The sequence below is a fragment of the Pistacia vera genome, unplaced genomic scaffold (genome assembly GCF_008641045.1).
Source record: "Pistacia vera cultivar Batoury unplaced genomic scaffold, PisVer_v2 Contig272, whole genome shotgun sequence".
Classification (NCBI taxonomy): domain Eukaryota; kingdom Viridiplantae; phylum Streptophyta; class Magnoliopsida; order Sapindales; family Anacardiaceae; genus Pistacia; species Pistacia vera.
This window is the reverse complement of record NW_022196082.1, coordinates 60,907-113,924: the sequence shown is the minus strand read 5'-3', so window position 1 is coordinate 113,924 and position 53,018 is coordinate 60,907. Positions and strand designations below refer to the sequence as shown.

Below are 53,018 nucleotides of genomic sequence, written 5' to 3'. Positions count from 1 at the left end.
AAAAAAGGTGTAAATCTGTGGATCGAGCAGGGTCGATCCGAAGGTGTAAATCCGTGGATCGGGTAGGGCCGATCCGAAGGTGTAGATCCGTGGATTGAGCAGGGTCAATCCAAAGGTGTAAATCCGTGGATCGAGCAGGATCGATCTAAAGGTGTAAATCTGTGGATCGATCAGGGTCGATCCGAAGGTGTAAATCTGTGGATCGGGCAGGGCCGATCCGAAGGTGTAGATCTGTGGATTGAGCAGGGTCAATCCGAAGGTGTAAATCCGTAGATTGAGCAGGGTCGATCCGAAGGTGTAAATCCGTAGATTGAGCAAGGTTAATCCGAAGGTGTAAATCTATGGATCGAGCAAGGTCGATCCGAAGGTGTAAATCCTTGGATCAAGCAGGGCCGATCCGAAGGTGTTATCGTGAATCGAGCATGGTCGATTCGAAGGTGTCCGTACGTTTACTAGGCAGGGCTGATTTGAAGGTGTTAGTACGTTTATCGGGCAAGGCCGATCTGAAGATGTCATCATGAATCGAGCATGGTTGATTCGAAGGTGCAAGTACGTTTATCGGGCAGGGCCGATCTGAAGGTGTCATTGTGAATCGAGTGGGGTCGATTCGAAGGTGTACGTACATTTATCGGGCAGGGCCGATTAGAAGGTGTCAGTACGTTTATTGGGCAGGGCTGATATGAAGGTGTCATCGTGAATCGAGCAGGGTCGATTCGAAGGTGTACGTACGTTTATCGGGTAGGGCCGATTTGAAGGTGTCAGTACGTTATCGGGCATGGCCAATCTGAAGGTGTCATCATGAATCGAGCAGGGTCGATTCGAAAGTGTAAGTACGTTTATCGGGCAGGGCCGATCTGAAGGTGTCATCGTGAATCGAATAGGGTCGATTCGAAAGTGTAAGTACGTTTATCGGGCGGGGCCGATCTGAAGGTGTCATCGTGAATCGAACAGGGTCGACTCGAAGGTGTATGTACGTTTATCGGGCAGGGCCGATCTGAAGGTGTCATCGTGAATCGAACAGGGTCGACTCGAAGGTGTATGTACGTTTATCGGGCAGGGCCGATCTGAAGGTGTCATCGTGAATCGAGCAGGGTCAATTCGAAGGTGTAAGTAATTCATCGACTGGGGTCGGTTTGGAGATGAAAAACTTCTGAATAGTACTTCAGTAAATATTTGGCCATGAGGCCGACTATCTAAGAGGAGGTGGATAGGCCCACTCATCCTTTTAAAATGAAAAAAAAAAAAACGAAAAAAAAAAACAAAGTTCACCTAGTAGTAATAGCGTTTGAGGTGAACGACATTCCAACTGTTGTTAATGTCTTTGCCCTCGGGGGTCTGGAGTTTGTAGGCACCCTTCCTTGCTGCTTTGATTATCTTGTAGGGGCCTTCCCAGGCGGGATCGAGTTTGCCAGAATTTATCTCCTTGGTGTTTTGGAGGACCCTACGGAGGACCCAGTCGCTTATCTTGAAAGTACGGATCCTCACGTTGCGGTTATAATGTCGGGCAGCCTGTTGTTGGATCGTCTTGGTCATGAGGCTGGGATGGGTCGGTTGGATGGTTTCTGTTGGCATATCTTTGTTTCCATTAGTCAAAACGGAGTCGTCGAGTGCTAGTGCGCTTAACAGACGCGGCCCTTTATCGGAGACCGAGGGTCGATGCTCTGGTGTGGAGAGAGGTTGCATGGATGGGATAGGGGCGCAGAACCGATTGGGGGGTACTTGGTTGGGCAAGAACTTGAGATCATAGAATTGATTCACCTTCTCTTTTAGAGACTGGTTTTCAGCCCTAATGGACGCGTTTTCTGTCCGGATTGCATTATTCTTGGCTTCCAGTGCGGCCACCTTGTCTGAGTTTTGTTGCATGAGAGAGGTCAAAGCCTCCAGTCTAGCCTCGAGGCCAAGGTTAACGTTGTCGGGATTGTCAGCCATGGAATGTTCCTCCACGTAGCCAGGTTCATCGAGCCGAATGATTGCTAGAGGCCCCACGGTGGGCGCCAAACTGTAGACTTAAAAATCTACCTGTACAGAAGGGGGGTTTGATCCCGCGAGATTGAGGCCACTAGCGATCTACTGCACCTGCACACGTAGAGAAACACACACGTGAAGTGAACGGGAAACACCGGGGTGGTGTTTGCCATAGGCACTCCGACGCTGAAGTCAACAAGGCTGAGAGAGGCTAATATAGTGAGGGCTAGGGAGTAGAGACATTACCGGAAGTCTAGCGTGATCTAAATCTACTTTGAGATGGTAGAGCATGGCCTTTGGATTGTTCCTCATGTCAGCGTGGGACCAGGCGAAACAGTCTTCGTTCTGTCTGAGGAATTTTATCAGCTTTTCTCTTGTTTCGGGCCCTAGGCGGAAACTACTGTGTCTTTCTCTCAAGATCATTCGGGTGTATTTGTACTTCCAACTCTTCATTGATGGTTGATCTGGCTTGGTTGGAAGGGTTGGATGAGACTGTAGTGTTATAAAGGTTATCCTTGCCCTTGAAGGCGTTCTTGTAATAATCTCTGGAAGCTTGGGTCGCCCTTGATTTCTTGTACTCCTCATTTGGTAGGAAACCTGATTGTTTGGTGGAAAGTGGATGGGATGCTCACATGTCGGGGATCCAAGGTCGGCCTAAGATAACATTGTAGGGTGAAGGGGCGTCTATCACAAGAAGACTGTCTGTCTGTCTGTTATCCCATGGCATAGATAGAAGACGATCTCTCCAATAGTGTACTTCTACTTAGAACTAAAACAACTAGTAGGGTCGGCCTTGTTGATGTTTTCTTCTTCCAAACCCATAGCTTTACTGCTGCAAGGAACATAATATTCGCTGAGACCCTCCGTCTACGAACACCCTCTTCACTAGAATATTGGAGATCTGGAGAGAAACGACTAGAGCATCATGATAAGGGGCAGCTGGGTGATCGGCTCGTCGTCTTTGAACTGAATTACCTGATGGGAGTGTGACCGAGAAACTGGGCGGATTGATTGTATCTCATGGTGGCTGCTACCTTGGCGTATCGTTTGGCTGATGAATAACTTACCCCGCTGATTTTAACCCCCAGAGATGAGTGAGCAGAAGCCTTTTGGTGTGGGCTCTCGTGGAGAAGTTTCTTTACTGCTTTTTGGCTAATGGTGTGTTTTCCTTATCGTCAGCAAATCTCAGAGATGTCCCTCTTCAATAGCGCGGCAACCTCCAAACGCAGGGCAATGCAATCCGGTGTGTTATGTCCATGGTTACCGTGAAACTACACCACTTGGTTGTGTCTCTTCTTGCTTCGACGTTGAGCTTGCCTGGCCACCTAACACTGGATCCATTCCTCTCATGATTGCACCACTTGGGCTGGTTCGACGTTCAGGTTGTAGTCTGGTATCTTGTACGGCTTGATCCAATATGTCTGTTATCTATTCTGGATGGCTGATGGTCGTATGTGGCTGGCGGTCATATGGTTTCCTAACTCTGTTAAAATGACGGTTGGGGGTTGGTAGCGGTTTCAGTCGGTTGGCATCTGGCCTCCTATATTCTGCCTCGGGTCATCCCTGGCGTGGATTACTCGATTCATCTCATCTTCTTCCACCTTATTTGTATCACCGCTTTGGCCAGGGCGGTCCTCCAGTTGTGCAGCCAAGCTTCGTCAATTCTTTGTACAATCCCTATCCGGGATGAGCCCTTCCTGAATGCATCTTCTACAGCTGTCTCTAATTCTTGTACAATTCTTTGCAAGCAGGAATGGAAATTTTCTCTTGTTGAATTGCTGACGTACTCTCTCAGTGGTTCTCCCCTTTTTTGATATTCTTGTATAGATCGGCCGACAATTTCTCGAGTTCTTACTGCTGGCGAACTGCTCCACGAAGGTGTCAGTGAGTTGTGCAAATGAGTCAATGAATTGTTTGGGAGATTTGTGTACCACTGAAGTGTTGGGCCGGCTAAGCTTGAACCAAAACTCTTACACATGCAGGCTTCTCTCAGCGCGCGGGGTATGGAGATAGTGACCTTCTGTTCTTTATATGAGGCTATGTGATCGTTTGGGTCGGTTGTGCCGTCATAGGGCCTCCTGCTGGGAATAGTAAATTGTGGGGGCGTTCGGCTAGGGTGATGCATCCGAAAGGGCGAGTCAGCATAGCAGTGAGGCCTGCTTTTCTTGGTAGGATCGGCATTCCTGGTATTCGCCTCATTACTGCCTCCAAATCAGCCAATCTCTAGCCAGTATCTGTTCCATAGGAGAGGGGAAACCACAGGTCATCCCGTTTGATCGGTTCTATCATTGCATTCGCGCTCGGTATATTTTACTGAGTCATTCCCTTGGTGTAGCTTGGTGGATCACCTTCATGTAAATCCTGATAGCCCAGATCGCCATTCATTCCCTCCGGTGGGGTGACTCCCATTGTAACTGATGGGTGTTTCGTCCTACATGGATGGTTGGGGGGTTGATTGGTATTCATTCGGCCTGCTAGGATGGATGGATTTAGTGGTATACTTGGGTTTGGACGGCCGTTCAACCGCGAGGGTGAGCCAAGCCGAATGGTGTTTGTGTAGGGATGGACTGAAGGTTAGGTGGATGGCAAGGATGGGCGAGTCTTGCTGGAACGGGTTTCTGCCGCTTAGGCGTCTTGGTCACGGGTTGTGATGGATCGGTTGGCGGGGTTCTGTCGACAAATCTTCTCCCTAATCAGGACCGAGTCCTCTCCACTGATGAATTCAGTTGCGTGAGCTTTTGTCTGAACTCCGGGCCCGCTACACTTGGATCGGTAGCAAAACGTTCGACGACAAATTTTGGAGGAGCCTTCAACGTGCGTTTGTTTCTCTTAAATCATGTTGTATATTTATGCAGATTTTAATTTAATATAAATTGTTAAAATCATACCCTTGATCTTGGCTCATGTAAACGATCCTGTTATATTATTTTTTTGTTTCCGCTGCGTATACGGGACCGTTTACTAACAACAGCCAACATGAAGACTCGTTGTCTGGGTGCGGTCGGTAGTTTCCTGACTATATCCATTCCCCACTTCATGAAAGGCCAAGGTGTGACGATAGAGTGGAGTCGCTCGGGTAGGAGGTGCGATACATGAGCAAATCTCTGACAACTGTCGCATTTCCTAACATAAGCAGCTGAATCAGTACGTATGGTTGGCCAGTAGTACCCAGCGGTGATCACCCGGTGTGTAACGCTGCGTCCCCCAGCATGGTTTCCACATTCGCCTTCATGAAGTTCGGAGAGAACACGTTTGGCTTCCTCTAGGCTTGTGCACTTGAGATAGGGATCGGAGAATGATTTCCGGAGGAGTTGGCCCTCATAGATGGTGAATCTTGCAGCTCTTGCCCTCAGTCGGCGTGCCTCGCTCTTGTCAGCTGAGAGTTCGTTGTGCTCTAAGTACTTCACTATCGGGGTCATCCAGCAGTCAGCTAGCTCAATATCCATTGTTTCTTCCATCGACTTGTTTGGTGGTTGCTCATTCCAGTTGGCTGGCCATTGTAGGAACAAGAGGGGGATGGATGACTGGGAAGAACATTAGAGTGCTGAGCCGAGGTTGGCGAGGGCATCAGCGTGAGAGTTCTCTGCTCTTGGGATCTGGGCGATAGAGAACTCTTCGAATTGGGACTGCAACTCTTTGACCAGGTTCAAGTATGCCGTCATCTTCGAGTCGCACGCCTGGTAAGTACCTTGCAGCTGGTTGACCACGAGCTGGGAGTCGGACTTCACTTCCAGTCTCTTCGCCCTGATCTCTTTGGCTAGGGAGAGTCCAGCGATGAGGGCCTCATACTCGGTTTCGTTGTTCATGCACTTAAACCCGTACCTTATTGCCCGCTGGATGACGTCTCCCTCTGGTGTAGTCAGTACTAAACCGAGTCCACTTCCATTCACGTTACCTGATCCATCCACTGAAAAAGTCCACTTGGAGGGTGACCCGTCGCCCATGCATAATATCTCTTCCTCTGCTCGCATGGTGGTGCTCCGGGTGAAATCAGCAATGAAATCTGCCAATGATTGGGACTTGATGGCGGTGCGAGACTGGTATGATATGTCGAACTCACTAAGCTCCACTGTCCACTGTGTGAGTCGGCCTGATAGCTCTGGTTTGTGTAGTATCTTCTTAAGTGGGAAGGAGGTGATGACAACTATGGGGTGGCACTGGAAGTACGACCTAAGTTTTCTGGAGGCATGAATGAGCGCGAGGGCCAATTTCTCCAGTTGACTGTACCATGTTTTTGCATCGACGAGTGACTTGCTGACATAGTAGACCGATAGCTATTTCGCGTCTTCCTCCCGAACTAGCACGGCTGAGATTGCTGTCTCTGAGACTGCCAAATAGGTGTAAAGTTTCTCCCCGTCCACTGGTTTGGAAAGGATCGGAGGGGAGGTCAGGTACCTTTTCAGCTGTTGCAAGGCTTCCTCGTAGGAGGGGGTCCACTCGAACTTGTCGGACTTTTTGAGTGCATGGAAGAAAAGGTGGCACTTGTCGGCGGATCTGGAGATGAATCGGCTCAAGGCGGCTACCCGTCCTGCCAGGCGCTGGACGTCTTTTATGCAAGCTGGAGATGGTACACTGAGGACCGCTCTGATCTGGTCGGGGTTGGCTTCGATCCCACGCTGAGTTACCATGTAGCCCAAGAATTTACCCGATGAGACGCCAAATGAACACTTAGTTGGATTCAACTTCATGTTATACTTCCATAGGACAACGAATGCCTGGCTGAGGTGGTCGAGATGCTGGTCGGCTACAAGGGACTTAACCAGCATGTCGTCGATGTAAACTTCCATAGTATCCTCGAGGTGTTCGGTAAACATCCTGTTAACTAACCGTTGATAGGTAGCCCCGGCGTTCTTCAAACCAAATGACATCACTTTGTAGCAGTAGGTTCCCCTCTCTGTGATGAAGGCTGTCTTTTCTTGATCGTCCGGGTGCATCAAGATTTGGTTGTAACCTGAGAAGGCGTCCATGAAACTAAGAAGCTCGTGGCCTGCAGTTGCATCAACCATCATATCAATATGTGGGAGCGGGAAGGAATCTTTAGGGCATGCTTTGTTTAAGTCCATGAAATCGATACAGACTCTCCACTTTCCATTCTTTTTCTTTACCACGACGACATTCGCCAGCCATTCGGGGTAGTGGACTTCTCTGATCATACCTTTACTCAACAGCTTTTCAACCTCCTCATTAACGATCCGGTTGCGCTCTGGTGCGAATTTCCTTCTCCTCTGCTTCACTGGCTGGTGATCTAAATCTACTTTGAGATGGTAGAGCATGGCCTTTGGACTTGTTCCCGTCATGTCAGCGTGGGACCAGGCGAAACAGTCTTCGTTCTGTCTGAGGAATTTTATCAGCTTTTCTCTTGTTTCGGGCCCTAGGCGGGAACCTATCTGTGTCTTTCTCTCAAGATCATTCGGGTGTATTTGTACTTCATCCAACTCTTCCATTGATGGTTGATCTGGCTTGGTTGGAAGGGTTGGATGAGACTGTAGTTGTTATAAAGGTTATCCTTGCCCTTGAAGGCGTTCTTGTAATAATCTCTGGAAGCTTTCGGGTCGCCCTTGATTTCTTGTACTCCTCATTTGGTAGGAAACCTGATTGTTTGGTGGAAAGTGGATGGGACTGCTCACATGTCGTGGATCCAAGGTCGGCCTAAGATAACATTGTAGGGTGAAGGGGCGTCTATCACCAAGAAGACTGTCTGTCTGTCTGTTTACTCCACTGGCATAGATAGGAATGACGATCTCTCCAATAGTGTACTTCTACTTAGAACTAAAACAACTAGTAGGGTCGGCCTTCTGTTGATGTTTTCTTCTTCCAAACCCATAGCTTTTACTGCTGCAAGGAACATAATATTCGCTGATGACCCTCCGTCTACGAACACCCTCTTCACTAGAATATTGGAGATCTGGAGAGAAACGACTAGAGCATCATGATAAGGGGCAGCCTGGGTGATCGGCTCGTCGTCTTTGAACTGAATTACCTGATGGGAGTGTGACCGAGAAACTGGGCGGATTGATTGTATCTCATGGTGGCTGCTAGCCTTGGCGTATCGTTTGGCTGATGAATAACTTACCCCGCTGATTTCTAACCCCCCAGAGATGAGTGAGCAGAAGCCTTTTGGTGTGGGCTCTCGGTGGAGAAGTTTCTTTACTGCTTTTCTGGCTAATGGTGTGTTTTCCTTTATCGATCAGCAAATCTCAGAGATGTCCCCTCTTCAATAGCGCGGCAACCTCCAAACGCAGGGCAATGCAATCCGGTGTGTTATGTCCATGGTTACCGTGAAACTCACACCACTTGGTTGTGTCTCTTCTTGCTTCGACGTTGAGCTTGCCTGGCCACCTAACACTGGATCCCATTCCTCTCATGATTGCCACCACTTGGGCTGGTTCGACGTTCAGGTTGTAGTCTGGTATCTTGTACCGGCTTGATCCAATATGTCTGTTATCTATTCTGGATGGCTGATGGTCGTATTGTGGCTGGCGGTCATATGGTTTCCTAACTCTGTTAAAATGACGCGTTGGGGGTTGGTAGCGGTTTCAGTCGGTCTGGCATCTGGCCTCCTATCATTCTGCCTCGGGTCATCCCTGGCGTGGATTACTCGATTCATCTCATCTTCTTCCCACCTTATTTGTATCACCGCTTTGGCCAGGGCGTCTTCCATCGTTGTGCAGCCAAGCTTCGTCAATTCTTTGTACAATTCCCTATCCGGGATGAGGCCTTTCCTGAATGCATCTTCTACAGCTGTCTCCTAATTCTTTGTACAATTCTTTGCAAGCAGGAATGGAAATTTTCTCCTTGTTGAATCTGCTGACGTACTCTCTCAGTGGTTCTCCCCTTTTTTGATATACTCTGTATAGATCGGCCGACAATTTCTCGAGCTTCTTACTGCTGGCGAACTGCTCCACGAAGGTGTCAGTGAGTTGTGCAAATGAGTCAATGGAATTGTTTGGGAGATTTGTGTACCACTGAAGTGTTGGGCCGGCTAAGCTTGAACCAAAACTCTTACACATGCAGGCTTCTCTCAGCGCGCGGGGTATGGAGATAGTGACCTTCTGTTCTTTATATGAGGCTATGTGATCGTTTGGGTCGGTTGTGCCGTCATAGGGCCTCATGCTGGGAATAGTAAATTTGTGGGGCATGTCGGCTAGGGTGATTGCATCCGTAAAGGGCGAGTCAGCATAGCAGTGAGGCCTGCTTTTCTTGGTAGGGATCGGCATTCCTGGTATTCGCCTCATTACTGCCTCCACATCAGCCAATCTCTTAGCCAGTATCTGTTCCATAGGAGAGGGGGAAACCACTAGGTCATCCCGTTTGATCGGTTCTATCATTGCATTCGCGCTCGGTATATTTTACTGAGTCATTCCCTTTGGTGTAGCTTGGTGGATCACCTCTTCATGTAAATCCTGATAGCCCAGATCGCCATTCATTCCCTCCGGTGGGGTGACTCCCATTGTAACTGATCGGGTGTTTCGTCCTACATGGATGGTTAGGGGGGTTGATTGGTATTCATTCGGCCTGCTAGGATGGATGGATTCTAGTGGTATACTTGGGTTTGGACGGCCGTTCAACCCGCGAGGGTGAGCCAAGCCGAATGGTGTTTGTGTAGGGATGGACTGAAGGTTAGGTGGAGTGGCAAGGATGGGCGAGTCTTGCTGGAACGGGTTTTCTGCCGCTTAGGCGTCTTGGTCACGAGGTTGTGATGGATCGGTTGAGCGGGGTTCTGTCGACAAATCTTTTCCTCCCTAAGTCAGGACCGAGTCCTCTCCCACTGATGAATTCAGTTGACGTGAGCTTTTGTCTGAAACTCCGGGCCCGTGCTCTGGGGTTTAGAGAGGTTGCATAGATGGAACCGAGACGCGGAACCGATTTGGTGGTACCTGAGAAGGCAGAAGGTCGAGGTCATAAAACTGGCTTATCTTTTCCTTCAAAGACTGATTCTCAGCCCTGATGGAGGCGTTTTCGGTTCGGATGGCAGTGTTCTCAGCTTCTAGTGTGGCTACCTTGTCCGAGTTTTGTTGCATGAGGGCGGTCAAAGCCTCCAGTTTGGCCTCGAGGCTGGGGTTTGCATTGTCAGAATTGTCAACCATGGAAAGTTCCCCTACGTAACAAGGTTCGGCAAGCCAGATGATTGCTAGAGGCCCCACGGTGGGCGCCAAACTGTAGACGTAAAAATCTACTGGTACGGAATGAAGGATTGATCCTGTGAGGTTGAGGCCACTAGCAATCTGTTGTACCTGCACACGTAAAGAAACACACGTGAAGTGACGGAAAACACCGGGGTGGTGTTTGCCGTAGGCACTCTGACGCTCAAGTCAGCAAGGCTGAAAGAGGTTTATATAGTGAGGGCTAGGGAGTAGAGGGGTTACCGGAAGTCTAGTCAGAGACTGTGACTACGGTAGTGACAGGAAGCTCTGCAATAAGAACTGCGGGTGTCAAGGTGTAATAATGCTCCTCTGGTGAGAGGGCTAGCCTCTGTTTACATAGTGACTGCCTGGTCTCCCAACCCTGGTAAGAGTAGGAGTAGGAGTCCGAGTGTAACTTTGATGCAAACCCTAGAAAAGTTAGGGCGGTGGTGAGCTGTCTTACCTGCGTCCGAATTGCCCGGTGATCTGAACAAGAAAGTCACTTTAAGTAGGAAACTGGCCAGGAACAGGAAAGTGACTTCGAATAGGAGATTGAACAGGAACATGAAAATGATTAGTGGGGGCCGTGGGCTCTAAGCTCGCACATAAGCCCATGAAGTGAGCTAGAACTGGGAGGCCCATGCCCAGATGCTTTAGGGCTGGCCGTATCTCGTATCAAATGAGATTAAATTGGCTTAGGCCTCTAGGACTGGGCCTGGCCCTTTCTTCGTTGGTGGTCCTGTTTTCCTATTTGGGCCAAGGGCGATTTTTGGCCCTAACACGTAGTATCTCTCTTTCTTCCAACATTAATTATTTCAGTCCATCTCTGGTTATAGAGAGTTGCAACAGTCTTACATACATTTTAGTAAGGTGCTTAAGTGAGGCATACTGGTACAACATGGATACTCAAGAGTGGAGGCACATCGATGATAAAATTGTATTCAAATGATCAACGGTCGCTTAGATCATGCATTAACCCAAGTAAAACTAGGGTAGAATAACTCCTTCCAATTTCACACACACACACACACAAACCCTATATATATATACTAATCTGTTGGGACCCTGAAACCAATATATATATATACTAATCTGTTGGGACCCTGAAACCAATGGCTGGGTAAGTGTAAAAAACAGAGCTTGTAACAATTACAGGAGATAATTGAGAGAACGTTTTTGTGTGTTATTCAAAGAAAAGACTTGGCTTATAAAGCCATACAAAAAATAGCTTAACAAAAAATATCTGCATGAAAGCTATCCCACGTCTAATACTCCTAGACTCATGGGATTCACTTTAGAAGTAGTCAAATGAGAAACAAAATTCCTGAACAATAAGAATTATTAAAAACAATTAACGACTATAACTTTAACAGCCTCTCTTAAACTGAATGCTATTTAAGCAATCAGTTTATACTGGGACTTGAGCAAACTCCAAGTAAACGACACAACTTCACAAAAGCTTCCAACTTCAATGGCTTGGTTAATATATCTGCAATTTGATTTTGACTTTGACAATGAATTAGCTCAACAACTCCTTCCTTTGTAAGATCACCAAAAAAATGGAATCTGACATTTATATGCTTACTTCTTCCATGTAGCACCAGATTTTTGGAGAAGTTAATCGCTGAACTATTATCACAGTATATCAATGTAGACCCTTCCTGATGATAATGCAATTCTTCAAGTATACTTCTTAACCAAATAGCTTGACAACCACATGATGCAGCAACTATGAACTTAGCTTCAGTGGAGGATAAAGTGACAACTTGTTGTTTCTTTGAGGACCATGAGATTGCTCCTAAACTTAACATAAATACATGTCCTGATGTGCTCTTTTTGTCTTCCAAATCTCCAGCATAATCACTATCACTAAAACCAATTAATTGCTTTGACTATTTTCCTTCACCCTTCTTGTAAAATAAGATCAACAATACCTTTCAAGTACTGAAGCACCCTCTTTGCAATCTATTCATGTAGTTCAGTTGGGGACTCCATGAATCTGTTGATGAGACTGATCACATACATCATATCTAGTCGAGTGGCTGATAAGTACATTAGGCTGCCAAGTAATTCCTTGTAACGAGTATTATCAACTCTTATTCCTTCAACGTCTCTTGTAAGTTTAGCATTGAAACAATGAGATTTTGAACTGGATTGCAGTTAGACATTTAAAATCTCTCCAGAACTTCTTGAGCATATTTCTTTTGTCTAATAAAAGTACCATCAACAGATTGTACAATCTCAATACCCAGAAAATAATGCATCTTCCCTAGATCAATCATGTCCAACTCATCCATCATAGATGACTTAAACTCAAAAAACGCAGTCTCATTGTTTCCTGTGAATATCAAATCATCTACATACAGGTAAACAATTAAAATTTTACCTCCTCTAGTTTTAATGAACAAGGTATGCTCATAAGGACACTTGTGAAAGTAAGTCTCTATATGATTGAACCAAGCTCAGGGTGCTTGTTTCAATCCATATAGAGGTTTTTTACTCTATAAACTTGCTGTTCTTTCCCCTTTTTTCACAAAACCTAGAGGTTGATCAATAAAAACTTGTTCATGTAGTTCACTATTTAAAAAGGTTGATTTCACATCAAGTTGATAAATAGACCATTGTTGACCTCTCATATGTTTTGATGTGCCACAACTATCTAAAACGTTGATTGAACACTAACCATAACATGTTGTATGACTTAAGTCATAACCAAGCCCAAACTGGTCTAACAGGTGGTTCAATCGTGCATTAGCAAATTTCTGCTTAGGTATGATTGTGCGTGATCAAGGCATAACCGTTTCTTAAGAGAAAGTTATCGTGCAATATCGCACGACATCGTTCCTTTTGGTCGTTAGTTATTTAGCCAATTTGAGTGGCACTCACATGACCAGACTATACTCACACGACCAGCCTGCACGACCATGCGCCCAAGTTAAAAAGTCAAGATAATTCAAATTTAGAATTCTTCGCGCTCTTAACTTAATCTCAAAGGTCAAAGTCAAAACTCAAAGTTAAAAACAGGAACAATCGTTCCTTGTGGTAGAATGCCCATTCGTATTTGAAGGAGTTTTACACAACATTGTTTTGAAGAAGTGGTTCAGGCTTTTGGAAAATCAATAAGATTTGGAAAAGCATTTGGATGTGATCGTTCTGCGTGGTGGAATGACCGTGCAGTAGTCTTGCATGATCATACAACGTGGTGGACTATGACCGTTCCAGTTAACCTAGATCTGAAAAATATAACTGTTGTGTCAGGATTGACCGCTTGTAATTATGGAACGACTGTTCTTCTGGGTTTTGTAGTGCATTAAATAAAGCAACGACTATAAATGACTATATCTTTAAATCAGAGTATAAAAGCACACTTTAAAGAAGAAAGACGTAAGGGAGAAGAGCACGAAAAATCTATTACAACACTCATAGTTCAACATTGATCTTCCTACACTCTATTTGAACTAACTCTTCTATCTTTAGAGAGAGAAACCTTGTAAAACATTAAGTGTATCAGCCTAGCTTAGAGGCAATCATTCATAAACACTTTGATTCAAACCTTGTTGGCGAAATCCTATAAAACTAGGTGCAATCCTATAAATCTAGTATGTGGTGGCAAAATCCTTGTAAACTAGAGGCGAAATCCCTGTGAAAACTATTGTATTGGCTAAATCTGATCGATTCTAGTGGAACTTCAAGGAGGTTGCCTCGAAGAAGTGGATGTAGGAGGCTTATGGATATAGCTCTGAACCACTATAAATTGCTAAGCATTTCTCTCTTTCTCAACTCTTTTGCATTGTTGTTAGTTGAACATCATTTATTGCACTTGTTCTTGCATTCATTATTCATACTTATTGTTTACAAGTTAAATGCATTTATTGCTCTGTTCAAAGCATATTGTTCATAGTAATATCTTTATCATTCTTGAGTTGTTGAGTTTAGTTATTAAACATTTTTTTTTTTTTTTATAAACTCATCATTTGCCTTTATTCGTGTTGATAAGTTTTATTCCGTGATTATTTTTATTGATTCCTACTCACCCCATCGCCCTTTAGGAATATTAGCCATCCTTAGGGTTTATCAATTAGTATCAAAGCAAGGGCTCTTGTGTTGAAATCCTAATGGTTTCAAGAGTCAATCGATCTACATGGCTAGTTCGTCTACACTGTTGTTTGGTGAGGGTCATTGCACCACTAGACACCCATTGAGCAAGCCAAATTTTGTTTCATGGCCAAAGAAGATGATGTGGAAGGAGACTCCAAATCTGAGGTAAAAGACTCTCAGCTCTATTCTTTTGATGAATTGCAATGTGCATTTGAATCATTAATGGAAGGATTTGAAAAATTGTCTTTAAAGAATAGAAAGTTGAAAATCAAGCATGCATAATGAAAGTTGAATATGCTCTTGAGTAATACTAAAGAGCTTAAAGATGAAATTGATTGTATATCTTGTGATAAGATTGTTTTGGAAAGAGAATTTGATGATTATAAGATTATTTGTGATGTTTTGCGAAAGAAAAATCTTGAATTGAAAAATGAGCTTGATAACACAAAAGAGATTTTGAGCAAATTCACTTTAGGAAGCAAAAGACTTGATGAAATGTTTGCTTCACAAATATGTGCTTTTAACAAAGAAGGTTTGGGTTATAACATGTTTATAAATGAAAAACCTTTTGACAAAACACATGAACCATCCATTAATGCATTACTAGAAAATGCAGTTTTTGCAAGTATGTTGGTCATAGCACACACAAATTTCCTATTAGGAAAGGAAAACCTTTTGTGATAAAAAGGGTTTAGATTCCTAAGGGAATGGTTGGAACTAATGCCCATGGACCCAAGACCATTTGGGTACTAAAAAGTACATGAATGTTTTCTTTGCGTAGGTATGTCTTGAAGCAATGACATTTGGAGCAAACAAGTGGTTCCTTGATAGTGGATACTCAAGACATATGACGAGAGATAAGAGTTTGTTCACCTCATTAAAGCCAAAGAGTGGAGTAAATGTCACTTTCGGTGACAACTCAAAAGGAAATATCATTTGCATTAGTTTTATCGGTAACAAGTCTCTAACTATTCATGATGTGTTGCTTATTGATGGATTAAAGCATAACTTGTTAAGCATTAGTCAATTGAGTGACAAAGGCTTTAAAGTTGTTTTTCAATCCTTGTTTTGTGAAGTTGTTAATTCTTGCACAAATAGCATTGCATTCATGGGTTATAGACATTCAAATGTTTATATTGTTGATTTGTGTAGCATTGCATCCAAAGATCTTTGTCTTGTGTCTACAAAAGATGAAGATAGTTGACTTTGGCATAGAAGACTAGGTCATGCAAGCAAGGATGTCATTGCAAAGCTATCTAAAAAGGATTTTGTGCATGGTTTCCCTAAATTTGTTTTCAAAAGAGATCATATTTGTGATGCATGTGCTAAAGGCAAAAAAACTCATGTTTGTTTCAAATCCAAGAATGTTGGTTCAACCTCTAGACCTTTACAATTGTTGCATATGGATTTGTGCAGTCCTACAAGGACGACTAGTCTAGGAGGTAAGCATTATTGTTTTGTGATTATTGATGATTACTCTTGTTTTACATGGGTATTGTTTCTTGCACACAAAAATGATGCATTCAAATCATTCTTGCCATTGATTAGGAAATTGCAAAACCAATTAGGCTATGTAGTTACATGCATTAGAAGTGATCATGGAAAAGAATTTGAAAACACATTTTTTGAATCATATTTCAATGAGCATGTCATTGAGCATAATTTCTCAACACCTAGGACTCCTCAACAAAATGGAGTTGTTGAGAGGAGAAATAGAGTTTTGATAGAAATGGCTAGGACCATGTTGTGTGAGCATGACATACCTAGATACTTTTCGGCCGAAGCGGTTAATACTTCTTGCTATATCATTAATAGAGCTATGATTAGGCTAATCCTCAAGAAAACTCCTTATGAGTTATTCAAAGGGAAAAAGCCAAATATTGCTTACTTTCATCCCTTTGGTTGTAAATCTTTTGTGCTTAATAATGGTAAGGACAACCTTGGAAAATTCAATGCCAAATCAGATGAAGCAATTTTCCTTGGTTATTCTTCACATTCAAAAGCATATAGCGTCTTCAACAAAAGAACTCTCTTAGTTGAACAATCTATACATGTGTTATTTGATGAATCTTCTTCTAAGAATGTAGGAAATAATAATGAAGAAGAGATTGATGAGATGATAAAAGAACTAGAGATCAATGATGAAGCATCTCCATCAAATCCGAACAGAAAAAGAACATCAAGAAGAGGTTCAAAATGAAGATAACACCTTGATAGAACCTTAAGGAACAACAAGGGAGATATATTTTCCGAGAGTCAGAGATGAAGTAAAAGATGCACAAATCATTGTTGATCCTATTCAAGGAGTAAGAACAAGGGCGTCAATGAGAAATACATGTCAATTCATAGCATTCTTGTCTCAACTTGAACCTAAGAAAGTTGATGAAGCACTTAATGATGAAAGTTGGGTTCATGCAATGCAAGAGGAGTTAAATCAATTTGAGAGAAACAAAGTATAGGAACTTGTTCCTAAACCGAAAGACCATCCAATCATTGGCACCAAATGAATATTCCAGAACAACATGGATGAGCAAGGTATTGTGGTAAGAAACAAAGCAAGGTTAATTGCTCAAGGCTACTCTCAAGAGGAAGGTATTGATTTCAATGAAACCTATGCTCCAATTGCTAGAGGCTATTAGAATGTTACTTGCTTATGCATGCCATTTAAATTTTAAACTTTTTCAAATGGATGTTAAAAGTGAATTTCTAAAAGGTTTCATTCAAGAAGAGGTTTATGTGAAGCAACTACCCAGATTTGAAAACCCTGATTTTCCCGAACATGTTTTCAAACTCTCAAAAGCACTTTATGGTTTAAAGCAAGCTCTTCGAGCTTGGTATGATAGATTGAGTAGTTTTCTTGTTCAAAATGGCTTTTAAAAAAGGCATAAGTATAATATTTTGGTAGTTCAAATATATGTTGATAATATCATCTTTGGTGCTACTAATAAAATCCTTTGTAAGGAATTTTCTAAGATGATGCAAGGAGAATTCAAGATAAGCATGATGGGAGAACTTAACTACTTTCTCGGATTACAAATCAAGCAACAAAAGGAAGGGATTTTGTTGAATCAATCCAAGTATATTCATGATCTCCTTAAGCGTTTCAAGATGAATGAGGCAAAAGATCAACCAATTCCCATGAGCACATCACTCAAATTGGAAGCCAATAAGGGAGGTAAAAGTGTTGATACTAAGCTTTATAAAGGCATGATAGATGCACTTTTATATTTAACTGCATATAAGTCAAACATATTGTTTAGTGTATACATGTGTGCACATTTCCAATCTTGTCCCAAGGAATCTCATTTGAATGTTGTCAAAAGAATTCTTAGGTACTTGAAAGGAACTCCAAATATTGGTTTATGGTATCCTAAAGGATCATCTTTTAGTCTTATAGGATATTCGGATGCCAATTTTGGAGGATGTAGGATAGCTAGGAAGAGCACTAGTGGAACATGTCAATTCTTAGAAAGCATGCTAGTTTCACGGTTTTCAAAGAAACAAAATTCAGTTGCCACTTCAACCACGGAAGCTAAGTATGTGTCAACGGCTAGTTGTTATGCACAACTTCTTTGGATGAAGCAACAACGTGAAGATTTTGGTTGTAAAATGCATAACATTCCTATTCATTGTGATAATACAAGGGCTATAAATTTGTCTTAAAATCATATGCATCATTCTAGAACAAAGCATATAGACGTTACATGTCATTTCCTACATGATCGTGTTAGCAAAGGTGATATTGTACTTGAATTTGTTGATACTAATCACCAACTAGCCGACATTTTCACTAAGCCTTTTGATAAAGAAAGATTCTACACTATTCAAAGAGAGCTTGGAATGATAAATGCGAACTAGGTATGATTCATCATCCTGTGCAATTATCTTATATGTGAAATTGGTTGAGATGATATGTTGTATGTGCATGTTGAGATCTTGTTTAAATTAATTGTGATAACATTTGTTGTGTGATTGTCTTAGCATATATAAAAAATGCAAATACTCTTACATAACCCCATTAGTGATTTGATCCATCGGATTGCAAAGATAAAAGGGTTGGGATTATGAGTTGGGTACTCAAAAATCTGCTTTTGCAACAACCTGTATAAAGAAATCTATAGATGTTTCTCCAAAGGGGACCAAAAAGGTACATTATATGATGAAATAAGAATCACTAAGTGGAAGTCTTCTCATGAAGATGAAGAACATATTTAGTTCATATGTAAGATTAAAATTGTATTTTTAACATATGAATGATAAATTGTTGACAAATGTGTGTTTGAATGTTTGAATGAGCGTTTTGAATGAAGAAAAGTCAAAATGATACAATCTTGTGGTTGATATCAAACTTGACACTTTTTCTCATATATGGAAACTCCCTAAGTGATTACAATGTCAAAAACATTGTTTGTTGATAATGTTTTGATCAATGTACAAATTAAAGTCAAATTTTTTAAATTGTCTGTTTGGAACGCTCGTGCCTATCTGTGGAATGATCGTGCTTATTTGTGGAACGATTGTGCGCGTTGAGTGTTTTCAAATCAGATTTAAAAAACCAACGCACGTCTGTGCTGGCTATCGCAAACTGTATCGTGTTACGTTGCCCTAACCCTAGTATAAAAAAATAGTGGAATGATTATGCTCAACTACCGCATGATTGTGCCTAGTGTTTTCTATATAAAGGTCGGTTCATTTCTACGGTTTACGCCAAAACTTTTTCAAAAATTCTCTAAACTCAAAAATCTTCACTCCAAATCACTTCCATTTCATTCCAAATAACCTCAAATCGCCCTTTAATCATGAGAAGAACAAGAGGAATACCAAGTAAGGGATCCATGGCTCTAGCATAAGATTTGAACTGGCCGAATAGAGTTATTTTTAGAGACTCTGTGTAAAAGAATCAATTGAAATCTCTTGAAAAAAGAGGTATGTTTCTTGGGAAAGATTTTGATTGGGATATTCTTAGAGAATTAGACTTAATATAATCTATAATGGGGTGGATAGGAAATCTACAGTTAGGTGAGTTAACAACGATTAAACTAGACGCATATGAGCATTTAGTTTATGAATTTTTTAGTAGCCTAAAAGTCATAGAAGCATTTGATGGAGATAATCCTCCTTGTACAATGATGTTTAGGCTAAAAATTCAAGAGCACAACGTTACCTCGACTTAATTAGGAAAATGGTTGGGATGTGAGTCTAAAGGTTTAGTTGATCCAGCAAAGAATTGGGACATTAATAAGGCTTAGAAAACAGCCTTTGGGGTAGGAAAGTTCAACCCCATCTATCCAAATCAACTACGATATTGAACCCTTCAATGCGAATATTTCATAGGTTCATATCATACTCAGTTTGTGCTAGAAAGAGGATGAATGTCCAAGTCACTAAAAGGGATGTCCTAATTTTGGAAGCGGTAGTGGCCAAAAAGAAGATCAACATTCTAGTTTTTTTGATAAAGAGGTAAAAGAAATCCGAAAGGATATTGGGGAAATTCAATTTGGTATGTTTCTAGCCTTTATCTGTATCAAATTGAATTTGGATCTTACAGAAGAAGATGACGCTAAGAAGGTTGATTTTGATTCCTCTCATCTCATTGATGGCTCCATGTTGCAACATATGCACATGGTGAAGGCTGCTAGAAAAGATAAATAGGTTTTGGATGTTGATAAAGGGAAAAGAAAGGCAAAAAAGAGTGAAGAAGAAGAAGAAAATAACTTAGAAGATTTTGAACCTCAAGTTGAAATCACGCCAAAGAGGAAAGTTCTAAGGCTTGAGCTTGGCCCAAATGAAGTTGGACCAAGTTCTACTCAATCGAATGAGTTTACCAAGTTGAAAGAGTATCTTGATCCTAAGCTTTGGGACATTAAGGATCAACTCAAGGGAATCAAGAAGGCTTCCTATTCTCTGGCCTAGTTAATGGACAAACTTCCACCATTTCCTCTTCCACCATCCTCAACTCCAAACCATTAACCTGTTTATTTTTTTTTTTTTTAGTTGTTTTTTAAAAATATTTCTAATGTCTTTTATTTACTTTTGCTGCACAATGGGAAACATTGGTGTCCTTTGCGACACTTACTTTTGCTTTGTCTTTAATCTTTTATCTTTATGCAAATGAATGTTTCTTTACTTAATTCTTTTTATCATTACTTTAATTTTTAATGCCTTCTTTGATCGATGACAAAAAGGGGGAGAGAAATGATGAAAAATTGTGTTGAGTTATATTGAAGTGTATATGAAGTGTGCATATTGTAGTTGTGTTGTGTTGTATATAAAGTGTGTATCTTGATGTTGTTGTTTGTGTTGTGTTTATTGGAGTGTTTTATACTTGAGAATATGCTTGGTGAAAGAGGAAGCATTTGTCCTTAATCTTGTGTTTAAGTGGGAGCTCTTCAAAAGTTTTGGTTTATGAAATATGCATGTTGAATATATGTTGAGTATATGCTTGTTCGGAACTTAGTTTTTGTTTATTTTTATGATCAATAAAAAGGGGGAGATTATTAACCTCTTGTATGTTTTTATGTGACAAAATTATCTAAAAAAATGATTGAACACTAACCATAACATGCTAAGGTATGACTCAAGTCATAGCCAAACCAAAACAGGTATAACAGGTGGTTCAATCGTGCATAAGCAAATTTTTGCTTAGGTACGACCGTGCACGATCAAGGCATAACTGTTCCTTAAGAGAAAGTTGTCGTACAATATCGCACGACATCATTCCTTTTGCTCATTAGTCATTCTGCCAATTTGAGTGGCACTCACACGACTAGCCTACACGACCATGCGCTCAAGTCAAAAAGTCAAGTTAATTCAAATTCAGAATTCTTTGTGCTCTTGACTTAATCTCAACGGTCAAAGTCAAAACTCAAAGTTCAAAACAAGAACGATCATTTTTATGGTGGAACGCCCGTTTGTATTTGAATGAGTTTTGCACGACATCATTTCAAGAAGTGGTTCAGGCTTTTGGAAAATCAAGAACATTTAGGAGAGCATCTGGATGTGATCGTTCCACCTAGTGGAATGACCATGCAGTGGTCTTGCACGATCATATGGCGTGGTGGAATGACTGTTCTAATTAACCTAGATCTGAAAAATATGGCTGTTCGTAATTAAGGAATGATCGTTCCTCTGGGTTCTGCAGTGCATTAAATGAAGCAACGGCTATATCTTCAATCATTGTATAAAAGCACACTTTAAAGAATAAAGAAGTAGGGGAGAAGAGCACGAAAAATCTATTGCAACACTCATAGTTCAACATTGATCTTCCCTCACTCACTTTGAACTAAATCTTATATCTTTAGAGAGAGAAACCTTGTAAAACATTGAGTGTATCAGCCTAGCTTAGAGGCAATCATTCACAAACACTTTAATTCAAACCTTCTTGGCAAAATCCTGTAAAACTATCTAGTGTGTGGTGGTGAAATCCTTGTAAACTAGAGGCGAATTCCTTGTCAAAAACTAGAGGCGAAATCCTTGTAAACTAGTGGCAAACTCCTGATCAACTAGAGGTGAAATCCTTGTGAAAACTATTGTATTGGTGAAATTCGATTCTAGTAGAACTTCAAGGAGGTTGCCTTGAAGAAGTGGATGTAGGAGGCTTGTGGATATACCTTTGAACCACTATAAATTACTGAGCATTTCTCTCTTTCTCGCAACTCTTTATTATACATTGCATTGTTTTTGGTTGAACATCATTTATTGCACTTGTTCTTGCATTCATTATTCATACTTATTGTTTACACGTTGAATGCATTTATTTCTCTCTTCAAGCATATTGTTCATAGTAATATCTTTATCATTCTTGAGTTTAGTTATTAAACATTGTTTTGATAAATTCATCATTTGCCTTCATTTGTGTTGATAAGTTTTTTTCAGTGATTAATTTTATTGATTAATATTCCTCAACCCACCCCAACAACCCCCCCCCCCCCCCCCCGCCCCCCGCCCCTATCTTTCTGGGAATATTAGCCATTGTAATGACTCTCTCTCTAGCTAGTATACTCGTAAAATAAACAGTAAAACTCATTAAATATAAATATTACGAAAATATACATGTAAATGAGTATAAAATAATGGGCCCAATTTTTCTTTATATATACAAAACTATACATAGTGTAAATAAATTTCTCAAGAAGCTCGATAGTGTTGCCCAACCCTTCCGCATCTTGACATTCCAAGCGACCGCATCTCATCTACTACCTACAAAAACATTGAAAACAATGGGGTGAGCACTAATTTCTCAGTAAGTAAACCCACTATACTACCCTTCTATCTCCGTTGCTCATATTTTGAATTCTTTCCTTACATCACACTTCTCTCTTCTTTTCTATTCTTTCTCTCTGTTCTTTCTCTATTCTTTTTCTGTTCTATCTCTCAGTTCTTTCTCTATTCTTGCTTCTCACTTACTAAGATGTAAGCACAATTGGAGAAACTAATTATGAATAATATGAATGCCATGATGCATGTGCATAAAAACAGACTCGGTTGAGGCATGGATTTGGAACCCTAGCCATGTGAGTGGGTACAGTCCTCATCTACATGCACTTCTATCAGACTGTACAACTCTTCTTTCTGATTCTGAGGCTGCTCACTAAAAGCGGCGTGCATGTAGGTAAATTCTATTGGTATAGTTCTCATCCACATACACTTCTAACGAACTGTACACTTACTTCTTTCTGATTCTTAGGCCGCTCATTGAAGCCAGCGTGTATGTGGGACTATTCTTCTCTGTCACTCACGGGTTCCCCATCGCAACAACCTTCTCTTCTATTATTTTTTTACAATTAATTCTTTTCTTTCTTTCTCTTTATTCTTTACTATTCTCATCCATGTGTATGTGCATGGAACTATGCTCATTCTTTACTATTCTTTCTAAAATGTGAGAATGCATTATGGTATATAAAAATATCATTAGAGAACTAGTATTTTCTACCAACAACATTCCCATACTTGAAATTAATCATAGATTATTAGACTACAAAATATTTTGAGGTAGTCATTCTGTACAGGTCATATTCAAGAAGGCATATCTCGAGTTATACATACGATCTTAGTCTCGTTTTAAAGCTTAGAGACAGGGCTACAACTTTTATGTTAGGTCTTAACCCAGTTCAATCAGTAAGATGCCCAAAAATCACTCAGAATGTCACGGCTGTGACAGGGCAACCATGGTAACATGTTTTCTCTTAGGATTTTCATCTAAGAAATTGCATGCATACTCAAACTCTATTTGGCTACACTTCTACTTCTTTCTCAAGCCACCAATATTTGGATCAAAACTCCATTAAATCAACACTAAACCTAGCCAGGAAACTACACTCCATAAAGTCTACTTAAACTCTTTCTAATTTCAACCAAACTTCCATCAATCACCATATAGGCAAAGTCTACATTCTCATGGCTGAATTTTAATTATCATCAAGTATCAATCTCATCAAAACTTCTCAAAAACATAAGCACATACATACATGTACAAATCTCTACAAACTTACTCAAATCAAACTTAAGGTTGGATTTACTTACCTTGTGCTTGAGTAATTTCACTAGAATCTCTCTTTCTTTGGTAGACTTGTTCTTTCTCTAAAACCCTAAGCATAAACACTATAAGAATTCAACACTTTAAAAAATTAATCTCACATCTATTGCAAGAATTCTTACCTTTGGGTGCTTAGGATCAAATCTCTACCAAAATCCAACCAAAAGCCCTCTAAAGTCCCTTGGAAATTTGATAAAGAGATGAGAGAAATTGAGAGTGAAGTGGCGTGAGAGGGAGTAGAGAATGATAGGGTCCTTTTGCTTGAACTCTTAATATCTCATATTAATATGCATACTTTCCCATTTTGCCCTTGCACTTTCTTTAAAATTCCATCTATGTCCCTTAGTCAATTACTATAATGCCCTCATTTTTCATACATTCTCCATGAAATTCTACCTTTTTTCACTCCCCACTTTTCGAACTAATTTTGAGTGAAAAGACCATTTTACCCTTAATGCAAGTTTAAGGCATTTTCTTCACACTTGTTCAAGATAACTTTAACAAAATTCAACTAAAGGTATTAGGGAATACGTAAAGCTACGTACCTCGATGTGGGCATTATAGCCATACTTTGGGTTTATCAACCATGAATGTTGTGCTGGCAATGAAATCACCAATCGAATAGTGTCGTGCCTTGCTCATGTGAAAAACTTCTAAATAATTGACTCCAAATGCTTGTGTATAGCCCAGCTTTGTATTCATCAACTTTTCTCTTCTCATTCAATTTTGTCTTATAAATCCATTTGACTCTAATGGTCTTATCTCCTTCTAGAATGTCAGTCAATTCCCAAGTATCATTCTTTTCAATTGTTCTATCTCTATTGCCATTGCTTTCTTCCATGTTTTATGTTTGGCAGCATCATTGAAAAGTATAGGATCACTATCTACAAATAAAGCAAGGTGAGCAATGGTATCACCATCAGATAGTTCATCCCCACTTACATAATCTGCCATCCAAAAAGGTCGTTTCCTTGAACGTTGATCCGTTGATCCATTGAGCCTTTTGGTTGATCCTCAATGGATTCATTTGCTGTTGGAACATTTGTTGAGATTTCTCCAGTAGTTTGTACTTCTTGCGTGCTCTTGCTTTCATCATTTGTGTCCAAATCAAAAGAGATTGATTTATCTCTTGCAAAGCTCCAGTCCCAACTGCAATCTTCATCAACCACAACATCTCTACTGATTATGATCTTCTGAGTAACTAGATTGTACAGTTTCCTTGGATTCTTCACTCACACCAAGGAACACACATTTCACTCCCTTGTCATCAAGCTTGCTTCTCTTTTGATCAAGTACATGAGCATAGGCTAAGCTTCCAAATATCTTGAAATGATCAACTACTGGTTTGTGTTTACTCCATTCTTCTTCTAGTGTCATGTTTTTAACATCAAATATGGGGCTTCTATTTAGGTTATGGGCACTCTAATTTACAACTTTAGGCCAAAAGATTTTTGGAACATTCTTACTTGCCAACATGCTTCGCACCATTTTCATGATTGTACAATTTTTCCTTTCAGCCACGTTGTTTTGTTGTGGTGAATAGGCTGTAATAAGTTGTCTATGAATATCATTTAGCTCATAGAGGTTAGTAAATTCATGTGAGGTAAATTCACCACCTAGATCAGTGCGCAAAACCTTTATGGACTTTCTAGGTTCCTTTTCAATCGTAGCTTGAGATTTTTGAAATGCTCCTATGGCTTCCAACTTTTCTTCCAAAAAATATACCCATGTTTTCCACCTATAATCATATGTAAAAATAAGGAAATACCTTTTGTGACTGGTTGATATTGGATTGATTGGCCCACAAATGTCAAAATGGATTACTTGAAGTGTTTGTGCAGCTCTCCAAGTGTTTTCTTTAGGGAAAGAGTCACAATACTGCTTTTCAATAATACAATCTTCACACACCTGTGAAGGAGATTAAATATGAGGAAGTCCCTGTACCATTCCTTTCTGTTGCAAGGTTTTTAACCCATTGAAATTCAAGTGTCCACAATGATAATGCCACAACCATGTTGTATCTTGTATTGTTGATGTAAGACAAGTCTGATCACTTTATTGAGTTTGAGTGTACATAAGAAACATTCGATTTGTTGCCATATGGACTTGTGCAAATAACCCTTTCTTTGGAAGATAATTTATTTTTTGTTATTGGGGGGTGTCCGGGCCAGTTTATGCGCATCTTGACTAGTCCCCCGACCTTGAACAAGGCTTCCGAAATAGGATAAGCTCTGTTGTCCGTGGCCAACAATATTGACAATCGTTCTTGTGATTCGAACTTGAGACCACAAGGGGAGAAAACCCCTTGGCTCCAAGCCTTTACCACTCGGCCAACCTATTGTTAGTTAGGATGATAAATTTGATAGCAACCTTCCTGAATAATAATGTCAAATCCCTTTTCTTGTAGCTGACCAAGGCTGATCAAGTTGCTCTTTAACTCTAGGACATATAACACACTAGTAATAGTCATCATGCTATTATTCATCATTATTTTAATTTTGCCTTTACCCATAACACTGATGCTAAAGTTGTTTCCAAGCTTCATATTTTCTCTAAAGGTTTTATCTAAATCAAAGAATAAAACCTTGTTACCACTCATGTGATTGTTGCAACCATAGTCTAAGTACCAAATTGCACTTGATTGCTCAAGTTTGTCAATGCAAGCCGTAAGAAGTAACTCCTCTTTGGTCTCAGCAAAATTCATCTTTGTTTCTTTTTCTTTGTCGGGACTTGAAAGTGACCTAGCTTGTGACAGTGATAACATTCAAATTTTGATTTGTCAAAATAAGCTCTTTGATTGTATGAGGATTGCCCTTGATAGTATGAAGACTAACGTCCTCTTCCTCTGCTGCGCCCTCAAAATCCTCCATGTCCTTTGCCTCTCTCTGAGAAAGCTTCTCCAAGAGTAGTGACTATCAAGGCTTGCTCGTTTACAACATAAGTCATCTTTTGTACATGTACCAGCAAGGAACTCTATAACTCACCGAGTAATACTGTCAACATCATGAGATTCTTCAATGGAGCACACCACATAGTTGAATTTTGGAGTCATTAAGCAAAGAATTTTCTCAATTATATCAACATATGCTACTATCTCGCCATGAAATCGCTTCTTGTTGGCAATTGAGAGTACTCTTGCACAATAATCATTTACTGACTCCCCTTTTTTCATGTGGATATTTTCAAATTCTTCTCGAAGAACTTGGAGTTGAGCACGTTTCACCCTTCCTGTGCCTTGGTACTTCTTCTTTAGAGAGTCCTAGATTTGTTTCACAATATTCTTTCAAAGAATAGCTTCCAAGATGGCATAATCTATTGCCTGAAACAAGTAGTTCTTTGCCTTCAATTAATCTTTCAATTTTTGTTCTTCCAGAACCTTTAACTGTGCATCAGTTAAGGTTATCCCTTTTGTTGGTTTGACAATGCCATTCTCAATAGGACCCCAGTACTCTTTGGATCTTAGAAAGTTTTCCATCAGCATGCTCCAATGATCTCAGAGACCATCAAAGCGAGGAATGGCTGGTTGCACAAAGTTGTTGTTCTCTAACGCCATTTAATCTTATTGCTGCAAATAAGAAGACGATTGCTTCCTGACTAGTTAGGTCTTTAAAAATCAAAGGCTTTGATACCAATTTTTAAAAACAGAGCTTTTAACAATTACAAGAGATAATGAGATAATTTTTTTGTTTGTTATTCAAAGATAAGACTTGGCTTATAAAGCCATACAAAAAACAGATTAACCAAAAATATTTACTAGAAAGCTATCCCACGTCTAACAGTCCTAGATGCATGAGATTCACTTTAGAAGCAGTCAAATAAGAAACAAAATTCCTTAACAATAATAATTATTAAAAACAACTAACAGCTATAACTTTAACAGTAACAGTTGGAGTGGCCTCCCCCCACCTATATTAGCAACTGAGAAGGAATTTAAACTCAAGACCTTTTAAGTAATACACCCAAGAATCCCTATCAAATACTAACAAAAAAAAAAAAAAAAAAAAAAAGAGTCCCTATCAAACCACTCGACCACCCAGAGGCTGGTTTATTGTAATATATCTAGCATTTAACTAAAATGTTCTTGTAGTATAATATTTTATGTTTTTGTGTATAACATTAATTCTTGGGAAATGCTATTTGCCAAAATGTGTATGAAATATTAATAAACTAAGATATTAACGTGACTAATTAAAATAAATTAGAAAAAAATTAATAAAAATCAATTTTACATTGATGAAACGACATCAAAATGATACACTACAAATTTTCTTGAAAATATGTTACACTACAAAGACATATGTTCTTGAAATCCATAGGTAAATAAAAAATTTCTTTGAAAATGCATATAAATTTTAGTTAACGGTTAGCAGAGGGTTGATCCATAATACATAAATTTATTTCAATAAAAGATTTAGTTCACAAGCCAATTCATCTAGGCCACTAGTCAAGAGTGACACAATGGGCTAATCATGAATACGTAAATTTAACTGGATTCATTACATACAATTTAATATCATTTGTTTTATATTTATTTTGTAAGAAGATTATTGTTTATGCAATTTATATTTTATTTTCTCAAACATAAATTAAAATTGGGGTAGAATAATCGTTTTTAAAACTCATATAATCTAAAGAATGTTATCAAATTGAGATTTATTTGTTCCAAATTATTGTCATTATTTTGTGAAATTATTAGACCAATTAAAATAATAAAATGTGAAGCAAAGAAAAAACGATTTTGGTATTTACATCCTAATTAAGACATCTTCACCACCCACAAGACAACACAGACATATCCTCTTCCTCTCTAACAACACAACACAGACATATCAATTCCAATTTATCACAACAAAATTCTCTCCTCCTTCACTTGATGATGGCTTCTATTTCATCTTCTCCATCTCCTCACAAACTTCTTTTCCCAACCCCTCACAAATTCCTCCACGTCAAAAGACAATCCTACCCTCTCCCGCTCTCTCCTTTTCCCGATTCTACTCTCTGCCGTTCCTCCTCCTCTTCCTCCGGTAACAACTCCACTCGCCGCCCCTGGGACTTCCCCATCCACAACCTCCTCAAGAACCTCGTCAAACGCTTCGACTCCTACCTCAACCAGAAGGATACTGCACAGAACGACGCCGTTTCTGACAAAGAAGACTGGGATTGGGAGAGGTGGAAGAAGCATTTCGATGATGTAGATGAACAGGAGCGTCTTGTCTCCATTTTGAAGGTATTTCAACACATTTTTTACTTTTAAACCTTAGCACACTCGCAATAATTTTATCATACATGAGATTTATTTGGCTAATTTTGTATATTTAAACCACAACTAAAGGATTTTTTTTATTAAAGTTTTAAATATAGAGTCTGGTCTAATGATCGAATTAAGGTTTTCTTGTATTTCATATAATGCTGAAATTGGAAGAAGAATCTTACTTGTTCTTGTTTTTTAAACTATTAATTTATATAGTTTTAATTATATTAGTGCTATATTGCTATTTCGTTACTAGCCCTTCTGTTCTTTTTTCTAATTTTTTTTCTCTATTCTGTTAGACCAGTCTGAGTGTCATTCTCTTATCATCTTTAGAATTGGAGACTTTACTGGAGACTAGGCTGAATTATATTATCAGTTATCGTACCAATGGCTTCAACTAAACTTGTTATTGGTTAAATTTCTTTAGTTGATTGGATGATGCTTTAATTGATTTGCAACACCAATACTTTGATGAATTTTTTATTGTGCTCACTCTGTATGGATGAACCATGCACTTTTTATCTAAAGGAAAAGAAAGATTTATTTTAGCAGTGAAGAAAACATATAAGATGTGAAAAGAAAGATTTGGAGTTCAATGGGAGTTGGGTTCACTAGAAATTGCGCTTAAATCCATTATCTTTCTCCAAAGCTCTGCTGTAACTGTTTTTTCAGTGTACTCTGTTCTTTCATATTGATATAAAAAGAGCTTTTGAGAATCTTTGTGCAGTATTTATTTTTCTGTGCCATACTGAACGAGAAGTGATAAAATTATTGAGTGATTTGGGTTTGTTTACTTGGCGTCACATTTTTAATAATTAGGCTATCTTAGATGCTAATATCTTTGTATCAACAGTCACAGTTAGGTAAAGCAGTATACAGAGAAGAATATGGAGATGCTGCTAGGCTCAAGGTGGCAATTGCAGCTGCAGCTACTAATGACACTGTTGGCAGAGTGATGTCCAACTTGAATGTGAGAAAATCAAATAAGTAGTAGATATCTCTATTTTTCTTTCAGGATAAGAAGAAGAAAATTAGGCCATTCTTTTGCCTAACCTGTTTTTCTCACTCCAGAGAGCAGTAGTGGAAGAGCGTTTTGAGGATGCAGCTATTTTACGAGATAAAGCTGGTGCTGGATTGGTGAGTTTGATATAAGTTTTTTCTCTAAATTATCAACACACATGTAACTATATATGTCTTTTATTGAAAGAAAAAATAACCTCTGTGCTTTTTGGCCCTTATTTATTTTTATAGTGATTTCCCTTTTGTATACTTGTTTGAATTATATACACAGAAACGCTCTTGCAGTATTTTGGGGTATATAATTAAGTTGCAATGGCGAGTAACTCTGAATGTTGGCTATTTTGCACATTTCTATCTTCTAAATGTGAAACATAGTAGCAGATGTAGCTTTAGCCTTATCTTAATTTCTGATACCAGAGTATTTCTATTAATTTCTGTTGTGAGTCCTTGGCATTTGGTTAACCAATTTGTTACTGCTGCTCCTTTTAAGCAGTTTCCTGACTTTTTCCGTGGATAACCATTCCTCACTAATTATCTTGTCATTTTCTCTCAGTTCTTACTTTTGTGAATATTTTCGGGTTTCAATTATTTATTAGTTTGTGGATATCTTTCTTTTGAGTAGTAGTAGCAAACTGTTGCAAGCTTCTCATTATTTAAATTTAATTTTTTAGTTTTTGTATTCCTATATATGCTTTCGTGCTTGAGAAGTTGATTGCTTTTTTGTCTTCATGGTCAAATTGTGTTTTGTTTGTTGGCTTTCAAGTTAAATATATTCTATTCAAATTGAAATAAAAAAGTCAAGAGGAGGAAAGCCAAAATACTTGGGTATGTGTTGTTTCAGCTTTTCGCTAGGTGATTTAGCTAGAAAGAAATAATTGGATTTTTGGTGAGAAAAGAGAATAAAATGTCCAGAGTTGTGGGTTAAAGTTGCTTTTTTTTTTCTTTGGGCTTTGGTACTGAAGAGTTTCAGGGTTTATCCTTTTTGTTGATTTATCTCTGTTGGGAATAGGTTTTGGGCTAATTTTTTGTAGTCTATATACTTCTTGACCAAGGGAGGGATCATTACTAAGAAGATATATAAATTGTCTCCTTGCCCCTGGTTTTTTGATTCTTTGTGGACACGTTGTCCACAACTCAATCTACTCACCTCCTTATTAGATTAGCACAAATTTCTTCTTTCTTATGAAAACAAGTGATTAGTAAACCTCTTTGGAGGTTTTCTGCTTATGGATTTGAAATATGTTGCTGAATATTATATGATGACTGTGACTTACGTGTTTTGTTTTCTGGTACTGGCTTCCAGGTGGGATGGTGGACTGGTATTTCAGAAGATAAGCACAATCCTTATGGTCTGATAATACATGTTACTGCAGAGCATGGAAAATATGTAGCTAGGAGTTATAGTCCCCGGTAATCATTCCATTGCTTATGTAAGAGTTCCCAGTAAGGCTTTCATTGATTTATAAAGAAGACCAAAACCATGCACAGAAGATGAAACCCTACTTGTTTGGCACTAAGATATTGGTGATGATGTCTTCTTTTTGAAAAAGGAACTCAAGCCTTGAACTTGGACTTGTACTTGTTTTGATGTTTTGAAGCTTTTTTTTTTACTGATCTTTTTCTTTCAGGCAGCTTGCTACAGCTGCAGTTGGTGTTCCCCTGTTTGAGATCTATCTTACTATGAATAAGAAAGGTGAATACAAACAGCAGGTACCTTTTCTTTCTATATCTTTTAGTTTTCTTATTGTCTTTGTTTGAATTATAAATGTTTTGCTGGTCAAATGTATGAAGGACTTATTTTGCTATGTTGATGGTAGCCAATCGAGTTATTTAAATTAAGGAATATTGAAACAGAATTAGGTTGGAGTGAGAATCAATGAGAGAGAGCAAGTCTAGACCAAATGAGAGTGAAGAAGGTCAAAATCTTGATCTAGGGTTAAGAGAGTTGTTAAGAGAAAGAGAAAGGTCTATGGAACCAAATTTGAATTATGTTAATAGAGACTCTCTGATGGAACTCCCCTGAAAAACAAATCAAACAACAACCGCAGCACAAACACAATAGCAAATATCTACACAATCTGAAAAGAACTGAAATAGTATTAATTAGGATTGAACTATCCCTTGACAGAGCAATTCATTCAACAACAGGTTCCCAGCAGTTCGAGGAGCTGGGGGCCTCCCGATCTGTCCTATGAAGATATTCCTTGATAAAAATGACCTGCCTCACACTCTCCTCCTCTCTATATACTAATTATTCTATTTTGTAACCACTGATATCAGCCACTTGTACTTTCCTATAACAAACTCACGACACTCTCCACATTCACTGTCACGTCACCCTCATTGCACTTAATGCCTATTCCTACTCCTGCCCTTCAATTTATAAACCTTGCGTATGGGTGGTACCCCCCCCCCCCCCCCCCTCCTTCTCTTTTTCCTTTCAAGAGCCACCTTGTCCTCAAGGTGGAAGTGAGGAAATTGGTTATTGATGACATCAAAGGTAGGCAGATCGTGCCAACGGACGAGGACTTCTGTGGAACCATGAAGAAGGGTGTGTACATCCAGGACTTCTGCAGGTTGAACCTGAAGTTCTAGGTCGTTCGTAAGAAAGGAGGGCAGAGTTTGAATGGGTACTGAGCTATGTAGGCTATGATTCAGCTGGGAAACATGAAAATTGGGATGAATACGGGCTGTAGTGGGAAGTTCCAACTTATAGGCAACCTGATCGATTTTCTCCAGTACTCGGAAAGGTCCATAAAACTTGGAGCTAAGTTTTTCATTCAACCGTGTGGCGAGGGACTTAAATTTGTAGGGCTGGAGCTTAAGGTAAACATGATCACCTGGAGAAAATTGGATACCTCGTTGGTGCCGGTCTGCCTGTTCTTTCATGTGGACTTGTGCCACTTCCAGGTTGTGTTTGAGTTTCTGGAGGATGGCATTGCGCTCAAGAATCTGTTGGTTCACGTCGTCCACCTGAGAGGGATAATCGGTGAACTTAAGAAGAGTCGGAGGGTCACGACCGTATAAGGCTTTGAAGTTGACCGATGATATGTCGTGTTATACTAAAACTCAGCCCAAGACAACCAATTTGGCCATTGACGGGGCTGTGAACTGCAGAAACAACGGAGGTATGCCTCTAAGTACCTATTCACCACTTCAGATTAGCCATCCGTTTGGGGATGGTGAGCGGAGCTAAATTTCAAAGCTGTCCCCGAAACTTTGAAGATTTCTTGCCAGAATTGGCTTATGAAAAGTCTATCCCTATCAGAAATGATGGACTTGGGAAAGCCATGAAGTTTCACAGTCTCCTTCATGAACTAAGGCCACCTAAGTGACCATATTTAGTCAATCTATCAACTACCACCAGGGTGCTATCGAACCCCTTAGCCCTAGGAAGGCCACGAATGAAGTCCATTGTCAATTCATCGAATGCTTGAGACAGAATAGGTAGTGGCTGAAGTAGCCCCGCAGGTTTCAGAGCTGAATGCTTGTTAACTTGACATATGGAGCAAGGTTCAACAAAATTCTGGACATCCTTCTTAATGCGTACCCAATAAGCCACATTTGCAACCCTTTTGTATGTCCGAAAGAATCCAGAATGACCCCCTGTTGGACTTGAATGAAATTCAGTTATTAATTTATGAATAAACCGTGAGCCCTTAGGCAAAACCAACCTGTCTTTGTACAATAAACAGCCATGGCAGAGTTTGTAGTTGGGTCGGCTGTTGGGATCTATAATCAGGTCCTGAATCAAGTGCTTAAGCTTGGGGTCCTGTTGGGCTTCATTTGCCAAGTCCTCATACTCTGCAAACTGGATCACCAATAGAGGGTTCAATTTTGGTTCCTCATCTCTTCTAGATTACACATCAGCCACCCTATTAGTGGTTCCTGGCCAATAATGGTTGTCAAACGAAAACCCCATTAACTTGGACAACCATTTCTGCTGCTCTGGAGTCTTAATCCACTGATCCTTGAGAAATTGGAGGCTTCTCTGATCTGTTTTAATGATAAACTTCCTACCCAACAAGTAAGGACTCCATTTGTGCACGGCAAAGACGACGACCATTAACTTTCTTTCATAGACTGATTTTTGTTTAGCTTGAGTGAAAAAGCCTTATTTAAGTAAGCTATGAGTCTTGCTTGTTGAACGAATACGGCCCCCATGCCTTGGCCCGAGGCATCTGTGTGTACCTCAAAAGGAGTGTTGAAATTAGGGGCTACCAAAATCGGAACAGAAGTCATAGCCTCCTTCAATGATTCAAAGGCCTTTTGTGCCTCCATACCCCAACTAAAAGAGTTTTTCTTAAGCAACATCATGAATGGTTGGGCTATGCTTCCATACCCCTTAACAAACCTGCGGTAGTACCCTGTTAGCTCCAAAAATCCGTGTAGGCTTTTCACATTAGTTGGCGTTGGCTACAAAACCATAGCTGCAACTTTCTGGGGGTCGGCTTCTACCCCGTTAGCCAAAATTAAGTGACCCAAATATTCAAGTTTCTGCTGCCCAAACAAACACTTTTTAAAATTCACTACCAATTCATTATTGTCCAACATCCGAAGAGCTTGCCGAAGATGTATTATGTGGGACTCCAAGTCAGGGCTGTAGATAATAATATCGTCAAACAAAACCAACACAAACTTCCGCAAGACCGACTTAAAGATGGTGTTCATTAGTGACTGAAACGTGGAGGGAGCATTGGTCAAGCCGAACGGCATGACAAGGAACTCGTAGTGCCCCTCATGTGTTCGAAAAGTTGTTTTGGGAATATCGTCCTCTTTGATCCTGATTTGGTGGTACCCGGACCTAAGGTCCAACTTAGAGAATATGGTTGTCCTCGCCAACTCATCAACAACTCCTCAATGGTAGGAATGGGAAATTTGTCGGGAATGGTTATTTCGTTGAGGGCCCTGTAGTCTACACAAAACCTCCAACTTCTGTCTTTTTTCTTGACTAACACCAGACTGGCGTATGGGTTAGTACTAGGCTGGATAATTCGGGCAGCTAACATCTCTTCCACCAACTTTTCAATTTCATTTTTTTTGGAAATAAGGGTACTTATAGGGTCTAATGTTTGGGGGTGGGGCATCTTCTTTAAGGGTTATGGCGTGGCCGTGAGTACGGTGTGGAGGAAGTTTGGATGGCTGGTCGAAAAGGTGTATATACTGATCCAAAACTGCTTGAACTCTAGGATTGACATCCTCTCCCTTTTGACACTAAACTTCCATCAATTGAGCAACATTCCACCAAAAACCCTCCCCCTGTGTTGTTAGTGGATCGTAACGTGGATTTTAGGGAAACCACTGACTTCACTAGAGACGGGTCTCCTTGTAAACTAATTCTGACCCTATCCACCTCAAATTTCATTGTCAACTTCTTCCAGTTGGCACACACATCTCCTAAAGAACTCAGCCATGTAACACCCAACACAACATCAACACCTCTTAACTCAAAAGGAAAAAAATCCTGCATAATTCGGATCCCTTGTACCTCCAGAGGAACCCTTTGACACACCCCTTCCCCCATCATCGTGACTCCATTGCCCACTTTCACCCCCAAACAACTTTCCCTTTTCAACTGAAATGCCAAGCCTGCACACCAACTCCTGTGAAATAAAATTATGGGATGCCCCACTGTCGACCAACACCACCATATCTGTGTTCCCAATTTGCCCCTTAACCTTCAAGGTTTTGTCCGAAGTTATACCCACAATGGAATTCATAGACAGGGCTAAAGCCTTACCTTCTGGGTTGGAAATTTCTTCACTTTCCAGAGTGGATTCATCCTTCTCAGAGTCATCGTCTTCCCATGCCAACAGAATCTGTAATGATTTACTCTTACAGCGGTGATTGGGGCTGAACTTTTCATCACAACGAAACAAAGTCCCCTTTCCCTCTTATATTGGATATCGGCCTCTAAAAGTCGTCGGAAATTTCTATCAGTTTCGCCTCTGAAGCTCGAAGCTCCAATTTCGGTGTTCACTCTTTCCTTTTTGGTGTGCGAGATGACGCAACGTGAATGGGATCTGGAGGTTTTGTTGAATTGGGCCACCAAGCGGGTCGGGTTAGGTTTGGGCTGTTGGACACTCTTTTATAATGTTCTTTTATTCCTTGGGTTTTAAAAAATTTAGGCCAACATTTTTCAAGGACCCAGTTCTTTTCCTCCACCCGATGGGCCTGTTCAATCACATCTTGAAGAGAGTTGGGCCTCAGCAATCTCAGCTTAGCTCTAATCTCCTCTTTAAGCCCATTGATAAAGACTCCTATCAACAATTCTTCACCCAAATCCTTCAACGGTGCCATATGAGACTCAAACTCTTTCTTGTATTCAGTCACCGTGGAAGTTTGCTTCAGTGCCACCAGAGCTTTGTGTGCAGAACCTTGGAACGAAGGACGAAAGCTAGCAATTAAAGCTGCCTTAAACTCTTCCCATGACTTGAAAGGTTCTCGCAGTTCAACCCATTGGTACTAGTTCAATGCCCTTCCCTCCATACACACAGCGGCAACTTCAACCATCTCCGATGATCCATATCTGTTAATGGAAAAGTAGCGATCTGCTCGGAATGTCCACCCAAATGGATCCTCTCTATTGAAGATTGGAAGTTCAAGTTTCTTGCCTTTCTTCTCCTTTTTCCCACTATCTCCGTCGTCCTCCGAGAATCATGATTCTGGTGTTGTCCGAGAATCATGATTCTGGTTTTGATTCCCTCATCCTCATTGACTCTCGCATCTCGGTCAGGTATTCTTTAAGGCTACCCACATCAGTCTTCCTGAGCTCATGTCCTCCTTCACCGATTTCATTTCTTTTTCCATATTTTCCATTCTGTTCTCCATCTTCGATTTGACCATTCCCCAGCCAAGCTCTGATACCAAACAAATGGAACTCCCCTGAAAAAAAAATCAAACAACAACCGCAACACAAACACAATAGCAAATATCTGCACAATTTGAAAAGAACTAAAATAGTATTAATTAGGATTGAACTATCCCTTAACAGAGCAATTCATTCAACAACAGGTTCCCAGTAGTTCGAGGAGCTGGGGGCCTCCCAATCTGTCCTATGAAGATATTCCTTGATAAAAATGACCTGCCTCATACTCTTCTCTCTATATACTAATTATTCTATTCTGTAACCACTGATATCAGCCACGTGTAATTTCCTATAACAAACTCTCCACACTCATAACAAACCACACTCTCCACATTCACTGTCACGTCACCCTCATTGCACCTTAATGCTTATTCTTACTCTTGCCTTTCAATTTATAAACCTTGCGTATGGGTGGTCTAACACTCTCCAATTGTTTTTTTCCCCTTTCCTAGGAAACTAAGATACTCTATTAAAATAAAAAAGTATACAACAATGGATAGTTGTCCACACAAAAAAGGACAAGTTGTCCCTAGAACCCAAACGTTCATAAACTATACAAAATGAAAAACGCATCTCGTATTCCAAAATCATCAATGTTGAAAATCAAAATCCCTAAAATTTGCAAAAAAATCTTGCCAAGCTAGGTAGTTGAAGCTTACCAATTATGTTGAATAAAGTCAAATGAAACATCTTGGAACTCTAAAGGAATAGATGCCCAAAGAGAAGCTGAAAATTGTACTTTATCCCACATAGATAAAATCTTTTCCCCCCTTGTATCTTAAAAAATTCTCCTATTTCATTCTAACCATATAACCCAAGAAATTGCCATAACTGCACAATTCCATAAGACAAAAACTTTTCTTCAGCCGCCCAAAGCAACATGCCTCTCTAACAAAACCAAAAAATAGGAAGAAGAAGGTATTGCCCAAAATAGGTCAAACTCCTTAAGCAAGTTGTTCCATAAAATCTGGCTGAGGGGCAGTGCAAGAAAAAGGGGTCTACACTCTTATAATCTTTTTGCACAAGATGCATTAATTTGAAGATAAAGAAATATAAGGTCTTCTCTTTTAAATGAAATCAGAAGTGTTGATTCTTTAAGCACAGTAGTCCAATCTAGCACCTTAACTTTGCTAGGAACTTTGGGTTTCCAAATCCCAAGAAATATGAAGACTCTCCAATTATGTGAACATTCTACCAATTTATAGAGGAAATGTGTTTCAGCCAAGCAGACTATACCTACTTAGGGTAATTCATCAAATACTGATATTCTCAAAATCCAATGACATCATATCTTTGGATGGATTAAAAGTGCCACAAATCATAACTAGCCATGAAGAAACCATTGGAAATAGAGAGAAATAGTCACCTTAACTATTGCTAATTGATAATATAGGCGATTAATTTTTGTTATAAGCATTTGAAAATCTGATATAATCAAGCCTATTCTTTTCTCTCCTTTGCCTATGATTTTTACATGCATAGTTTCAAGTGAAAATTTGTGAAATTTACAGTTTAATACTAAAGGCTTAGCCTCATGGTTTGTGTAATCTGCCTTGCTGCTCTCTTTCTCATTCAAGTGATACATGTATATGAATGTGCATTGATTATAATGTTTGTGCCTATGAACATAAAGATGCACATATTTCAAGCAAATATGGATAAAAATATACAAGAACAGTTACTCGTTTGCACATGAAACACATGCATGGGTGCATGCACTTACATGCAATCATATATGCATTTGAATGAGTTCCACCAAAACTTGGAAGTTTAGTGTAGAGTATTGTTGATTTTAAACATGTTATCTTCTTGGTAAAATTGAGGAGTATATTGTACTTGTATATAGATTTTATATGATATTATAAATAGATAGTGGAGAGGAACTACATAGTAGTCATCGTCCTACAGTCCAAGTGCTATTTATCTTCTTCTCTTTTCCTCTCTTTCTCCACGCTTATATTTTTCCTGATCTAAATTGATCTTTGTGAACCAATGTATCTCAAGAGATTTATGTGATTTTCAGGCTGTGTACTTAAGAAAGAGGGGTTTTTTCGAAGATTCTTCAAAAGTTTCCCCCAAAGCATCAGGTGCTGCCAGTGGCTTGAATTCATCAGGCTCAACGGAAGACAAGGATGATCTTCTTGTTATGAGTACCGAAGATGTCGAAGATGGTGATGATACTGATGATAATTCTGATCTAGCTGAGGGACTGTCTGGATTTCAGAATATATTGCGAGATATGATTCCTGGTGTGAGAGTTAAGGTTTTGAAGGTGATAACCCCTGGGAAGGTAGATCGAGATTTTATATCCAAGGTAATTGAGCAGATAATAGAGGATGAAGATGAAGAAAAAGATATCGAGGTGGAAAATGCTGAATCAGAAGATGAAGATGAAGGTGAAAGTGAAAGTGAAAGTGACCAAGAGAGGAATGAGATAGAAATGGATGCTGTTCGTGGAATTATAGAAAATGAAGAGCAAAGTGAAATTGCTGTCAAAGTTGTGGTTGGTGGTCTTGTTCAGAAGCTTTCTGGCAGTATGCCTGCTAAGGAGCGAGTACCTGCTAAGCTAGAAAAGAAGGGACGTTTGTCATTTTCCTTCTTTATAAAGAAAGATGGAAAGCTACAGGATTCTGGTGCCAAGGAACTAACTTCAGTGGATCGCAAAGCTAAGCTTCGAGGTCAGCTTAGCATGGACAGTGTTATGCTTGATCTTGCAAAGTTTGTCGGCAAGGAGAAGATACCATTGAAGGCAGGCTTACATCTTTGCTTCGCATATCTTTATGTAAATTTTAACAATTGAGTTTTGTTCTCTTTTTCTTGTAAAGTTCGTACTGTTTTATACTAATGTTTAGTCTGCTGCCTCATCTATGCAGGTGCTTAAAGATATTGGTGAATTAATAAATCTCTCTCTCAGTCAGGCCCAGAGCCGTCAACCACTGTCCGGTTCAACAACTTTCCAGCGAATTGAGATAGCATCACCATCAGATCCACTAAATGGTAATCTTTTACTGATCATGGTCATTACTAATACTAACATATGATGCTGAGCGGCTGCTTATACTGTTCTGTTTTACTGCATGCTTTTGTTTCTACTATACTTTGCTCTTTCATTTTGTTATCTTAGACCTTGACCCCAACCAAAAGTATTGTCTATGTGCTCTTTTTATCAGGACTATACATTGGTGCACATGGACTTTACACCTCAGAAGTTATCCATCTGACACGCAAAGTTGGCCAATGGAAAGATGATAGTGGGACTAGGAATTCTTCTGGTCTCGAGTTTTATGAATATGTGGAAGCTATTAAAGTAACTGGAGATCCTTATGTACCTGCTGGCCAGGTGATTTACTTATCTAATATATGGTTAGTTTCAGACTAACTGTGCTCTATGAGACCTACTGAATAACATTGACTTTCAGCTCTGATGCTGCATACTACATTCTCTATTTTATGTATGTTCACATGCAGTATGCATGATCTTATTGGCCAGCACTCCTGGATTAATTTTGTATAGGTTCTGCTCTGCTTTGTATGGTGAAGAGATGATTACTCTCTGCAAAAGTGTATAGATTTATTTCCTCTACTGGTTTTTTGCAGAAAGCTAGTCCAGAATTGTATCTTCTCACCTTCTACAAATTTAATACAAAGTTTATTGTTTCCTATCAAAAAAATATGGTTTGCATGGTTTGATATATGTTGTGCCTTTATAATCGAAAAAGTTTATTGGTGAAATTTCAGCTAGATTCTTGTATTTGGTCACTTTTATGTTTTTGTTTGCCTTTTATGCAATGAACTTGGAAGATTTTAGTGTCTTGGTGATCTTTTTGTCAGCTCCAATGTTAGGTTAATGGAATGTACAAGCCTATATATAGCTCTTCTTATGCTATTTATTGCCTTATTTGGAAAGGGGTTTCCTCAAGCTAAACTTGGTGGGTTTATAGTTATTGGCCCCAGATGATGTTCAGTTTTGCAACTTATATCCATCTATATGTAGTTACTCAATCAAAACCCTGACAGTAACATTTCTATCAAATTTCTGCAGGTTGCATTTCGTGCCAAGATTGGAAAAAGATATCAGTTGCCACATAAAGGAATCATTCCTGAAGAATTTGGAGTGGTATCTTTATAGCATTTGAAATTTCATTTTGAGCAACCTGATATTGTTGTTTTCTTGTTTTGGCCCAACTTTCTATGTATTGAAGAGCTTCTTGTGATGTTATGTACATCTTAGATTGCTCGATATAAAGGACAAGGGAGGCTTGCAGAGCCAGGTTTTCGAAACCCACGATGGGTTGATGGTGAACTTGTTATTCTTGACGGAAAGGTTTCTAGTTCTCTATTTTGTTTTGTGGCCATAAACTTTCCTTTGTCTATTATATGTATACATTGTCTTCTGTTCTTTTTGCAGCATCTGGTATGTCTTTTAATGAAACCATACCAAATGTTATTGATCACAGAAAGAATGCTGACTATACAGCGTAACCTTTTTGATGCAGTACATTAAAGAGGGGCCTGTTGTTGGATTTGTCTATTGGGCTCCTGAATATCATTTCTTGGTGTTCTTCAATCGGCTTAGGCTTCAGCAGTAGATTCTCATTGTACATAAAGTCCGAGTTTTGCTGATTCTTTGGTCAGATTAGGCTGGGTAAGTACTTGCTCACCAAAAGTAGGCCAATTAAAAATGAGTAAATTTATAAACAGTGCTGAGAATTCTCTCTGCTGTTATTTTCCTTAAGACAATCACATGAGATTATACTTAAATCTTACAGAACTACCTTCAAATGTTTTTCCCTGTGCATAATATTGTTGAGCATAGGCTTTCAATTATTGTGCTGAAAGGTGATTTGGTGGCACCTCTCATGAGAATTGGTGGCATATGATATATGATTATGCATGATCTCAATGGCAATTGATTTTCTTTGACAGATTATGAGTTAATCACTGATTGTTTGATTAGCTATTGAAGACCTCTCTGTCTTTCATCTGTATTTATTACGCACTTCTTTTTATCAGATCATATCACTAAAGTATGCTTATAATGAATCATGAGTGTTATCGGGATTAATTAATGGATTCCACTGTTATTGGTGTTTTTTGATGTTAACTGCCTTCCATGCATCCTATTGTAGTTTCAATTGTTTTGATGTTTACTTAGTTCCACTGTTATTGGGAATGTTTTGAAGTCCAATACAGTGACGATCAGTGCAAATGTGGCAGCTTTACATCATCGCTTGATTTATGTTCCTTACTTCTTTATTTTTTTTTCCTTTTCCGTCACCAAGATTTGGATTTGGCATACATGTTTTTATCTTGGTCATATTTTTCCTATACACGGAGGTCTGGTTGAAAGTCACTGTCAGTTTTATTTCGGTGAAATTTCTAGCTGAACCATAATTTCAAGATAAAAACTGGAAGAGGAGTCTGTATTAGATGGGTTCTATAACATTTTTGGAATATGGCCTATTGAAAGTTTCCTTCATTGTTTTTATACGCACATTAAGATTATATATGTTACCTTGAAGTTCTTTTTCAAGTGCAGCAGCAGAGAAGCTTAGATATATTAGGCCCCAATTCAAATGCTCAAGCCGTTGACTGGTGCACTTCTAAGCATGTATTGACCAGATGAAAGTAAATATTGATGCTTTGTGGTGCATTGATTCAGCCCTTCTACTGCTTGGTTTTTGGCAGTCCTCTCACCAATGTATGTGTTGTTAACTTCTGCTGTACATACTGTCAGTTCCTAACTATTAAGCTGTTGTGATGCTTGATCGTTTTATTATTCGTAGTTCTATTATCTCACAAGCACAGTTGGGATTGCGCAATACCTGAATTAGAAAGTAGAATATGTAAGGGATACTGATGGGCTTTTTTATTTATTTATTATTATTTTTTTTTTTATTGGTGCAGTTCCTTGTAACCTTGTTTCGAATCAATTACTCTGTAATTATCATTTTTGGTTTTTTTATTGTTGTTCACAGTAATTCTCAATAAAGGGTACATTTACCTGTTATGTTTCTGAACTCTGTTGTTTTAATTTATTTCTTCTATTTTTCTTGCATTGATGGGGCATTTTGTAGTTGGAAAATGTGGTATGTTTCTTCTTTGAACATCGAGTGGGCTTTGTTTTGCTCTCTTTTGCTCTTTGTTTATGTATGGTTTCTTATATATTTATTTGTTGAGGTGAGTATTTTTCAGTTGACCTACCATGAAGTTTGTTTAAAAATACTAGCAGATTCCATTGGTTTTAAAATTTGTCAAAACCTCACTTGAAATTTTCAAATAATCATGAGCCTCCCATGAAGTGTCATAAACTTTATTGGGGAGGGACAAAAACTAAACCAATGGGTTGTTTTTCATTTTATTCATATCCCAAAGGAGGTCAATGCAATTATCCCTTTCAGTATTGCATATGAGTTAGTACACAGATATAAGAAACAAGTGGAGTTGAAAGTTGGTGGAGAAGACACTACTGTTGGATTTTTTTGTTATGTTGTAAAGGTCTGTTGCTATCTAATTGCCAGAGGAGCCTCTAAGACACAATAGCGTTGAAAGTTTCTTGTAGAAAAATTATATGAAGGGGCATTGTGAAAGCAGGAAGAAATGAATACTTGCTGGTATATATATATTTTTTTTCTCTCTATGACTTTGGTTGATATTCTAACAAGCTTATTTACTTTTTATATCATTATGAATTGGGGTTGAAGATGGGGAAGGTTACGATGGATATGATGGGGTGTGCTGAGAGTAATACACGGTGTGGAAGCAGATAAGGTTTTCAGTTGTAGAACTTGATAGTTAATACTACTGTAGTCCTGGTTCAACTTGCCATAAGGATGTGAAATTCGAAGATTTGGTGAAATTAGGATCATATGGCCCAGGCTTTAGAAAATGACTTTGGAAACAGTAGATTGGTAGGAGTTAGGGGCAGAATGAAGAGGATGTGAATATATAGGCTTAGAAATGGTCATTGGTAGTACAAATTAATGATTTATCTAGTCTGACGTGATTTGGTTTGGGTTTGGAGAAAATTGGGTAATGCTTAAGCAATGTAAATTGTGGTAGGACCAAAAACGTATATGTTGGTCACGATGTGGTATTAATTTTGTACAATAAAAGAGCTTTGACTAATTATTTTTGGTGTGCCGATCCATTGGTTTTTCAAGTGAGAGTTTGACCTATTTTATTATGAAGAAAAATGTTTAATTGAATACTAAGCGAAGTTTCAAACCCTAACTATATTTTCAGTGTTGAGTGTGCACTTAGTGCTCACTAGCAAGCTCAACATTCTGTGGTCTCAAATTTAACCCTTCTTGTTTGAGGCAATATTGCTTTTGTTTCTTTCATCGGACTTTATTAGTGCTACACAAGAAGCTCCTCTTTTTTCTTCGTCTGTTTCTTTTTTAACGTTCAACTTCAATCCCTCTTAATTTTGGACATAGTGAACATTTGCAGTATTATAGATATGATTTTTATATTATCAAAGATGAAAATTATAGACAAATACAATTGAATTAGAGAATGCAATTCTGGCGTGGCATTTGTCATGCGGGATCAAGGAGAAATGGTAATAATACCAACACCGATGCAATTATGTGCTTCCTGTTTCTAGCAAGAAATTGTTCGTTATTGCAAGTCATGCTGATTCAGATAAGTACTGTACAAATCATTTTTCATTTCCTTTTTTGCTCTGTGTTTATTCTAAGATGAACATACAATGTGCATGTGCTTGATTACAATAACTTCACTGTCCATTTCTGTTTCTGTTTCTGTTTCCCTGCTTTTGCCGTCCTGTATGGGAGTTTGGAGGACTGAATTCTGATTTATGTTTGGTTTACCATCACATACATCTTTCTGATGCGCTAAATGGTTTTTATTATTTACTTCTGTGGGTGTTTTGCTTTATTCCATTTCAAGTGACTGAATTGCATTTCAAGTGCTCATATCGGAGTTATGGTTCACCTGATTTAAATATAGTTTCATAATAGTGGCATTTCCAAAAATTATTGGTCTGCAGGTACTTTGATAGAGACACCCATTTGAAAGATAAGTCTCCATTCATCTTTTTATGTATGTATCCCAGAAACTGCTGGTGGAAATAGATGAAAAACCATCTATCTTCTGCTATTTTAACTGGAATTGTTGGGTTGAGTCTGTTACCGTGAATAGCAGTGAACATGTGAATTCTTGTCAAAATGATTTTGAATTTTTATATCCGGAAATATTAAACGTATTAAAAGTTGTTGCTGCATTCTTTTGCATATCCAAGTATCTTTCTAATTTCTGTCTTGAGTTTCTTGATGATCAGCTCTAGGACTGCTTTTCAATTGTTTGACACTATTCATGTCTAGTTCCTTGTTTTAGTACATGCTTTCTGAAGAATCTAATCTGTTAATTTGTGACATTCATTATTGGAAATTATTACACAGATTAGATAGGATATCTTGCACAATCTTCCAACTGTACGGTTAGCTACAGAGCAATGCATAATCTACGAACCCGAACCAACACTAATTTTTATCTTACATCTTTAGTTTTTAGAGTAGTTTGCACATCTTGAACTCTTTCATAAAACAAACACACACCATTATCTAAACGTGACAAGGCTTAGACACCATAATTCATAAGCTCATGGTTTCTTTGGTTCGCCGAAAGAAACCTGGTTTGCAATTTTAGCTCCCCTTTCTTTGGCCATATAAAGCCCTACATGATGCATAAATTCCTGCCAAAGACCAAAATTAACCGTAGGAAGAAAGATACAAAACAAAGATATTTTTTATATAGATCTTGTAGATGTAGGTAAGGTTACCTGAGGATGCGCCAAAGCTCCTTTGGTGTTTCTGGCAATGTTAAGAGGTACATCAAAGGTTGCACAGGCACGAGAATACACCACCACCTCCTCCAGAGGGCCGAGGAACCCACGATTCTTGGCCGATAATGTTGAACAAACAAAATCCAGTACACATATATCTGTGCATACTCCCACTACCAAAATCTACACTGACACACAAAATTATGCTCAAATTAGGCTTTTGTGAACATTTTGATTGTGATTTGATGATATAAACTCAAAAATTTGTAGTAAGTGCTTACTGCTTTGATGTGATTGTTCTTCACCCAGTCAACGAAGACATTCGAGCCATCTTCCTCAATTGAACCCAGATATCCATCGAAACAGTCTTTGCGTCTCATTGTTACATTTGGTTCTTGCTCTAACCATTGTAAAGCTGCATTCATTTCAGTAGGGAAATTTACGTAACTGAGATGGACATGTTTTTTAATTATGTATTATTTCTTACTGTTTTTTTGTTTGTATTCATGCATGCTTGGCGTATTTGGGATGAAAAGTAGTTCTAGAACAAAAAGAACTATACACATACCAGGAACCAAATTAGATTCATCAGTTCCAGCAATACAGTGAGGAGGATATGGATCCTCAGGCTTGTTTGGATGATGAGAATCAAGAAATGCCAGAACTGGTAATCTTTTCTCGCAGAATTGTCTGGCTAGCCCTGCCGATTCATCGATCATCCCTGAAATTTGTCTATTGGGCTCCCTCGGTGCCTAAAACACAAAACATGAACCATTTCATATATCGTTAATCAAACTGTTATCAATATTCAACGTTAATTCCAAACCCCAAAAGAAGCAAAGCTGAATTATACAGCAGAAGACATGAGATAAGATGAAGAATTGCCAGATTTCCAGCACCAACAGTGCAGAAGCCATTGATTATGTCCACAAGAACAAGACCAGTGACAACATCATCGGGCAAAACCACCAACTGTTGATCAAGAGGAAGCTCATTTTTCAAGATATCAATTGTTTGGGACACCATTTTTGCTGCTTATTTCACTCACAAATCAAAATGTGAGAGACATTATATTACAAAGGATTAAAGGATGAGCGTCAGTTATAGGTGGGGGTAGACAAGTCCAAAAGGAAGATAGAATTTTGGTATTTGTCCAAAAGATATTTTATGGAAATGTAACTTTCTTGAGTTGAAATATGTTGATAAGGTTAAAACAATTACATCATCATTCAAATAATTCATAAGCTACGACTATGGATTGGATTAGAGCAATCAATTTGCATTTTATTTTCTACTTCATAATTATAATTAAGGGACCAATTTTAGTTTATAATTATCCATGTGAGTAAAAGACTTTTTCCCATCCAAGGTTTGCCTTAATGACACTTTCTCACCCAAAAAATTTCAACATGCTACTTTGTTACCCAAAGTTTATATTTTGTTATTATTCAAAGATGATTCCGATTGTGAAAATTCTTTCCATCACCACCATTTGAATCTCTGATCTCCTTTCTACAAAACTCCTCTTGCTCTAGTATTTGATTTTTCGAGCTATCACAAAGTTAAAGTTTCTTGTTCTTACTTCTTAACTGATTTTTTATAGTAAATATTCAATTAATCGCCACCACCTTCACTTTACAAAACCACTTTTACCCTAGTTCTTGACAACTCGTCGAACGTCGTGCGGATGAAAAAATAAAGTATATTTTAGGTATTAACGGAACATAAACTTTGAATGAAAAAGTGGTATTTGAAACTTTTTTAATGGGAAAAAGTCGTTTACTCTATGGATGTTGATTGGATGTGAGTATTTAGATTCCCATCATATACCCACCTCTATAATAAATATCCAAATTTGTCTCATTATCCATTCTTAAGAAATGGGGTATGACGAGTTTGATTATTTTTTTTATAGGGAAATCTTATTTTGCCCCATTTTATTAATTTGTTTAATAGAAAAAAAAAAATCAAAATCCAATACTATATAATATACAAAACATTCTCAGAATAAATTAATTTAAAATATAATATTGTCTAATATTTAATATATATATATAATACGTTGCATATATAAAAAGTGAAGAATTAAGGGGAAAAAAAAAGAAAAGGTAACATTGCATATCTATTAAGAGTTTTATAATACTGGCATAAGTATAAATGATAAAAGAAATATAATTGATGTTAAATATAATCATAGATTTTTGGACGTAAAAGTTGGTATTCAAGAAATACACTTTGAATTTGGTTAATGATAATTTGCCCATCAGATGACGACATGCCAAAAGAGTATTTTGCTTAATTCTAGCTCAGCTTCCTTCAATCTTCATGAGAAGAAATTAATATAGCTTTATATTGAAAGGACTTAAAACCTATAAATAGATTATTATTACTTCTTTGATAATTATTACTCTGTGAGAGTTTATTTATCTATTTTTAATACTTGATATTGGTTAAGTTTACATTTATAACAAGAGGCGGTGACGTTTTACTTTTAAAAGATCAGGGAGGTCATTGATATTACTTTCTTATAATTTAAAAATCCTATCCGATGTTATCTCTTTTATTTCCCCTCCTCGGCCATTCGACACGCCGACACTCAACGCCAATTTATTTAAGCATAAATCATTCAAAACTCCAACCAGATTCTTCTAAACCCATATCAAATCCTCATTTCATCTTCAAATGTTAACTCTAATCAACAATCCATCTCAATCCCATTGACATAACATGCAAATTCAATCTCTCACCTCACCTTTTTTCCACTCAAAAACCACTCTTTTCCCGCCAAAACCACACTTTCCCTCGCCTAACAACCTTCTTTTCAGACAAAGAATGGCTTCTGGTTCTGGGTTTGGGCTAGTTAGATCAGAAAAGGTTAGTTCTTTGACCGTTTTAGACGATGGTGCAAATGGGTTTTCTACTTTAATGGATTATGCGGGTAAGGGAGGACTGAATGTGGGAGATGATCTGGTGGTTTTGTTGTATCATATTCAGTATGCTTGCAAAAGAATTGCTTCTCTTGTGGCTTCTCCTTTCAACTCAAGTCTTGGTAAACAAATTGCTGGTGGGAACATTGGCTCTGATAGGGATGCACCTAAGCCCCTTGATACTGTTTCAGTAAGTTTTCTTCTTATATTCTCTTGCTCTTTTTTTTAATATAATTACAAGATGCTTGTTTTAATTGTTTAATGCTGAAATAAGATAAAGGAAATTAGTTTTGAGCTTAGCAGTTTTTTGAATGTTATGTATATGTTATCTGTATACAAGTTTCATGTGATGATATATATATTCTAGATACTGTTTGTAATGATGTGATTTTGTAATAGCACAATTTAGTTCTTGATTTTAGTGACTATGTGTTGGTCATGTCCAGCAATTTCGTTTATCACTAATTTCAGCGTGAAAATTGTACCTCTTTAGCGCAATTGAACATATAAAGCAATTTTTAGTGAGATTTATGGCTTGAGAAGTACAATTTTTATTTTTGGCTTGGTAGTCTAGTTAGAAAAAGTGAACTTTTTGTGTTGCTCTTGGAGTAAAACACACGGTTATTGTGTGGTCATTGATCAATGAGAATATGAACCGCCTTTTGGTACCCAACTAAGCAGAACCTTACTTGGGATAATTCTTGGAAATGGCTCTCTTTTTACCTTAATCGACATTCCTTTCCATCGTTTAGGATCAACAATCTTGTTATGGACGTGCTAAGTGTCGTTCTATGAACCTTAGTAATTGTGGGTGTTTTGCCATAACTTTGTCCTACAAATGTTCTAATGAACATCATTATTAGATAGAAACTGATTCAAATGAGAATTTTGGTATGTTTTACCAGCCTGTTGTAGAGTTCCAATCTGATTTAGTCCTCTCTCACTCAATCTCATTAATGGAGATCATAGGTTCTAGTTTAGCTGCTTCAGTAAGTTTGGGTTCATAATTATTTATAAATGAAACATGAATATTAACTTAATTCATATTTGTCTTAATCGTCAATTAATTTAGAGAACTTAGGAGATTATTTACTAATTTGCCAAGCTTTTCAACACCTATTTTGAGACAATTTAAATACCTTGCATCTCATTTCAGTGGCTAAAGTTTGTATCCAAAAATTGTAAGATTTCACATGTGATGCTTTACTCATGAAAATGAATTTATTTTTTGATATCCAAACATGAATAGCCCTTCTGTTTTGATACAAAATCAGGTCCACCATCAACAAGATATGTATAATTAAGCATTATATCTGCATATATATTTCTTTATGTTGTAAAAACTCCTCAATTGGGCTAAGGATGGGGATTATACTTCCAATTTGTTCCATATGGTTAGTGGGAGGAAAATCATACATGTTGTTAGGCCATTCCATGAGACATCTTTGTCCTTTGGGTTAAAACAAGAACATGTTTTCAATAACACAAATTGCAAGAAGCATTCATCTTATCCGTAATCCTTTCTTCTGAGATCTATACTATATTCTCTATTTCTTATAAAAGAAAGTACAATAAGTGAATATATTAATCAATGAGTATATTTATAAATAAAAAGAAAATACAATAAGTGAATATATTATTCAATGAGTATATAGTCACCTCTTTTATGATGTTTGGCTTAGCAGCACCTTGTGTAAGGGATTTTGTAGGGATTACCTGATTGCTACATTCACACTTTGCTAGACATACCAGCTCTTTGGGCTTTTTTTATGCTTAATAGAGGATACGGCGTTTTTTTTTTTTTTTTTTCTTAAGCAAATGGAAGAACCATAAAAGAATATCATTGTAAAGGAATAATTATTTGATCAATTATAGATCTCGTTTACTCCATTGATGACAATAGTCATGATTGATTAGCTATTCTTGAGAACTTTATCAGCAAGTCTATGAACAAAATGGTGCCTCATTCAATTTGTTTTTTAAAATTTAAAAGACATGTCCAGCATAACTTAAACTCATATGACAAATGTTTATGAGCCTGATCTTCATCAGAAGGCTGTATCAAGTTATGGTTTGCACCATTTAATTATGCATACTGTATTTAAATTTTCCAGAAAAAAGTACATATATTTAAGTAGATATCTCTAGAAAATGTAGAGCCATGGATATATTAATGGAATTTTTACAGAAAGTTTAGTTATTGGAATGATTAACATTAAGACGTAATCCTATTGAAGTTTCAATTTACAAAAACTGTTTTCAACTTCCTTTGTGACTGTACCATGCCCATTTTCTCCATAGCAAATTGCATTTCTTTGCCTTATAAGACTACTAGTGAAGGAATACTTCTCATGATAAAAAATTCTTCTTGCGCAGAATGAAATCATCTTGTCATCTCTTCAGCATTCTGGAAAAGTTGCAGTCATGGCTTCAGAAGAAGATGATTCTTCAGTCTGGATAAATGCTGATGGCCCATTTGTGGTGGTTACAGATCCACTTGATGGTTCCCGCAACATAGATGCCTCCATACCCACTGGAACTATATTTGGGATTTATAGGCGCCTTGTGGAACTAGATCATTTACCTGAAGAGGAGAAAGCTCTACTGAATTCTCTGCAGAGTGGAAGTAGGCTTATTGTTGCTGGATATGTTCTCTATTCCTCAGCCACAATATTCTGTGCTAGCTTTGGATCGGGAACACATGCGTTTACACTAGATCATTCAACAGGAGATTTTGTTCTTACACATCCGAACATAAAGATACCTCCTCGAGGTAACATGATAGAACTTTATGCTAAGAGTATCTTAAATCAGAAATCTTACATCATCAAGATTCATGTGACCTTCAGGACAATGACTATTAGCATAATCAGACTTTTAGTAATTAGTTTTTATGTGTTTCATTTAGTTGGTATTTTGAGGGAAACTATCAGGACCTATGTATGGTAAATTTTGATAGCATATGGTTTTATCAGAAGGTCACCATAATTGGTTCACATTTTCACGAGAACAGCATAAGCACTACCAATCATTAATGATATCCTCCATTATCAAATTAATCAAATAGGTTCTTTTCACTATTTCAGGGCAAATTTATTCTGTAAATGATGCGCGATACTTTGACTGGCCTGAGGGTTTAAGGAAATATATTGATACTGTGAGACAAGGAAAAGGCAAATACCCCAAGAAGTATTCAGCACGTTATATATGTTCTTTGGTTGCTGACTTCCATCGAACTCTGCTGTATGGTGGAGTAGCAATGAATCCAAGGGACCATCTTCGGCTGGTGTATGAAGCAAATCCTCTTAGTTTTCTGGTGGAGCAAGCTGGTGGCAAAGGTTCTGATGGTAAAAGTCGGATTCTGTCAATTCAACCAGTCAAGCTTCACCAAAGACTGCCTCTATTTCTGGGGAGTTCAGAGGACGTTGAAGAGTTAGAGAGTTATGGAGATGTTCAACAAAAAGTAAATCCGGGGTATGAAGTTTGATGCTAACTGATATCTGAAGTTGCGGTAAAGTTCTTCTATATATAACTCATTGTTTACTTCACACCTGTGTTTGTAGAAAATCATTCCAAGCTCCAGTTTCTTGTAAAATTCCAACTTTTTCCTGTTTCTGTTACTGAGCGTAAAGTGGTTTGTCGAAATGGAGAATAAAGAGTATTTCCACCTTGACTTTTTTCTTGGTTCTTTTTCACATGTAAAGGATGTTCCTATATACAATGAAGCACCATAAGCTTCAATATTCGAGCATCTTATAATACTACACTTCTCAATGATCCCATTTTCATTTACCTCTTAAACTAATCCCAGTTTCATATAAAGAATTGTAGTCTTCAAAATCATTGTCGGCGAAAATGATTAGCCAGAACCCGCCTTCAGTCATGGTGGCTTTCACCCTCTTTTCTTATTCCACCATTACTGAAACAATTTCCTGTTGAAGAATCCTCGTTTATAATCCATGTTTTTTTCATGGACAATGCACAGCCCAGAAATTTCTCTGAACCTGGAACTCAAAAGTACCCTTTTTAACAAATAGTTCAACATGCAATTTTTGGTCAATACATAGACATCAGAATTTGAGGGTGATCGAATCAACTCACTGAACCCAACCTGAGTGGAACTAAGGAAGAGAAGAGGCTTCCTAGAAGAGAACATGCTTTTATAATCATTCAAAAAGTAGGAAAATTTATTGTTCATCTTTTTACAAAACAATGTCATTTCACTTTGATTTTGGACCAAAAAAAAAAAAAAATCATGAATTTTAGGACGAAACAACAATTTTCATATGACTTTTCACGTGGTTGATGGAAGTTACTGACAGTTGTGTCTGATAATGTTACAATGAGTTTGCATTTTAGAGGGATAATAACATTTTGGTCCCACGATAATCTTTTAAGTTTAAGAATTCTAAAATATAAATA

The 53,018-nt window shown here is 38.5% G+C and overlaps 3 protein-coding genes across 6 annotated transcripts; 2 read left to right on the top strand and 1 right to left on the bottom strand.

The window, feature by feature from the left end:
- Window positions 1-28,489: 28,489 nt before the first annotated feature.
- LOC116133650 (protein EXECUTER 1, chloroplastic) lies at window positions 28,490-42,823 on the top strand. 4 transcript variants are annotated; one of them, XM_031419336.1, is made up of 13 exons: window positions 28,490-28,948; window positions 29,826-29,942; window positions 30,044-30,109; window positions 31,296-31,402; window positions 31,621-31,702; window positions 38,884-39,642; window positions 39,713-39,857; window positions 40,031-40,200; window positions 40,903-40,977; window positions 41,092-41,184; window positions 41,357-41,505; window positions 42,400-42,561; window positions 42,647-42,823. In XM_031419336.1, exons 1-11 carry the CDS (start codon window positions 28,595-28,597, stop codon window positions 41,447-41,449), a joined length of 2,061 nt encoding a protein of 686 aa, XP_031275196.1. In that variant the 5' UTR covers window positions 28,490-28,594; the 3' UTR covers window positions 41,450-41,505; window positions 42,400-42,561; window positions 42,647-42,823. The 4 variants fall into 4 exon arrangements, with proteins under 4 accessions (XP_031275196.1, XP_031275198.1, XP_031275197.1 ...); XM_031419338.1 differs by having other exon boundaries at window positions 38,884-39,609; window positions 39,734-39,857; window positions 42,400-42,823; XM_031419337.1 differs by having other exon boundaries at window positions 42,403-42,823.
- A 2,498-nt stretch (window positions 42,824-45,321) lies between these two features.
- Window positions 45,322-46,809, bottom strand: LOC116133653 (nicotinamidase 1-like). The gene is made up of 5 exons (XM_031419339.1): window positions 46,555-46,809; window positions 46,238-46,421; window positions 45,951-46,084; window positions 45,667-45,852; window positions 45,322-45,579 (listed from the first exon to the last, which is right to left on the bottom strand). The coding sequence occupies exons 1-5, from the start codon at window positions 46,693-46,695 to the stop codon at window positions 45,487-45,489; spliced, it is 738 nt and encodes a 245-aa protein (XP_031275199.1). The 5' UTR covers window positions 46,696-46,809; the 3' UTR covers window positions 45,322-45,486.
- A 1,471-nt stretch (window positions 46,810-48,280) lies between these two features.
- LOC116133698 (fructose-1,6-bisphosphatase, chloroplastic) lies at window positions 48,281-52,269 on the top strand. Its single transcript, XM_031419381.1, has 3 exons — window positions 48,281-48,786; window positions 50,973-51,369; window positions 51,683-52,269. Exons 1-3 carry the CDS (start codon window positions 48,397-48,399, stop codon window positions 52,081-52,083), a joined length of 1,188 nt encoding a protein of 395 aa, XP_031275241.1. The 5' UTR covers window positions 48,281-48,396; the 3' UTR covers window positions 52,084-52,269.
- Window positions 52,270-53,018: the final 749 nt, after the last annotated feature.

Coding starts and splice junctions, on each gene's coding strand:
- LOC116133650 (XM_031419337.1), top strand. CDS start 28,595: ATGATGGCTTCTATTTCATCTTCTCCATCTCCTCACAAACTTCTTTTC. Junction 28,949..29,825: donor GTCTTGTCTCCATTTTGAAG/GTATTTCAACAC, acceptor TTGTATCAACAG/TCACAGTTAGGTAAAGCAGT. Junction 30,110..31,295: donor ATAAAGCTGGTGCTGGATTG/GTGAGTTTGATA, acceptor ACTGGCTTCCAG/GTGGGATGGTGGACTGGTAT.
- LOC116133653 (XM_031419339.1), bottom strand. CDS start 46,695: ATGGTGTCCCAAACAATTGATATCTTGAAAAATGAGCTTCCTCTTGAT. Junction 46,085..46,237: donor TGAATCTAATTTGGTTCCTG/GTATGTGTATAG, acceptor AAATGAATGCAG/CTTTACAATGGTTAGAGCAA. Junction 45,853..45,950: donor AGAACAATCACATCAAAGCA/GTAAGCACTTAC, acceptor GTGTCAGTGTAG/ATTTTGGTAGTGGGAGTATG.
- LOC116133698 (XM_031419381.1), top strand. CDS start 48,397: ATGCAAATTCAATCTCTCACCTCACCTTTTTTCCACTCAAAAACCACT. Junction 48,787..50,972: donor AGCCCCTTGATACTGTTTCA/GTAAGTTTTCTT, acceptor CTTCTTGCGCAG/AATGAAATCATCTTGTCATC. Junction 51,370..51,682: donor CATAAAGATACCTCCTCGAG/GTAACATGATAG, acceptor TCACTATTTCAG/GGCAAATTTATTCTGTAAAT.